The sequence below is a fragment of the Vicia villosa genome, linkage group LG7 (assembly GCF_029867415.1).
Source record: "Vicia villosa cultivar HV-30 ecotype Madison, WI linkage group LG7, Vvil1.0, whole genome shotgun sequence".
In the NCBI taxonomy this organism is placed as follows: Eukaryota; Viridiplantae; Streptophyta; class Magnoliopsida; order Fabales; family Fabaceae; genus Vicia; species Vicia villosa.
In genome coordinates this window covers 52736505-52808593 of record NC_081186.1, presented here as the reverse complement: position 1 = coordinate 52808593, position 72089 = coordinate 52736505, and the positions used below count along the sequence as shown (strand labels likewise).

Below are 72089 nucleotides of genomic sequence, written 5' to 3'. Positions count from 1 at the left end.
ACCTGGAGATGTATTTTCTCAATCAAGATATTCCAACTGGCATAAACCATGTTCATACATCATATATCATAGTAAATTCATACATAACATACATACGCCTCATGGCATATGCATACCACTCTCATTCATTTCAAAAATTACAATACATGCATCACAACATTGCATAAAACTAATGTTTCTTTTTGCAGTCTACTTCTACAATCAAATGAACATTATCTTCTAGATATAGTGCAGAGATAATCAAGTCAACGATTTAATTCTGACGCTCATTCTAGATGGAGATTTAGTTCTGATACTTAATTTTGGATATCTTCCAAAGATAGTTCAGAGATAATCAAGACCAAGATTTAATTCTGATACTTAGTTCCGGGTATTCTCCAGAGATAGTTCGGAAATGATCAAAACCAAGATTTAATTCTGATACTTAATTTTGGATATCTTCCAAAGATAGTTCAGAGATAATCAAGACAGAGATTTAGTTCTGATACTTAATTTTGGATATCTTCCAAAGATATTTCAGAGATAATCAAGACAAAGATTTAGTTCTGACACTTAATTTTGGATATCTTCCAAAGATGGTTCAGAGATAATCAAGACAGAGATTTAATTTTGACAATTATTTCTGGGTATTCTCCGAAGATAGTTCAGAGATAATCAAGACAATGATTTAGTTCTGATACTTAGTTTCGGGTATTCTCCATGAATAGTTCAAAGATAATCAAAAGACTTAGATCTAATTTAGTTACTACGAACGGTGTTGACACGATCAATCTCCAACAAATACTTCTCAATACAAAGGATCCAGTCTAACGTATGAATCATCCTAGGATACAACTTGACGTACGGTGTATTCTGACAACTATCAACACAGAGGACTTGTTCTAACGCACGACCCATCCTTCAGCCTAACGCACGGCTTTCCAGACATCTACCGATGCAAATTGGATTCAGTCTAACGCACGACTCGTCCTTCAGCCTAACGCACGGCTTTCCAGACATCTACCGGTGCAAATTGGATTCAGTCTAACGCACGAATCATCCTTCAGCCTAACGAACGACTTTCCAGACATCTACCAATGCAAATTGGATTCAGTCTAACACACGACTCATCCTTCAGCCTAACGCACGGCTTTCCAGACATCTACCAATGCAAATTGGATCCGGTATAACGCATGACCCATCCTCTAGTCTAACGTACAACTCATCCTAAGTATATCCTTCAGATACGGTCTAACGTACGACGTATTCTGACTCTCAAGTCTATCAAGCTGGATGGCATCATTAAGCCCATCTCAATCATACATCTTTTCCAAACACCTGGATGGCATCTTCAAGCCCATCTCCAACAAAAGTCCCTACTTCAGCTAGGGAAAATTCCTGGGTATTCTAGTGTTCAATCCTCTTCTACCTTCATATTCCGACAGGCACACATGCCAATCTACATCTTCAGATATAAGACGATTGAACAGGGGCAGCTGTCATACCCCAAAATTTGCCCACCATGTTTTATACTCAAGCTCATTTGAATATCAGAAGTTCAAGACTTGACTGACTGTACACTCTCCTAAACAACAACCCTCAAACTAGGGCTTTGATCTTTTCAAAGTAAAATCAAGTTCTAAGACCTCAAATGGAACCCTTGGTCTCTCATATGCCTCAAAGGATCCTCATGCAAATTTTCAAGCTCTGATTCAAAAGATTGCTCACCCAGTGGCCCAAACGATCAATAATCGACTAGTTGACCTAAAAGTCAAACTATGGTCAAACCACAGTCAAAACTTCTGATTTTTGGTCAACAACATTATTTTGAAGTATAATTCACCATATTATCAAGGATTGATCATGGTTCATCAAGAAAAGATCAGAATTCAACAAATTCAAAAGTTTCTAAATTAGGGTTTTTAAGGAGAAAGTCAACCCAACTTTGACCAGCCATAACTTTCACAAGGAACATCCGAATTTTTCCATCCAAAGCTCAATTTGAAGGAAATTGAATTCCCTACAACTTTGTCTCTCACAGCCAAGTCCAAAAATGCTTCATTTGAGAGATATGAGCCAAAACATTATAGGTCCTTTTGAAAGTCAACAAAAAGTCATTTTTTCTCAGAGAATGGTACATGAACATGGTAGACTCAATTGAGATGAAACCAAAAGGAGCTTGTAGAGGACTCTTTAAGCTTTCTAAAAAGTCCTAGAACACTTCCATACCATAAAAAATAGGAGAGATATGCTTGGTACAAGTTGGTCGATTTTCAAGGAAAGTGTGAAACCTTAATTGGCAAAATACATACTTTTGAGTAATGGGCCTTTGATATTACAATTCCCACGAAATATTAAGCATATGGGGGGCCCATAAACCAAAAATTATTTATTTTATGATATTATTTCATTTACTTTTGAGTTTATTTATTTAAATTCAAAATAAATCAAATAAAATCATATTTTGAATAAATGAAAGATGCTATAAAATATTTTCTCATATAATCAGATTAAATCTCATCTAATGACAAAAAATTATGTGAAATATGCAAGAAATAGGATTGAATTAAATATAGAAAGATTGAATACAAATTTTTATATCAAATCTTTTGCAATCAATCAAATGGTTTATCTCCAAGTTTTCTAACCTAATTCCAACCATTATATATATGTGAAGACATCTAGAATAGGGGAGGACGAAAAACCACAAGAGAGGCAGCCCCAAAACCCTAGCTAATCTTTCAAAAAACTCACGTAAACTAGGGCATAAGTGGTATCGTGGTTTCAGTGAATTTCGATCCATGCATATCGTCTATTCACGTTCTTAAGGTTCCCATGATTCAAATCAATCCCTTACTCGGTTCAAAAAGAGCCCCAGAACCAGTGTTGCGCCTATTTTTGTTTGGTAAGTAAGGTAAGTCTTGAATCCATGGTTCTACGTGTTATTAACCGTTACTAACGTTCCAGATCCATTCATGTGCATCATTGGAGCATGCTTAACGTTCTACATGGAAGTTTTAACTCAAGGATTTGCAATCACCATTATTGAAGTTCCAAGCTTCCAACTGTTCGTATCGTGTTTTATAGGGCTTTTCAGTAAAAACGGACGTCACCAATGAACTCAGGGGACGATTTTACGTGGATCTGGGTTATGTTCGTCTTCGTTCATGTTGTTTTTGCAGGTTTTATTTTTCAAAGGATTTTCCATAACAAAATCCGCAGCAAATTCTATGGATGAATTCGCAGGAAACAAGGAAGGAGATAATGAATAGTAACTTTGATTTCTTGACCATGCGTTGGCACGATTTCACAGGCTAGTCAACTATTCAGCGCCCTCTCTCCTCTCTTCATTGGTCACGCGCAACTGCAGGGGGTCCCACCTTGACCTTTCATTTGAATTCCCCCATAATTATTGTCTTTAAAATTTACTGTTTGTTTGTAGCTTCCATTACAAGTTTAAAGCGCAGCGCAATTAGCTAAATGGAGGGAGTTGTCACCCAAAGGACCTGGGTTCGAACCCAGAGTCCTGCTATTATTTTCGCTGTTTTGGTTGCTCATATTTCTACACCAATCGGACGTTGCAGCCCTCCGCATACTCACGGTACACCCTCCAATGCCAGCCTTCAGATCTCCCTATTATTATGATCCAACGCTCACAAATCCGCAAGCCCACCATGAACCCTCAAGACTCACCTACACCTGATCCCAACGTCCAGGTTTTCCTTTTTATTTTACTATGATTGTTTCTTTCTTATTTATTTTATTTTTAATTAAACCTTTTTTTATTTTAGAATTAGAATAATTAAAATAATTTAATTTAGTTTTTAGACTAATAATTTAATTTAGTTTTTAGACTAATAATTTAATTTAATTTTTTTAGAACAATAATTTAATTTAGTTTCTTAGAATAATAATTTAATTTTTAGCCTAATAATTTAATTTAGTTTTAAAGTTAGTAATTTAATTATTTAAAATTAATTAGTTAATTTTAGGTTTAACAATTTTAAGTTAATTTTAGGTTTCAATCAGGTTTAGCTTTCAATTTCAAAAACCATAGATGACCCTAGAAATCTTAGTAGGTGTTGTCCGTCAACTAGGATTTTACCCTTAGGTTTTTAGCCGTAAGGCTTTTTACCCCGATTTTTCTAAATTCATTTTTACGCGCAAATTCTCTTCTCATCTCATATTCTGTGACTGTCGAATGCTTCTGTTTAATATTTTTGCCTTTTAAAATTTTGCCTTTTAAATTTCGCCTTCTGCCTTTTATTATGTTTATCATCTATTTAATTATTTCTATTTTAATTGCCCCAAAGCCATGTACGCAAAAAGTTTTCTACCTTTCTTTCTTTTTCTGTTACCCTTCATGCGTTTTATTGTAATAGTAGTTAGGTTTATTTTTTCTGCCTTTAAGTTTCCCGCATCAACAGGTGTTTATTGTAATAGCGTAGGAATATTAAACTGTTTATTCTTTTCTGCCATGGTTAGTAATTTAGGGAGTGCAACCATGAATTGAACATAGATCACTAATTTACAAGATAAATGTCATCGAAGTTAACCACATGATTGTGCACCCACACACCTTTAGGGTAACCCTTCTTGTTGCCTGTTGCCTTATATTGTTGCCTTGTTGCCTCTAAGTATACTAAATAGTCATGTCCCTCGATTCCGAGGATACCTAAAGCAAGGTTGCCTAAAGAGATTGAAAATCATCTAGTCCCTCGAAGTTGCCTCGGTAAAAGATGATTGTCCCAATTGCAAAGGTATCCTCGCATGATGCCTAAAAAGATTAATGACTATTTTATCCTTCCCTTAGACTACCTGCCCTCTTTATGGCATGGGACAGTCTTGTGGCGAACGATTATTCTCGATGACCCTTAAACATCCAATTGAAAGATTTCCTGCCTTCTCATGGTACGAATAGACCCTTTCGCCCGAAAAGCTAAAAGAACGATCTTTCAAACTTAGGGTAGTTGCTACTTATTGCTTGCTCTAAATTTAAAAATATTTTTTCCCACTCTTTTCCCAAATCAAATTCAAAAAGACTATGCTTATTTACAAGCTAAAGTTCTTCTTCAAAGTTTTTACTATTCACACTCCGCTTTTCAAACAATTCAAACGTTTTTATAAGTGAGCTAAGCAATTAAGAGCCCATGGAAAAACATGGATGCAAAGGGTGCCTTACACCTTCCCTTTGTATAATTTACCCCCCGAACTCAAAATCTTTTTAAAAGGTCTTTTTCTGTTCTTTTAGCCTTTCTATTAAATTGGATAAAATAAGAGTCGGTGACCGATATGGGGATTGAAACAGTTTAGATCTTGGGGGTGAATAAACCATTTCCCAAAAACCATTTTCAAAAACATTTTATTTTACAAAATCAGAGGTTTACAAACAGATGTGCAAGTTACACGCTCTTAGGTCAATTGTTGATCTCTTGGGAGACGATAAATAACTGAAGTAAAAGATAGCGGCCATTTATTAAAGCATTTGATTTAATTGATATTACAATTAACTCAGATAATATGTAATCACAACAATTGAGAAAGATGAAGTTGCTTAAACAATCAATTCAGCGATTATCATAATTCAATTTTCACACACATCTCAAATTGAATTTGATTAATCGAATGATCAATCTTATATCAAGAGTTCATACAACAATAACCGTGAGAGAGAATATTTAAATGAATAGATCTATCACAGACCTAAACTGTAATCACGAAATCACTATAAGTAGATAAATCCTAACAGCATGATATTCTACGAAAGTGATACAAACCTAAGCATGCAAAGCTATGTAGAAAATTAAAGACGGTGGGAAGAAGAAGAGTACATCGAATATATAGTGGTGCAACTTTATCGTCCTCGCAGGAGCTTAATCCACTATTCAATGGTTTCTCGTTGAAATTTTGTTCTTCTACTATAAAATAATATGACAATTGTTTACAAAAATTATACAACCACTTGATACAGGATACTCTTGAAAATATCTACTCATCTTATATTGATCCTTTATTGTTACATACGGAATCTGCTTCACCAATCTTGCAAGATCCACCTGATCTCGACTTAAATCTTCCAGAATCAATAATTCTGTCAAGCCTTTGTTCTCCAACAACATTTCCTCGGTCCTACCGCTCCTTTGAATATTGATCTCTCTGAAGAACATAGAAACTCCGGCTTTGACTGTAGGATTCCACATATATCTACCGAAGTAACCTCTAGAAAAGACTCCTTATTTTTCTTGTTGGATTGTCAAACTCCAGCACCACCACATAATCTCAATTTTGACCTGCAACTCAAGAACTTCATAAACATCAACAAAGAATGAATCTCCTCTACACTAGATATCACATTTCTTAAAACTTGAGAAGCAAAAGATGCTAATCTTGTTAGATATTGAAGATGAATTCAAATGCAAAAGATAGATGTGAAAAGGTGTTTTTTAAAAGTGAGTTTCCAAGTTCTTATTAAGACTTTCAAAGATGCAATTATCATCACAATAATCACTCTTAATAATGATTCATTAATTGTGAGGGAGAAAGGAAAATTATTCATATAAGTGCTTGAGATTATGCATAAAAATGATTAAAAAAATGATGTGTGATTAAAATCATAAGCATATGTATTATTTGAGTCAAGTGGCAAAGTAATTTGGAACAAGATTTACACTTATGAGAAAATCATTTTAGCCATGATTTGAGTAATGAACAATTTGATTCGAGACAAGCCTGAAGTCATGATTCGAGTCATATACAGTGTGGTTATCATAAAGCAAGGAAGAGGCAAATCTTGGTATTTTCATTAGTTCATGATCCGAGTCAAGAAGAGTATGATTCAAATTACAGAACAATGTGAATTGAATCATAAACAATGCGATTCAAATCATGCCAGCATAAAATTTTTCCTGTAAACCTTTGTTTGGTTTGATTTGAATCATATGATGTGTGATTTGAATCACACACCTACAATCTTAATTTTTTGCAATCTCAAAGATTATTTGAGATTTTAATAATATCATGATTTGAGCGAATCTTAAATATGGTTGTTAATCCCAAAATTCAACTAATTTACCTAAAGCATATTGCTCAAACTCAAAGTTAACAATTTGAATTTGGCATGCAAAAACATGATTTTATGAAAAACACTTATTTGAAAAGCATTGAACTATATTCTAATGATTCTGTTAAACTCCTAAAAGATTGATCAGATGACGAAACTAAAAAAGGCATCATTTGATTTGAAGGTAAGAAATATACTTATCTACGCGTTAAGAGCTAAAGTACATTACTTCATGCCACATCAATAATAGTGAACAAAAAATATGGAACGCTCTACAAGTCCTTTATGAGGGAACTAAAAGTGTTAAGGATTTGAGGATCAATAAATTGACAGAGTATGAACTTTTTCATACGAAACTAGGTGAAACCGTGGAATCCATGCATACTCATTTTCTCTATTTAATCTATAAGTTAAATAACTTAGGAAATTCCTTTCCTAACAAAGATTGTGCTAACTAAATTGTAAGGTCTATGTGAAGGGATTGGCAACCAAAGGTTAGAACCATCAAAGAATCAAATGATCTTAACAACTTGGATATCACAAAATTGTTTGGAAAGTTGACTAAACATGAGAATCAACTGAAATGGCACGCTGCAAGCGAAGTAGGATCGAAAAAAGAAACAGAAGGTCAAAGAAGGTGAACAAGATATTTCCTTGAAAGTTTCATCTTCAAAGGCAAAGAAAGTAAAGGATGTTAGTGATATTTCTAATGAATAATCTTCCAAAGAAGAAGAGATAAGATTATTTGTCAAGCGCTACAGTTAATAAATAAAGAGCATAAGCTCAGACATTCACACAAAATTTTGATCAATTTTAAGAAGTCACGTCCGTACAAGAAAGAAAACAAATTGAAAGTTAGAAGATGTCACATAATTTGGATGCAGAAAGTCGAGTCCTTATCTTACAATTTGTTCGAGTCTCAACAAGCGCAATAAGAAGAAGTATAAATACAACTACAAGATAAAGGGCAATCGAGCCAAAGGTCGTAGGGCATATATTGATTGAGTAGAATAAGATGAGAGTTCCTCTTCATCTTCCAGTTATAGCTCAGATGATGAATGTACAAATATGTGCTTAATGGAGCACAAGAAAATTAAAGACTCAGAGGTATATGATTCTGATCCTTAATTTAAACCTTCATGCATATAATTGTTGAAAGCTTTTAGGGAAATGTATGCAGTCACATTAGGCGCTTTTAAGGAAATATCTCCTTAAATAAAGTTGATTTCAAGGGGTATTCTATTGTTTTAAATACCTTGAGTTTCTTAATTGAACATAAGGCAAGTAAAAGTGTTGTGGTTGAGGGTTCTAGGGTTGATAACATCAATTTGCTTGACTTGGATGATGAGTCAGTGTATGGTGCTAAATGTTTAGTCACTAAGAATGAAGATTCTCGGTTATGGAATAGATGTTTAAGACATATATATTTTGACTTAATAAATAAGATAGCATCCAAAAATCTAGTAATTGGTCTACCAAAATTAAGTTTTCTAAAGATAAACTTTGTGATGCTTGCCAAATGGGAAAGAAAATGAGAGTGTCTTTTAAATAAAAAAACATGGTTTAAACTTCAAAATCTCTCAAGCTTTTCCATCTAGAATTGTTTGGCCCTTCAAGGACAATAAACTTTTGCGGTAACTATTACGGGTTTGTAATTTTGGCAACTTTTCTAAATTTACTTGGACGCTCTTTTTGTCTCATAAGAAAGAAACCTTTAATGCTTTTGTTAAGTTTTCTAAGCTTGTCCAAAATCTTTACAATTTAAAAATTTACTCAAAGGCATGAAACCTAATATTTCTTATTTTTGGATTTTCGACTGCAAATTTTTATTTTAAATAACAGAAAGGACAATCTAGGTAAATTTGATGCAAAGTATGATGAAGGTATATTTTTAGGGTACTCATCTTTGAGTAAATAACATAGATTTTACTATGGATGTTCAAAACCAAACCGGCCCAATAGAAAACCGCAAAAGCGAACCAAACCAAACTTAAACCGCAAAAAAGCGCACTTGGTTTGGATGTGTTTGAACTATTTTTTAACAAACCGCGCGGTTTGGTTCGCTTTGCAGTTTGTATTTTACAAACCAAAGTAAACCGCATTGTGTTACAATTCCCAAACTTCAATAACATATATCCAACCCAAACTCAAACCTATTATGCCTTAGCCTTACGATTACGAATGATTTTCTCTTCCTCACACTTATGGTTTCAGTTTAAGTCTTCTCAAATCTCTCGGTATTGTGTCTTATTTTCATCTTCTTTTCCAAGTACATATCACATGTTCCTTTCTAGTATTTCATCTCTTAAATTCTTTCTTTTTCAACTTATTATTTTTATTCTACTATTCTCTCTTCCAATTACAGGTTTAATGATCCTCTTTTTATCTAATCTCTCATCTCTTCTGCTCTTTCTTTTTCATCTTCTATAATCTTTCATCTCCTCTTTTTTTCTATTTCATTATAATGTTTTTGACATTGTTTTATGACTATTTTATGTTTTTTATTTCACTTTTATCTAACATTATTTTTATATATTAAATGGAAAATTGTTATCCAAATATGATGAATTCCGTTGTTATTTGATAATGCATAAATGACTAAATACAACGTTATGTTGTCATCTATATATGTATGTATGTCTTAATAAATTTTTGTAAAAAAACTGAACAAATCCAAACCGCTTTGGTTTGATTTAGTTTGGTTTTATTTCTAAAAGTCAACCGAACCAAACTGAACCACACACTTTTTTCTCTTGCGGTTAGGATGATTTTTTACGTAAAAACCGCCCAAACCGCACCGCGAACACTCCTAGATTATACAATCATAGAACTTCATCTATTGAAGAGTATTTTCATGTAGCTTTTGATGAGTCCATGATAACACGAAAATGTATCGCATATTCGGTTTGATTTACATGAATTATGTCCTCATTTTATTTTAATTAAGATACTCTTTATTCGTATTATGCCGGTATTTTCTATGTTTTCAGGTTTTTACTATTTATAAGGCATGTATGAAGAAAGTCGCAAAAATGAAGAAGAATCGAGCTTAAAACAAAAAAAGGAAAAAAATGAAGAAAATTATATATATATAAATATATATAACTATATATATATATATATATATATATATATATATATATATATATATATATATATGAACATATTGTGACGAACGTCACATTTATATGTTCCTTGACGACCGGCACCACTTTGTCGTGACGGACGACACACCAAAATTGATGAACGACATGCATTTTTGGGCCTTGGATTGAGACGCCTGTATCACCACACGTTGAGGCCCACCACCAGACCTATTCCACCCCACTTCAAGAATCATGAAATTGAGACGCACGTCTCGATGACTTCTTCAATTCTCCTATTTTCATGCCACGCTCTAAGTCAAAGAGGGTTATATTTCAGGAAAATTAAGGCAACGATTCAAGGAAATGGAAGTTAGGAGGAAGCACTATATAAAGAACCGGATATTCACGTAAAAGGGGTTGGACTATCTTTTGTCCCAACCATAGTTTTTTCAGCATTTTTATTCCAGCATTTTATTTCCAGCAATTGTTTTCTATTCCTTTCATCTTTTCTCACAACAATTTCTACACCGGAAATTGTTGTGAACTTTTAACTGGATCTAACCTTACGTTAGATCATAGTATTTTAATTCTTTGTTTTTATTATTTGATCGAAGAATTCTAAGAACAGATCCAACCGGCTCGGGGTGGAATGTTCTCTATTTCAAGATTCAATAACTAATTCAAGTTTATACTTTCAGGTTATTATTTTTTATTGTTTATTTAATTTATAGTTTTATATTCCTTGCTTATAAATTATTGAATATGTCTAAATATATTAATTACGATTGTTTATGCATGTTTAATTTAATAAGTATGTCTGGCTAATTTAATCAGATGTCGATATGTAAAGTAATCTAACCGAAAAGATCCGAAATAAGTTGGCCTAAATATGTTTTATTAAAAATCACCTGTTTCTGGTTTTTGTGTCTAATTGTATTTATTAAAGTTATAAAATCAACGGAGCGGAAGTTTGAGATTTTAGAACTGATTAAGGTTAAAATCAACAGAGCGAGAGTTTGAGATATTTAACCGGATAGTAGACATATGACATTAGTTTTAAGGACAGCGAGAGCGTATTAAAACTAATTAGATATTATTTATTTTTAAAAAGTGTTTTTAAACTCAGCGGGACAGCGAGAACGTACGTAAGGGGATATTAGCATAATTTAAGTCAACAAAGCGAGAGTTTGAGACGAGGGTTTTTAATTAAAGGGTTAATAAACTTTTTCGTCCCTTTAAATATTTCAAATTTCGTTTTTAGTCCCTCCAAAATTTTCCTTCAAGAAATCGTCTCTTCAAAATTTTTCTTCCGAACTATTGGTCCCTAACGTCAAATTTCGTAGCTAATCGGTGGCTAAAGTCGTAGCTAATCTCTAGCAAATTTGACGTTAGGGACCAATAGTCTAGACGAAAAATTTTGAAGGGACGATTTCTTAAAGGAAAATTTTGGAGGGATTAAAAATGAAATCTGCAATATTTAGAGGGACCAAAAAGTTCATTAACCCTTAATTAAATAATATTTACATGAAAAAGGCATTTTATTAATTCTGATGTTTTCAAAAAGCGTTTCAAAATCTGGTGGGACAACGAGAGCGTACATTATAAGTTAGGATCGTAGTCTTAATCAATAGAGCAAGAGTTTGAGAGGGGGACTTTTAAATGACATATTTAATAAAGATTTTTGATTTGATAAGAAAGAACCTAGCCAATGAAACTTCGGATCACCTAAATTAGACGAGTTACATACCGATATCCGCGCATTTATATTTTATCTAGATTTAAGATTTTAGTTCCCCCTTATAAACAATTCAAATATCATTAGCCTTAGCTTTACATAGTAACTTTAGATAACGGTAGATCGATTTATAGTCCCTGTGAATTCGATATCTTTTAAAACTACACGACACGGCTGTGCACTTGCAGTCTCCCGACTAATAGACACGCAAAGTCGCGATCAGTCCACACCCCCAAAAAGACGGGGAAAATTAATTCCTCTGATATTTCAGGTGCAATAATGAAAAACTTGGTCAACGATGACATTCCTAAAGAGGACACTCCTCCATCAACAGAAGAGAAAATTATTCAAGACAAAGAGAGAAGCGGACAAGAGGAAGATAAACAAGATACCTCACCTCAACTATGTCAAAGATTCTTTCAATGCTTCTACAAGTGTTGTTTGGCACCACATAAGCATAACTAAATCTCCAAAGTTGATACTTCATCCGTGCCCTGTCTTGGATACCTTTTATTTGAAAAAAATAGAAATAACATGGGATAAGATACTAAGTGAGTTCCAACCACTCGGGTCAACGTACAACTTGTCTTAACTATCAAAATAACATGTTTATCTTTTGATATTCAACCAATATGGTAAACTAGGAAGGTGATATGGTAACCATATTACTCCTTATGACTCATAGGCCTTTTACAATTGAGCATATAATTGGGAGTTCTAGTATCCCAAATGACTCGTATGACTTAAATCCATACAACTAAGCGTAGAACTTGAACCATTTTTTTGGCATATCTCTCCTTCTTCAAATCACAATCAATCTGTTAGTATACATGATTTTTTTCTTCATTGGAATTAACTTATCTATGTTCTCCCTACTTAACCATTTAGTAAGGTGCCTCTTATGTATTGCTTTATCGCATAAGAGGCTCACATGAATCTTGTTATCTCATGACACTTGCTTATGAATCTTGTCATCTCATAAGACTTCCATTGATCAACCAATCTCTATGAATCTTGTTATCTCATCAGAGTTCCATTGATCTCCCATAAATCTAGTTATTACATAAGACTTTTTAGTATTCACAATTTGCCTACATTAAATATTAATTCATCTAAGATTTTACTACAATAGGGACAACTATGATAATTTAATTAATAATTGGAACTTTGATATATACCCTAGTAGCACCTAAGTTGGTTTCCTTCCCTGTATATCTTCCAAAGAACCTTGTGTAGTTGTGTACTTTGATCTAAAAACAATTGATTAAATTGGTTGGTTAACCGATTTAAAAAATGGTTCTTTTTAAATCATTTATGTTTGGTCTTCCCATAGAGATGAGAAAATGAGAATTTCTTAACACATCCTTATGCCTTTTTAGAGGTTTTTGGCAAAAACTTCAAAATACTCTTAGCATTCAAATATGTATATCTAAACCCACCACATCACATATATTTAGAGGGGTTTTCAGATATAAATCTCTAAAATAACCTTTTGTCGAGATAAGGAGGTTTCGCATGTACATCTCCGAATCAACCCCATATATATATATATATATATATATATATATATATATATATATATATATATATATATATATATATATATATATATATATATATATATATATATATATATATATATATATATATATATATATATGGCGCGGACTATTTCTTTTCACACAAACACCAAAATCCTTCATATTTCCACTTTGATCAAGTTGTCGAAGCAAGTGTTTTCGAGACTTTGAAGAAGTAAGTGTTATCGAAGCAAGTGTTTTTCCTCATTTTAACAAGTTTTCAAAAGTTTCGAATTTGAGTAAGTTTCTTCTAATGATTTGTTGTACATTGCATGTATGTAATAGGTAGTTTATTATTATTTAAAATCATTAGATAGATGTTTAATATAGAAAATATGGTTGTTTGGGTCATTTTATGTTCATCCATGGTTGTGCGCAGGGATGTTCAGATGTGCATATCTGAAAACCCCTATAAGTAATTTTCGAATATGCCAATCCAAAATGTTTCCTGAATGTTTTTTTCATATTTGTTCCATTACTTCCCTTTAAATAATGTTTTTTTCAGGAAAATGGATGAGAACCCTAGATTGAGACTTGGCAGGCCAAGCCAGACAGCATCCGCTCGGCGTGAGAGAGATGAGCAGTCTAGAAGGGCACAAGGAGCACCCACTTCTGCTCCGAGGAGTTGCTTGGCTCATGCTTCATCGTCTCGATATCATGGGGATAATGAGCAGGAATCCGAGGAGGAACATGTTCAAGAACAAGCTGCTCCTAATACGCAGGCTGCTTTTGATACGCAGGCTGCATAGCTACATGCAGCAATGAGGCAAGATGCTCCTACTATTTTTTTCTTACATAGCTCTTATTTGTATTTCAGGGATGAATCATTTTTCACTTCTACCGCATTCAGTGTTTCTCCATTGATTAGGAGTATCGTGAAAAGTTACCTCAAGCTGCCATGTATTTCTTGCAAAGAAGGAATAATGTTGTGTCGTCGTTCCGGGTGTATCTTGATTGGGCTGTTCATGATGACATCAACTGGATGCCTAACGAGGATCACACGGAGATGGTCCCCTTCAACCCCGTCTCATTATACTCGGGGTAGATGGCATGTGGGAGTAACATTATGGTCGGATATCTTCTTGAGTGATGCATGTGACAATTTGGCTATGTGCAGACCATCCCCAAATCGCCCTTTCTAGCTGCTCCTGACACAATTGTCCACCCGGATCTCGGTTGCATCTTTTAGGATAGGAGCATCATATGGTGCTAGAGGAGTATCGGATGGTGCCAGCATCGAGCAGTTGGCATTGTTTGGAGGGATATGTAACATGGTTCTACACAGTGTCACACCCTATCATGACACTATACGCTCCCGGACGTACACCTAGGCTAACTCATGAGGAGATCTTGGAGAATCAGTAGGCCCGGGATGACCATGTCACTGATGTCTTGTCGATTTATCAACGTATACAGTTGATTGGGCAAGACGTTTTGGACTTAGGGGTGATTGAGAGAGGCGGTCCTAAAGTGGTGGCCATTGTAGAAAGGATGGTTAGAGAGACATTGATTGCTGCGGAATACAGGAGGCAGAGGAAGGGTTGGGGTTAGAATTAGGCATGCGCAGTAGCCTATGCCCTTTTATTTGCCGATGTATTAATTTTACATTTCGTACTTTCTAAACAACATTTGTATTATTTTCCGCTATATCAGAACAATATTATCTACTTTCGTTGTGATTTTTTTATTGTTTTTCATTTGTGTTTATTAACGATTTAATCAAATTATGGATCAAACCGACATTGATTCTTTTATTAACGATTTAACCAAATTACTTTGATGTTTTCGGAGATGCATATCCGAATTATTATTTTTTTTAAAAATTTATTATGATGCGTTTGAAGATGCATTTCCGAAAAAAACAATTTAGAGTTTTTCAGAGGTGTAACTTACCTATAAAAATGTATTAAAACATTTCCTCAGAAAATATCATGAACCACAAAATAAACAGTTATAGGCACAATGAAAATAAAGAGCCAATAACAAAATCTTTAAAGACTTTTAATATACAAAATGTTGGTTCTTAAAATTATTTGATAAACATTGCATACAAAGTATTTGTTCTAAAATATTATAGATATTCATCATCAATTTTTAAGAAACTTATGAAATAAACTTGCACAATATTAAAAGGCGTCCTTAAGAGTATCTTTTTATAATCATTCCCTTATTGTTGAATAACTGCTTGTTAAAATAATATAGGATTAATACTATCTTTGTAATGGAAGGGATTTTCGCTTTAATCTGTATAATATCTTTTTAATTTTGTATTATTATTATTATTTTTGAATTTTCCCTAAACATATAAATTAAACACTGAATTTAAGAGATAAATTAAAATAAAATATTACAGAGAATAATTTGTGTATTTATAAGGCAACATTTTAAGAGAGTGATCCGAATTTTTTTGACAGAGAATAAAACAAATTTCACTTATATAATATTTGTATATTTAACCTAATAATATATGATAATTACAATGTAAAAGGTGAAGCCTTTTAGAAACCGCACCTCCTATCTTTTATGGAAAAGAATTTGATCTTTGAGCAGTGGGAATGGAGGCACGTCTAGAAGCTCAAGATCTATGGAATGCTGTAGAAAATATTTACAATGATTTATACAATACCACAAAATTTCACAAGAGTCCAAATAAAAATTCATAAAGAAAAAAAATTAATTAGAAGGCAAAGAAAATACATGTCTGTTTGTATGTGTATCACAAACTATTTTCACTTGAATATGCAAGAGATGAAAGGATTGTAAACATGCAAGTGTTAAATTTAAAGAATGAGTTCAATTTAAAATAATGGAGGAAGATGAGATAATTAAGTCAAACTCAGAAAATTATTGGAAATTCCTAAATGGTCATTTTTAGATTCTAGAAATTGTAGATAAAAATTCTTGTAGATGTCTAGTACCACACAAATGATTTATGAAAGGTCACTTTGACAAAAGTTTACCTGCATTGCAGGCGCATGAGAAAAGAAATACTTATGAGATAGAAAATAAATGTAGAGAATATATATGGAAAACTCTTAATCCACTCTTGCGTCTCTCACGCACCATGCGCGTTACTAAAAATGTCCCCCAATTTTTATAGATGTATCTTTGGAAATATTTTTTTGTTTCTAAGTTGTTTTATTCCGTAGATGCATTTATGGAAGACTTTCATATAGGTGTCTATGGAAGCATTTGATGTTATATTAGCACTAGACTCTTCTCCTCCCTCATTCTTCTCATTCCAACTTTTACTCTCTCAATCTCTCTAAACCTCTAAAATCAAAGTTCCACCAAACATCGTTGTTTTCTCACGAGTTCATCAGGGACCATCAACATCAACTATCAACAGACTCCGTCTCCTTCAAAACTCAATTTAATCGGTAAGTTTTTGAATTTTCAAGTTATTTTTTAGTTTTCTCGTAATAGAGTTAGAATTCAATTTTTAGGTGTAGAAATAATTGGATAGTTTTAGAAACCTAGCTTAGAGACAATGCAGGTAATTTTGGATGTGTAAAACAGACGATCAAGTCACCAAAATGGGGTTTTAAGCCCCTAGAACAGTGACAGACGTCATTGTTGCATTCTTGGAGTTTCAGAATGTTTCATAGGTGCATCTACGGAACAAATAAAACGTTAGGTAGTTCGATAGATGCACCTAAGGAATAATCCTAGGTTTTTGAAATGCTGGGTGCTTCCGTAGATATATCTACAGAAGTCTTCCTTATTTGCACATACGAAATTAAATTTAAATTTTTTTTTAATTTTCTTTTATAAGTTAATTGTATCTAATCCGACTTTATTTGTAATGCAATGCAAACATTATGGCCGACCAGTCAGATCACATTATATATGGGAGGGTCGCACAGCATACCTCCGTGTGACGTGCACGAATGCAGGAAGTATCACAGGTGACGGATGGAGCAACCGTTCCGGCTAGAGCTGTCAAAATGAGCTAGTCCATATGGTCGGCCCGCCTGGCCCGAAAAATCATAGGGCTTGGGCCTTAAAATTAGAGCTCATATTTTTCAGGTCTTTTTACCTCAACCATGAAAAGCCTGATACCCATTAGGGCTAGTCCATATGGGTCGTGGGTAGCCCATCAGACCCGCATAATTAGAAAATTTTAAAAATATATATTAATATTTATATTGTCTTACTCCAAATAGCACTTTCATTTTTCTTACCTCACTAAATTTTATCTCTATTCTACTCAATCTTTCTCTTTTAAATATTATACACTAATATAATCAATATTATTTCATCGTATTAATTAGTTTTTTCTTACGTTAAGTATTCAAGTATTCTTTTATACAATTTAGGCATATATTGTATTTAGAAACACATTATAGTATTTGTAAAACATAGTATAGTACTTAAAAATGTATACTGTTTAAAATAATATAATTTTTAATTCAGTTTATAATAAATATTATGGAGTTTTTATTTTAATTTTTTTAAAATAAAAAAGCTCATTTAGGGTCGGGTAGTCCGAAGCCCATCTAGGACCAGACTCAGGTAGTAATTCTCGAGCCCATATTACACATGGCCTTTTTGGCCCAGCTCTAAAAAGCCCAGAGCCCGTCAGGGCTGGCCCGTTTAGGATCGGGTATTCCATTCTGACAGCTCTAATTCCAGCAGATGCATCTGATCTCACAGGTTTAGGGTTTAGGCAGAGGAGAGGAGGAGGGTGTTGTCCAGCACAAGCAGTAGTGATGCCTGTGATTTTATTGATGTATGTATTTTGGTTACATTTATGTACTTTATTTTGATTATGTATTTGACATTTTTTTTATGATCTATACAATGTACTCTTATGTTGTACTATATCCCGTTGTCTTTAAATTGCTCTACTTTGATGTACTATAATTTGATGTTCCATTTTTGTTAAAAATATTAGAGTTTTGGAGTGAAATGAAGGTGGTTTAAAATATAGCAGAAGGTTCCGTATGTACATCTACGGAACACTTTATTTTTAACACGTTTCGTAGATGTACCTACGGAAAAAACCAAATTATGTTAAAAAAAAGATTCTTCCAAATGTGTATCTACGGAAGTATGAGGCAAAATTAAAATTTCGCCCGGTGGATAAGAGTATCAAGGGGTATAATGAGATATCCTCATATATATTAAGCCAAAAGAAAGAAAAAAAATGGTGAGAAAAAATAATTGAAAAATGTATTATCCTGTGATTTTGAAAAGGAAGATTAAAATAAAAACTTTGGATCTTTTTCACCATATTCTTATTGCAAGAAAACTAATCACCAAGAAAAAAAATGTTGGCATGTAGGAGCTCAATGCGAAATGTTACAACTTAGATAAATAGAAAAGATAAAGAAATTATGCAAGGATTGCCCACACCAAGAAGAAGATGTTAACATTGTTTTTGAGGATCGATGAGAAGAGGAGCTTAGTTGCAATTTTATATTTTACAATCAATAAAACTTTTAAAAAAATCAGTTTATTTACAATGGTTTCAAAGTTCTTATGACTTAAACCAATTGTTAGTTGGTCCAGTGTGATTGACCCTGCACTTGGTAGGGGGACTATGGTTAAATCCATCGCAACTGTGATTGAAAGGAGACTGAAACCACTTGATGTCAAAACTGGCCTTCGAACTAGATTAGATGGTCCCAATAGACTAATACTAGTGGTGAAAACTAAAAAAAATTATAAGACTTATGATCGAGTATTTTTAAAAAACTCAATATGATAACCAAAAGTCTAATACGGACATCAGCCGTTAAGGACATCAACTTTTGATAACGATAATCAATTTTTAAAGATGATAATCAAAAGTCTAATAATGACTAAATTCAAGCATAAGCGATAAAAATGCTTAAAGATGCAAACCAAAACTCTTATGGTTGATGATGGACTTGACTCTCCGATGATGGAAATCAAATGAAATCAAAATCAAGGCTCATCTCAAGTTAACTTAAGCAAGTGCCTATAAGAAAGGAAACATTTGACAAAGTCTTGAAGTATTTAAAAGCCTGCCTCGACGTTTCTGAGTGAACATTTATTAAAGCATAAGGGATTTCTTGTAAAATGGCATGGATAATCACACACATAAACATATTTAAAAAATTATGTTTCTTAAGAAAACATTTTGAAAATGCCTTGAAGTCTCGCATGAGTTGAGAGTTGTCACAATAGCTTTGGGAAAAGTTTGTCTTTGCCAATCGATTGACACATTAACATAATCGATTGGCTCATTTCAAAATTGAGCCCTATGAGAATATGGAAACATCTTAATGATGTGTAATGGATAAATATATTTTCTTTCCTTTTTTAGCTTAATAATCAACTAACATAGGGTACCAATCGATTGGGAATATGTACAAATTGATTAGCAAGTCATAAATAGCCTTCAAATTATTTCCGTTTTTGCCAACCTCTATCCTATAAATAGAGGTTCCTTTTCAATGTTGTTTATTTCCAAAAAGGTGATTTCATTTCTCACTTCTCACTCTCTCTCTAACAAAATTCTTTTTGTTTACTTTCTCTCACGAAAAGTTTTGTCAAAGTTCTTTTCGAGAAAGTCCTTTTGTGAGTGAGGAAATTGTAATTCCGGTAGGGTAGTTTTATAGCTTCACCAAGGAAGTTTTATTTTTTCCTTTGTTGAACGCATTATCCACTTAGTGATTGTTTGTTTGGGTTCGAATCTTAATCCGTAAAAAGCTTTGGTTTGGGAGTTGTGTGATCAAGTCTCTGTTTAGCTCTGAGATTATCCCGTAATAAAAGCTTGCTTAGGCTCGAGATTATCCCATGATAAAATCTCCCAGGTTCTTGGTTAGCTCGTGGTAAAACCAAGGTTAAGTTCATGAGCAGAGCTCGATATTAGAAGCTCTACAAGGTTCAAAGTTAGCCCGTGGTAAAATCGTTGCTTAGAAGCTTTAATACTAACAACTCCAAGATTCTCTGTTTCTGGAAAGAAGACTAACGGCTTAGATCCATTGTTTGGATGGTAGACTTATCACTTTTCTCCTCAGTGTATCGTTTGGTTGGACGTTAGCCATAAACATCAATTTTCCTTGTATAAACTAGGGGTTCATGAGTATTATATACTAAAAGCTCTCTAGTTTAATTGGATCCTCTCAAGATCATTTCCCGAGGACCGGACTAATTCATTTTTTATTGAACCTGTATAATTTATGGTGTTCTTTTTTTCCCTTAAACTCTTTATTTTCGCATTTTATATTCCTCAAATTTATTTTCTACTACTTATTATAAACCTTTTTTAAAAAATGTTTCTAACTCTGATTTTGATCCGAAAAGTTTTTTAAAACCAAGTTTTTCAGAAACACACAATTCACCCCCCCCCCCCCTTTATGTACAAAGTCACATGTCTAACAAGTGGCATCAGAACCTAAATCCTTTTTAAGGACTAATCGTCTCAGGAGGAAGATTACCAGCACACCTTTAAGGGGATCTTTTCTAAACACACCAACATTTTTTAATAGTAGTAGATTAGAGATATGGCAATCTAGGTCTAGATTTTTTCTTCAAAGTACAATTCATGAATTATGGAAAACTATAATCAATGGCCCGTTTATCCCTACTCACTAAGTAAATGGAAAAATAGTAGAAAAACCCAATTCTCCTTAGACTAAAAAAGAAAAGAGAAAAGTCTAAATAGATTTCAAAATTAAGAGTTTTATAACAATGTCTCTAGATGATAATAAATTTTCTATGTTCATCATTGCAAAACTGCCAAGGAAATGTGAAAGACTCTTGAAATTTTATATGAAGTTTCTCCAAGTATCAGGAAAGAGGAAATGAACACTCAAAGCGGAGAAGATGAAAAATTTACTCTTAAATGCTTTTAAAAACTTAGAAATATTGGAAGTTGTATTGGAACTTTTGTTACTAACCAATGTCTAAGAGTTAAGAATTCGAAATCTAATCCAATCCTTAAATCAAAAGATGGGAACCTTCATGAATTTCAGGAAAAGTCAAGAAAGAAGGAAATCATAAAGAAATTGAACGAGCTAGTTCAATTGCTTAAAGATGAAGATACAAAAACTGAAAAAGCATCAACTTCATCTTACTCCTATCAACCAAATCTGGTGGTATCCTTTGAAAGAACATACTCAATAGTTGAAAGATCTTGGGAAGATTCAACATCAAATGAAGGAGCCTCGTGTTTGAAAAATTATGAAGAAGAATTATCTTCATGTGAAATCTTTGAAATAAGAAAAGGATGAGAAACATCAATCTCGAGGAGAACTATGAAAGAATCATCTTCCAATGAAGATGATGAAGTTTTCTTAAAGGAAACCTACGATCTATATACTATTCAGGTAACTAAACCATCATATAAACAACTGTTTAAAATGAGTTGTCAATTAGTTGAAGAAAATGATAAACTAAGAAAACGCTACTTAGGTCTTAAGTAGTCATTAAGATATCTGAAAGAAATCAATGAATCATTCAAGATAAAAACAACTAAGATCCAAAATTCAAGAGAAGAATGTAAACATTGCGTTTCTTTGGAAAAAGGAAGTAACCGACTTACATGTAACCCTAGGTAAGTTCATCGAAGGGAAATAAAAGCATGACTTGATCCTATCAAGTCAAAGACCTTCCTTAAACAAAAATGAACTAAGATTTAAAGAGGATAGGAAACCTAGTAAAAGTATATATCACAAAAAAAAAGATGGTCCAATATACAAATGCACACACTATAAAAGAGTTGGTCATTTAGAACCTTTTCATTTCGATAAATTGAAAAGAAATAAAGGAAAAATCCTTAGATTTTCTGAAACAATTACACCTGGCCCCAAGAATAAGTGGGCAGCAAAGGTGAAACCTTAGTGTTTTATAGGTAAATTTGCAGCTCGAAGTCTTAAGAGGATTATTAATGAAGTTGTGCAAAGCAATAGTATACTTCCAAGTATACAGTTTTTATGAAGTCTCTAATCAAAGAATGTACGATGATGGAAAATATCAATAACAGTAATCAAAGCAAATATTTTAAGAATAAATCAAGGTTTATGATCCTTAGTGATCATTTGAGTGGATATGCTGTAATAGACTTATTTATCTTGTTGTTTATAACAACTCTCGCATCCAACGATGTGTAGAGAGGCATACACCATAATTCGATTAGTGTTTCCTGTTAAGGGAAGGTAAGAGGAAGTGATAGATTTTATCATATTTGGGGGGAGTCCTAAATAGAGAGACACGTGTAGAATTAAGAAGAGGGGCATTGAACAAGGGTTGTTCATCTAAGAAACTTTGTACTAACTCTATTGAGAGAGGATTTCATTTCTTGGGTTTGAAGCCCCTAGACGTAGGTGAGGTTGCACTGAACTAGGTTACTAATTCTCTTGTGTTCTTTATTGTTTTATGATTGATCATATTGTTTTCTATTATCTGTTAAACTCTGGTTTAAGATGTTAAACACATTGACTTAGACATATGGTCCAACATCTGACCCCATAAAACATACTTTCAATTAGCATCGAGCATGCACGTTGTTTTGTTTGGGTGCGCTCTAAGGAAGATATTTTCTATTCAAATGAACAACCCTAAGGATGGAGGATCAGTAAATAGACTACATGTCTTGGATAGCACCAACTATGGTTATTGGAAAGCCAATATGGTTGATTTTTTTAAATCCATGGACAACAAAACATGGAAGGCTATCATAAAAGGTTGGAAGGACCTTGTGATTAGTTCAAAAGATGGAATATCAATCTTAAAACCTGAAGGTGATTAGTCAAGTATTGAAGATGTTGAATCTCTTCAAAACTACAAAGCCTTGAATTCTATTTTTAATAGTGTGGACAATAACATGTTTAGGTTGATCAACACATGCACATAAACCAAAAAAGCAAGGGAGATTCTCAAAACTGCACATATAGGCACATCTAAAGTTCTTATGTCAAGGTTGCAGCTCCTCACAACAAAGTTTGAGAATCTTAGAATGAATGAAGATGAATCCATCTCTGACTTTAGCATCAGACTACGTGACATTGCTAACACTTCTTTTACCTTAGGATAGAAGATATCTAAAGAAAAGTTGGCCGGGAAAAGTTCACCACATCAACTTTACCACATTTCTAAAGAACACAAAACATAAACCATCACCACATCAAATTCCTTCCGACACTAACCAAATCTCCTCTTCCATAACTTGTCTTTTGAGTAAAAATAAACTCCCATCATGTAGGCTTTCATGAACCAAAACTCTACACAAAACCTTCTCCTAACATAACATCAAAATCTCTAAACAATTCCAGCATCTTCCAAACCGTAATCAAACAAAGCATAAACAATAACCATTATCGCCATCTCTTCCAACCACCATTGCCAAACCAAAATATCAAACCTCCAAACCATTAACTCTCACTAACATCAACCTCAACCAAACTCAACACTCATCACTACCAAAGATTCAAACCATCAAACCAAATATTCACCATCTTGTAACTACAACACCATATAACCTTCCATAATAATCATTTCAAATCCTCATCCACAACCCAACCTTCATGTTAACACTACCACCATCACCAATTCAAAATTTTCAATACAACACAAATAGTTCCAAATCTGTAACAATAATCATATCCAATGGAAACCAAAACTCAAGCCTAGTTTTAAACAACTACCACCACACTTCATATATGAATCGAACAAAAGCAGATAAAAATATAATTCTTAAAAAAAGGAAAATAAGAATGGATCTGCTCTGCTCCCTCCGGCTCTGTCGCTACAACTCCGATGATGGCACCACTCAATTTCAGTCGGAACCATGCCCGTCCACGCCACCAGCCGTCGGCGTGACAACTGCGCTGACCTTTTGTTATTTTTTTAATTAATTCAAATTTCAGGTGCCATATCACAACTGGTGTTTTTTTAGAATAAAAAAAGAAAATTACAAGTAGATACTCCTTCCGTCTCATAATAAGTTTCTTATTTGCACTTTTTTTATGTCTTAAAAAAAAATGTCTCTTTAGAATACCAATAAAACATTTATTATTTTTTTCCACTACTATACCCCTATTTATTAACTTTCACGCTTTTCAACTACTCCACTATCTATAATAAATAAGAGTATTTTAGCAAAAGATACTAATTTTATCATTAAAACTAGCACATCTAATTATTTTCTTAAGAACCGTGCAGAGCTCAATTAAGACACTTATTATGAGACAGAAGGAGTATTAAGCAGTGGGGCGGCCAAATCCCACCCTTTTCTCTACACTTTTTTTTTCTCTTTCTTCATTTTAATTATTATATTTAAAATTAGGGTTTCTAGTGTACCATGGACCTAGGCTTACTAACCAACTCCCTTTTCTACTTTGCACCCTCCTCAGTCCTTTCAATTTTATTTATTCAATTAGTTTTTATCTTGGTTATTTTTAATCTCAAAAATACATTAAAAAACCAAATACCAAAAACAATAAAAAAAATAATAATAACAATTAAAAATTAAAAATTAAAAAAATGAATTTTATTTAATTAGGCCACTTATTCAAAAATACAAAAGAAAAGCCATATAATAAAAACACAATCTTGCAATTAGTTCATACTTATAAATTTCCCGATCATCTCCGCGCCACTTGTAAATAGTTCATCACTCTTGTACATAATCTAATTTTTTTTCCTAATCAAACTAATTAAATAACATTTTTGCAAATAAATTGGATGGGTTGGATGTACATCCACACTTTCTTCAAATAACCGAAAGATTGGTGCACGCCATATCATTTGGTCATTCAATTCAAAACACCTTAAAATCAACTCAACCTATCAAATCATTTTTGTGACATCACACATTTCATTCAAATTATTTTTCATAAAAGGATAGCCCGGTCCATTTAACACGAATACAAACAATGCCTAAGCCTCTATTGTGCGAGCATACAGGCAGACGTTTAACCGCTAAAATGCAACCTAACACTACTCTTTAAAATCAACCGACCCACAAACATTTTCTAACCGAACTACGATACTATGATTTTCTCATTGCAACTGAGAATACATAGGGGTTTCAAAACCCTAGCGTGCACAATAATAAAAAATAACATTTTTCTCCTTTATCTCTTTTGTACATATCCTGTAAATAACATAAAAGCAATGCAAACATTCCTTAGCAAACAAACTTAACCATAGTCTATTAGGAGGTTCTCGTTGAGTACAACGGATGTGAGGGGTGCCTAACATCTTCCCCTTGCACAACCGACTCCCGAACCCTAATTTAGTTGCGATGACCATCTTATCCTCTTTTTAAGGGTTTTATTGATGTTTCCTTTCAAATAAAACTTTAATTGAGACTCTGTCATATTTTGAGCATTTAGATGCTCAGGTATTTTCCTGCCTCGATAATGGGTATCTAAAAAAAATTAGTCCTCAACATGTTTGATATCCAAGGAAGATGAAACCAAGCTTTGGCACCAAAAAAATGGTCATGTTAACCTCAAAAGTATGAAAAAGATCATATTTGAAGATGCTATTAAGGGATTTCCAAAGCTCAAGATTGAAGAAGGAAAAATATGTGGAGAGTGCCAAATAGGAAAGCAGACCAAGATGTCCCACAAGAAGCTCCAACATCTTACCACCTCAAAATTTAGAGAGTTACTTCACAGGGATCTAATGGGGCCTATGCAGGTAGAAAGCCTGGGTGGGAAAAGATATGTCTTTGTGTGTGTGGATGACTTCTCAAGGTATACTTGGGTCAAATTTATTAGAGAAAAATGTGATACCTTTGATGTCTTCAAAGAGCTATGTCAACAACTCCAAAGTGAAAAAGTAAATGGGATAGTGAGGATAAGAAGTAACCATGGAAAAGAGTTTGAAAATTTTAAAATCTCAGAGTTTTGTTCCTCTGAAGAGAATGATCATGAATTCTCAACACCTATTACACCTCAGCTGAATGGAGTGGTTGAGATGAAAAATAGGACCTTGGAAGAGTCATCCAGACTTATGTCACACACCTATAACCTACGTTACTATTTCAAGCTGAAGCAATGAGCATAACTTGCCACATTCACAATAGGGTGACCATAAGATCTAGAACTAAAGAAACTTAGTATGAGCTTTGGAAAGGACGAAAACCGAATATTAAATACTTTCATGTCTTTCGTAGTAAGTGATACATCTTGGAAAATCATGAGCAAAGAAGAAATATGGATCCAAAGAGTGATGAAAGAATATTCCCAGGTTATTCCATCAACATTAGAGTATTTAACAAACAAACCAAGACAATGATGGAGTCAATAAATTTTGTCATTGATGATACTATTGAAGATAAATAAGAAGATGGAGATGAAGATGATGTATCACATCAATAGAATGATGTCCCAACAGATGTCCCACACAAGGGGTCTGACATTGAGTATGAAAGCAGAAATGATAAAGATCCTTAAATCAACACGAGACCATCAATCAAAATTCAAAAGGATCATCCCATTGAAAATTTCATAGGAAAATCTAAATGAAGGAGTCGTCACTAGATCTATAGATATGATTTCTAATTCTTGCGTCATTTCCAAGATTGAACCTAGGAATATCAAGGAAGCACTGACTGATGAATTATGGATAGATGTTATACAAGAGGAACTCTGTCAATTCAAAAGAAATAATGTGTGGGAATTTGTTCCAAGACCTCTAGATGTGAATGTCATTGGTACCAAATGGATTTACAAGAATAAATCTGATGAAAATGGTAATGTGACAAGGAACAAGGAACATTTAGTTACTCAAGGGTACACTCAAAGAAAAGGAGTAGATTTTAATTAGAGATTTTCTCTACTTGCTAGACTTGAGTCCATTAGATTATTACTGGGAATTTTCTGCATGATGACATTCAGACTGTATCAAATGGATGTTAAAAGAGCCTTTCTGAATGAGTTTAATGAAGAAGTTTATGTTGAGAAACCAAAGGAATTTATTGATCCTAGTTTTCCAGATCATGTGTACAAGTTAAAGAAAGCACTTTATTGGTTATAACAAGTTTCAAGAGCTTGGTATGAAAGAGTAATTGAGTTCCTAATCAACAATGGATACAATAGAGGTGAAATAGATAAGACTCCATTTGTGAAGAATGATAGAGGAAAACTCATGATAGCTCAGATATATGTTAATGACGTTGCCTTTGTGGAATGTTAGACAAGATGGTGGAGCATTTTGTCTAGCAAATGAAGTCTGAATTTGAGATGAGTCTTGTAGGAGATCTCATTGACTTTCTTGATCTTCAAGTAAGGCAAATGGAAGACAACATTTTTGAAACTCAGAGCAAGTATGCTGAGAGTATTGTGATGAAGTTTGGGCTTGAAAATGCAAGCTACAGGAGAACTCCTACTGCAATACATGTGAAAGTAAGAAAAGATGAAAATGGAGTTGATGTAAATCAAAGTATCTACATAAGTATGATACGAAGTCTGCTATACCTCACATCAAGCAGACCTGGCATCACTTTTGTGGTAGGGGTATGTGCTAGATATCAAGCTAAATCCAAGGCTAGTCATCTCACTCAAGTAAAGAGAATCATGAAATACATAAATGGGACTTGTGACTATGACATTCTATATTCACATGATACAAATTCAATATCAGTAGGTTGTGATGTAAATAGGGCTGAAAGTGCTGATGATAAAAAAAAAAGTACATCTTATTACTAGGGCAAGTATGACATCTCTATCTATTTACAAAAATTTATGTATAGCATGACACTTCAATTTGCTGATAATTCCACAAAATTATAGAAAATATGTTGGTCAAAGTAAATAAATTTATTTATTTTTAGTAGATTTTTTGGTATTAGATATTAAAAAGTATATATATGTAACAACATCTCGTTGAATTTTAATTAGCCATAGGGGCATTAGAAAAGTCCAGAACATACTATTAGAACTTGTCAAACTTGTATTTTAATTTAATTCCATTATTCGTAAGAACTATTCTACTTTTTACAAAACATATACATTCTTTGTTTATCCATTTAAGCTAAACTATACATATCCTATTTTTATTTTTTTGGACTCAATATATGATATAGTTGAATTGAAGTTGTATTTGATTTGATGTAAACCTTTTAAAAGTGACATGTGGTTGATTTTTGATGGAAGAGATATGTGGTTGATTGAGTTGAAAACTGAAGTGTATGAACTAAGAGACATAAGATAAGGTGACATATAAATTTTTGCAGTTACTACAAGTTGATTTAACCGAATATAGCCATATCACTTGTTACAATCATGGACCCACTATAAATGCCAAGTGGCTTCTTATTAAATATCATACCTAACAATATTGTAATGGCGTGGCTTATTAGTATCAATTGCTCACATAGCAAGAAAAAAAATAATAAATATAAATGGTTGGTGAATTGCTTGGTGAAAAATCACAACTATAATTGATTGTAGGAGAAAAAATAATATATGTAATAATATATGTAATAGTGAGACTTAATTCTGACGTGTGGTATTTAGAATGCTTAGGTGACATCTCAATTGAAGATGTATCAGTGCCTACATGAATTCTTATTAAAAAAAATTATTAAAATTTTATTAAAATTGATATTAATTCATATTACAAAAGTCATTAAATTTGATGCAAAGAATTGATTAGATAGATTATCACTTAATAACTTATTTATATAATATAAATTTAGATATTATATGTATCTCACTTATCACATTATTAGAAATAAAACTATGGAGAATAAATTGCAAATTTAAATATAAGAGAAAAAATTATAAAGAAGATGACACATACGGATCAAAACTATAGATAAATCATATAATCATTGTACCTTTATTTAGTGTTAGATTAACTGATATTGTTCAATTATTCATCTAATGATTACTCTACGTTAATGTTGTCCATAACTCTTGTAATCAATTTATTATTCGAGGTTCAATGTTTAAATTCAGTCATGTGAATGCAACATCCTTGAAATTTGTTTTAATCAAACTTTTATGTACTCAATAATATTGGAATGATATGACATGAGTGTTATTCCAGTTTGATTAAAGTATGAACTCAATAATATTGGAATGAGATGACATGAGTGTTATTCTAGTTTGATTAAAGTATGTAATGTTTTTTCAGTATGATTAGAGTTTTCGGATTAGAGTTTTCGGGCTAGCGTGGTAAATCTTTTAGAAGAGAGCTTTGTTATCTTATAGAATTAGAGTTTGATTTCATTTCTATAAAATTGACTTGTAAGATGAGGGGATTGATTCTATATAAAAAAATTTGTGACTCTATCTTTAACCACCGTGAGACTTGGATTTTTTTTTACCAATGTGGGTGGCCCGAATTATTGACATATGGGATTTGGTTTTTTCAATACACTCCCTTGCACCCAACATTATTGGGCTTGGTGCGCATATAAACGGTGGGTGGCCCGGATCGATAGGCTCATGATCGAATGATTATTTATTTCAGTCAAAGGGAGATATAGAGATCATGGTGGTTAGCAGAGGGGCAATGACATCAATGAGGGCAAGGAAAACTGCAAACAACCTTTAAATGTTGTTGGGGGCACAGTTATGGGTGATGTAGCATCTACTGAATCTGATAATGATGCAACCAAACTATGGCACACGAGTTCGGGTTATTTCAGTGAACGTGGGATGATGAAGCTAAATAAGAGGAATTTGGTGAATGGTGTTCGCAGTTGCACGATTGGATTGTGCAAGTATTGTGTTCTTGGGAAACATTATAGAGTTCATTTCAGAACCGGACAACACAAGACCAAGGGAATCTTAGACTATGTACATTCTGGTTTCTAGAAACCTACAAAAGAGACCTCTATTGGAGGTTTCCGGTACTTTGTGTCATTAATTGATTATTTGTCACGTAAGGTCTATGTTTATTTTATGAAATAAAAATATGAGGTCTTTGCTAAGTTCAAACTATGGATGGTAGAGGTTGAGAACCAGATAGAAAGAAAAATAAAGTATTTGTGGTCTGATGATGGAATTGAATACACCGATAAAAACTTCATGCATTTATGTGAAGAGAATTGAATCCAAAGGCACAAGGAAGACACCATAATATAATGGTGTTATAGAGAGGATGAACAAAACTTTGACATAGAATGCAAGGTGCCTTCGGTTGAATGATAGTCTTTCAAAAGGTTTATGGGCAACAATATTCAATATGTCATGTTATCTAGTCAACAAATCACCATGGGTTTCGTTGTATGGCAAAGTTGCAAAGGAGGTGTGGAGATGTAATCCCATTAATTTGAGGAGTTTAGGGTGTCCAACATATGTGCATATTTCTAGAGAGGACCGGTCTAAACTTGCCCCTAAGCCAAAACAATGCATCTTTATTGGCTACAATAAAGGTGTGAAGGGGCACAAGTTGTGGGATACAGTTAAGAGAAAAGTGGTTGTCGGAAGATATGTTGTATTTGATGAGAACTCAATATTGAAATAGTCGAATGTGACAAATGTTCCAGATACTGAGGTAGAAAGTTCTAGTCAAGACAAGATTCAGGTGGACATTAAGGAGCCACCAGTGAGTCCAAGGAAGATTGTATCCCAATAGCAGGATGAACTAGGCTTAAATTCAAGTGGAGTGTACGATTCATATGGATTACAAGACTATACACTTGTGTGTGATAGGGAGCCCCATCGTATTACACCTCTAGTGAAATATGGATTTGAAGACTTAGAAGCATACACTCTTCTTACTTGTTAAGGAGATCCCTATAATTTTTGAAAGGTTATGGAAATCTAGATGTAAGATAAGTGAATGGATGCTATGGTGGAGGAGATGGAGTCATTGAAAAATAATTAGACATGAGATCTTGCTCAGCTGCCACAGGGAAATAGAGAAATTGGTTGCAAGTGGGTGTAAATGAAAAAGCCAGCAGTAATAGAAAAAGAATGGGAAAAGTTTAAGGCCCACCTAGTTGCAAAGAGGTATTCGCAGTAGAATAGTATTGATTAAAATGAGATTTTTCAATTGGGTAATTATACACACTTCTATCTAGATAATATTGAACTTGGTAGCCTACAGGGATATGAATTTAAAGTAGATAGGTGCGAAAAAACTTTCCTCCATAGTAATCTATAGGAGCAAGTCTACATGAAGCAGCCAGAGGGATTCAATGATACTGAACATGGCAGAGTTGTTTGAAAATTAAAGAGGTCTTTGTATGGCTTGAAGGAGACTCTAAGGCAGTAGTACGAGTGCTTTGATTCATACATGCTCCGAATTGGTTATAGAAGGTGTGATTATGATTGTTATGTTTATGTGAGGAGCCTTGATGATGGATCTTTTATTTTCCTGTTATTTTATGTTGATGATATGTTGATTGATGTCAATCATTTACATGATGTAAATGATTTTAAGACCAAGTTGGGTAAGGAGTTTGATGATATGAAGGATTTGGGCGTTGCAAATAAGATTTTTGAGATGGAAATTCATATAGAGACATAATGCACATCTCCACACATTTTTGTAATGAATCAATCTTTTTTAATAATTTGTATCATTTTTCAAAATTTGATTTTTGTCTGAGAATTCAATTTTAATAAATGTGAAGAACTCATATCTCAAGAGAAACAAGCAATATGAAGAAGGAATAATAATATAAAACAAAAATACCTTTCACTCAAAAGAAAATAAAGTTGCATTATGGAACTCGAAAATGAAAATTCTAATTTCACAACACAAAGGTATTTTTCAAATTATTTTGAATTTAATTATTGTGAACTTAACTCCACCATACAATTATTAGGACTTGTGTTCATCCAAAGTTTTGATGAATAAATAACATATTTACTTAAGACGTTTCCATACCCTTATCTAGTTAAAATTATTCTAAAGAAATTAAACTTTTCTTATTTTCAAGAAAAAATAATATTAAAAACATTTCAAGACATAATAGAAAAAGATTTTGAAGAACGTGAATCGAAATGTCTAGTCGGCAATTTAAATGAATTCACTTCTGCTTCACATCATTTAGAATTTTTTGAAGGATATTTTTATGAATATCATTCACAAGTATACTATAGAATGAGAAACCATAGAAAAATTCAACCAAGAATACGTATAAATTTTAGGAGTTCTAATCCAACAAATCTTGACAGTTCTATAAATTTTGATGAAGATGAATATGAAACAGACTAAAATTTCATGCACATAACTCTGATCAGATGGAGCTGACTAAAGAAAGAATAGAACTCAAAGAATATAGACGTTCTATATCTGAAATATAACAAGAATTAAGACATGTTAATATGCTTTTATGATCCAGTACAGAACTAACTTGTCCCAACTTATTTTTAAGAAAAATTAGAGGAGCTAATAAATTATGGTTGTCTCAGAAAGGTTATGTTGAATGTGTTTTGAGAAGGTTTGACATGAGTAAAGCAAAACATATGAATACTCCATTGGCGAATCATTTTAAGCTCTCTTTGAAATAATGTCCAAAGATAGACTCGTAGAATGAAGGTATGCCTAAGTTTCCTTGTGCCAGTGTAGTTGGTTGTTTGATGCATGTTATGGTTTGCACTAGATCAGGTTTATGCCAGTGTAGTCAAGTGTGCAAGTTAATGTCCAAGCCAGAGTAGTAGCATTAGGAAGCACTCAAGTGGATCCTAAGGTATTTCAAGGGTACAATAGATTGTGGTATCATGTTCAGCATGGAGTAGGGAGTGAAGGTATTTAAGAGGGAGTTTTCAAAATATTTGATCCTCTTAGTGAAACGATCCCGATGAACGGATCTTGATTAAACCATTAATCACAAATCAAACACGAAATAAGAATTATGAGTTACCTCTTGATGCGTGCTTTAACATTGATCACGAATGTGGAAAATACCATTGTCTCTAATATTAAAGGTGAGAAAAATATACAAGAAGGGGAGTTGAATTGTGTATCTGGTAAATTTTTGCTTCTAAGAACAGTACAAAGAGCTTCTCTATTTATAAAGAGCTACTAAAACCCTAATGCTCTTATTTTGGACTTTTTCAAAACCAACCCCAATCTTATTTATATTTAATTTAAATCTTTTAATAAAATAAAATAAAATAAAATAATCAAAGTAATTTATATTTAATTTAATTAACTATCAATTCTCATTTATTTAATTAAATCATGTTTAATCAAATAAATTATATATGTTAATATATTGAATAATTTAAATACTATTAACACATAATAAAATTAAATTTTATTTAGTGTAATCACATAATAGTATCTATGCATCACTATTGTCCTAAATGATAGTAAAGCTTGATTACAAATACTTTAAAAATAACATCCTTTTTGTTTAATATGGTCTCACGATTAAGTCACACTCAATGTATCATTAAAATTATAATAGAAAAATAATATCAAGTTCATGATACAAAAACATATACATTCGATATTAGACTTTGAGATTTTCACTATAGACTTTATACTTGTTTGGCTGAATGTTGGCCTAGTCCTGTTTCCAAGAGGTCTTCTTGAGATTTTCACTATAGACGTTGAGCTTTTAACAGGTTATCTCCACAAACCTTATTACTATTTGATCTTGAGATTTTAACAAGCTTATCCCCAACCAAAAGACAGATTTTACCCCGGGTTATGCTATCAAACCAATTCGAGATTTACAACTGATCTTTTTAACCAATAATAGAGATTTTACCACAGGTTGATCTCAAGAACCAAGAACTCGATCTCTTAAAGGTACCGCACCTTTAAGAATTTAAACAACCAGCACGACCATTTACAAATATTATCTTCCTGACAAATAAAGCTTAATTCAAAAGCACTTAGGAAACCACAAGTGAAATAAGAAAATTATTAAGGAGAGAAAGAAAGATAAATTCCAAAGAATTATGAAATCAATGGAAAGTGGTGTGTTTTGAAGTGAGGGGGATCTCATTTTATATAGAAGTTGGAATCACCAAAAAAGGAAACAATCCATGGGCCGAATGGATTATCTAATTGATTAGTCTAATCGATTAAAAGTTCAAATATAATCGATTATGAGACCCAATTAGGAAAGTTTGGATATAGAGTTGTTGAAGAACACTAATGTGTTATCCTTATTGATTTTGTAATCGTTTATCACTTTTATAATCGATCAGAAAAATGTTCTAATCACTTAGAAAACACATTTTTAAAATATTTGCATGCCAAAAAGGAAATATAAGATATATAGCCATTGTAGGTCGTTAAGACGTTGTCCCCATCGCTTGGCTAATCGATTAGCCATTTTCTAATGGATTAGCATAACGGTCCAATTCATTAGATAACAAAAAAAATCCAATAGATTGGCTTAAGTACCTAATCAATTGGTTAGTTCAAAAAGACTTTGCAAAAAGATTAGACAACTTTTTAATCACTTGTTTTGGCTAAGAAAATAATTTGCATGATAGAAACATTTTTGAAAAGAATTTTTAAGTGTATGTGTGTGTGTGTATGAGAGAGAGAGAGAGAGAGAGAGAGAGAGAGAGAGTTTCCTTAGTACTCTTGAGCTACTACCTTACTTTTATAATACTCGGTTCACTCAGATAGACCGACAAACATGACCTAGCGAGCTATAACATCTTCCCCAAAGAGGCTTCAAGATTATTTCTAGATAGTCTGATTGTATAAGCAGTTTGATCTTAAGTCCTCTTATGCTGGCACATAGATCCCTATGTGTTGTCGTCATCAAAACTTTAGATGCTGGTCTTCATTACCTAGAAGCACATAGATCCACATTCTCCCCATTTTTTATGATGACAACATATCTCTCAGGGGAGGTGGTAACAAGAACGAATACATGTATTTTTGGAGTGATCAAACTCCCCCTTAATTAGTTAGAGAGTATAGTCTACTCCCCCCTGAGAGTATACTTCTTCCCCTTTGTCATTATAAAAAAGGAGTAACAATATAAAATAACATATATCCCATTTAAAAGGAACTAGTTACCTTATAGAGATGGATAATCATTCCGTATCAAGAAAACTTTTGGACAACTTGATTTGAGCCTCCTTGGGCCTCAGATTAATATTGGACTCTGGGGTGTGATGTATTTGGCACCCTTTTTCTTGAAAAGAACTTGAAACTTAACCATAGGTTAGTAGAAACTAAATTTTAATTGACTGAGTGGTAAATAAATCACTTACTAGAGAATCCATCAGGGTTTTCTGGTTTTTCAATCTATATTAAGTGTACTACCTCAAAATCTCAAGCTAAATTCCCTTTTTGAAGAGATAACAAGCCACCGTCGATTTTCCTTCTCTATGAGAGTTAGCTCAACCTCTAGGACTGATAAATCCATTTATCATTTTTTAAACTTTTAATAGGTTCCATGATCACATCCGTTGAATGATACCATCAATGTCAACAATCTTGATCACATGCGTTTAGGTATATCATCAACATAAAGAGCCTCCACACAAATGCCATATCAAAAAGCTTTCCTATCTTTTGAGTTTGATATGTATCATATCAGAAACATCCTTAAAGGAGTGTTGAAATGTATTTCCCTCAAAAATATCTCCATTAATATTCTGAATAAGATGGTCATTAAAGGTCCTCCACCTTTTAGTTAGACATTGATTCTCTTAAGTTGACCTCTTTAACTTGAATTTATCCATTTATACTTTTGACACTCTTCTTTCCCTTGGTTGTCGTCTTCCAATGATGCTCTCTAACGCATACTTACAAAATCAACAACCTCTACTTCTACCTACTAGGGGTTAGTTCAACATAAGTAATATGCATGAGTACTTCCATAGTCATGGGAATTTTTGATGTGGTTCAAGTTATAATCGTGGATATGGCTATCAGTCACGCGAGAATTGTGACTTAACCTTTTGTGTATCAGACCACCATATTCTTAATTCTGCTCAATCCTAGGCCACATTGCTCCCTAATTTCCAAAGATTACAAAATCTAACAATCTTATAATAGATCATTATGCATCTTCATAACTTATCGCGTAAAAATGGGTATTTGACATTAGTGATAGTCATCAATTTTCCAACAACTCGAATAATATGCATATTCATTTAAACTATGATGGCCCTTAAGAAGTTGAGATCAATGAGGATGCAAGTTTAAAATTTTCTTATGTTAGCTCCACCTCACTTCCTAAATCAATATTTTTCTTGTAAAAAATATACTTTGTATTTCAAATGCCAAACACAATCTAATATCTATCTTTAAAAATTTAAATCTAACAATGTTTAAATTGAGTATCATTATTATTTTTATTATGTGAAGAATCATGTAACATGGGTAGTATTGATACATGGAAGAAATAACAGTGATATATACACATATATTTGGATATATTAAAAAAAATCCTCACAACAATTAATATTTAAATAAAATAAAGTTGACTTGATTCATAAGATGAAAGATTCAATTCACATGAATAGATTCAAAGTTCATGTGATCCTGAACAAGAATGATTCGATTCACATGATTCAATTCTTGAATCGATTCTAGTAAATAAAGAGTCATTGGCCTAGGCGACCCAAGTCAAAGGAAAGAATTATCATAATCATATGTATTGATTCCAGATTCATCCATATCCTTGGTCCAAGTCTTATGGATGCATGAATCTATTTATGTAAACAGGTGTTTGAACCAAGTCTTAAAATGACTAAGATTCAATTCATAAACTTAAAATAATTGTACTTGTTAAAAGTACAATGAGTGATAATCACTAATTGTGTAAGGTTGCTTTAGGATTTTGAACTTGTTATTAAAGAAAGCTCACGTGGGATGTTGAAGAACTCTGGATATGCGTAGTTTCTGTGTGAATTGTATCCCCTTCAACTTCCTTACTTGAGGTATTTATAAAGGTTTACTAGGCATGTATTCTAGGACCCAAGGAGCGGTTATTCTCCAATTTCTTAGGAGTGTAAGACCGGTAGGACCCTTATTTTTATGGGGAATATGGCTACTCTCTCTAATTGCACTTCTATACTTTTAGTCATCAAAGACATGTCTATTCACACGCCACTCCAACGAATGACAAGTGGTTCGACCCAATCCAAACATAGGGAGAGTGATGCGACTAAAGGGGACGCGTTGTGAATAATGGGCGACTACAACCTCAACTTTGGGCGGCGAGAGGTGATAGCTAAGTACTCTCCAAAAATAGAATTTCCTAGTCCTCCTTTGGTTTACCTTCTCTAGGGAAAAATAGAATTATTTGAGTACAAAAATCAATTCAAGTGACCATATTCTTTTGAATAAGAAGTTTTAAACATGAAAAATCTCTTACAAAACTTATGCATATAAGTTTATTCAAACATAGAGGGACACATACTTAAAAACTACTTCATATTCTATTGACAATACTCGAAATCTATCAGTGGTCCTAAATCTAGAGACAAGAGTAATTTTGCACTCAGACCTAAATACTCTTTCGCAATGTCATCTTTAAGGATGTGCAAGATGAACAACTACATAGGAACTCAAAAATTTTCAAATAAAATTTTCGGTAAATAAGGCCTAATAATAGATATGTCGTGATTAAACCATAAATTAAAATAGATTCCTATTATTTTGTCATGGTTGAACCATAGTTAATCAACATAAAACCTCTAAAATTTTAAAATAACCCTTTTTCGTCAACACCTCTCTTAAGTCTAACTTCATCATAAACAAAACAAGATTGAAATGACCATACTTCAACCTTACATGTTAGATCAATTGATATTGTTTCAATCATTCCTTTGACAATAACTCTAATTAATGTTGTCCATATCTCATATAATAATTGTAACAAATTTATTATAAATATTTGTTATTGTTAGAATAGTAACGCGAATACAAATCAGAGTAGAGAGAAACACACAAAAGCTTTGTTCACGTCATTCGATCAATGGTGCCTACCTCTGCTACTATAGAATAACTATATTTCCCTTTATTTATGTCTTATGAATTGATTTAATTAGAGTGTTACAAGCTATATATATATATAATACAAGGCTTTATTTTATCTAAAGGCCTAATTCCTAGTTTCCCTCAACAAACAATTATCGCTACCCATAATCATCTCAGCAATATGAGCTATACTCTTAACAACCTATAGTTATCTCAATAATCCATAATTCTCTCAACATTATGAGTTTTACGCTTAACAACCCATAATCATCTCAATAATCCGTAATTATCTCAACAATATGAGTCATACTTAACAATATCCACCTTGGCGAATATCAAACTCATATGAAGGCTTCCTGCATAACGATTCATCCTGGAAACTGGGGAGGTAAACCTCCTGCTTAACACTGAGAAGCATGTAACAAGTCAAAAAAATGTTTGAACTTGTCATTGATGTCTGGCTTGGTTAACATATCAAAAAAAAATTGAAGTGTGAACCTTTTTAAGTAATGTATGTTGGACGCCAATAACTCCCTAGTCCTGTGGAAACTCACATCAATATGCTTGGTCCTAGCATGATACAGTTGATTGTTACCCAAATAGATATCACAATACAACTGAACCCCACCTTTCCTAACACCATACTCTTTCAATAAACTTGTAAGCCACAATGCTTCCTTGACAACTTCAGCTACTGCCGTGTATTCTGCCTCAGTTGTAGACATATATAGTATGGATTGAGCATATGACTTCTAACATATAGGTACCCCCACAAGAGTAAAGACATACCTTGTTGTAGACATCCTGTCATCCAGATCACCTGCATAGTCATAATTCACATATCCCACAACAGAGGAACACCCTGCTCCATGTAGAACATGATACCAAGATCTATTGTATCCTTGAAGTACCTTAGGATCTACTTGATTGCTTCCTAATGATCTTTCCCTGTCTTGGACATGAATTTACACACTTGACTAACTACTTGTGCCAAATCCATTCTATTCAAAACATATCATACATCAAACAACCAACTGCATTGGCATAAGGAATCTAAGACATACATTCAATCTTTGAGTCTATCTTCGGACATTGTTCCAAAAAGAAATTAAAATTATTCACCAATTCAGTACTTATAGGCATTGTTTTGCTCATGTAAAATTTGCTGAAAACACATTTAACACTTTTATGAGAAAACCATAATTTATTAGCTCATCTGTCCCTGTGAATTTTCATCCCAAGAATTTTCTTTGCAGAACCCAGATCCTTCATATCAAACTTCTTACCCAACTTGGTTAACAAATTATTTCTAATATGCAAATGGTTGGCAACAATCGACATATCATCAACACAAAGTAACAGAAAAATAAAAGAGTCATCATCAAGGCTCCTCACATAAACATATAATCACACCCACTATAGCCAATTCGGAGCATGTATGAATCAAAGCGCTTATATCACTGCCTCAGAGACTGCTTTGAGCCATACGAAGAACTCTTTTATTTACAAACAAGTATGCCATGTCCAAGTTCATTCAATCTCCTTGGATGCTCCATGTAAATTTTCTCCTCTAAACTACCATGAAGGAAAGTTGTTTGTACATCCATATGCTCTAAATGCATATCCATGTTGCTACTAGATCCAACACTGCCCTGATAAAAGTGTTTCTAACCCCCAGACTAAAAAATCTCATCATAATCAATCCCTTTCTATTGTGAATACCCCTTTGCAATTATGTGAGCCTTGAAAATTTCCCCTTATTTTTCTATTATTGCTGGCTTTTTCTTGTATACCCACTTGCATCCAATAGCTCTTTTTCTATGTGGGAGTTGAATAAGATCCCATGTCTCATTATTTTTCAAGGGCTCCAACTCCTCCACCATAGCATCCATCCACTTATCTTTCCCCTAGATAGCCATTGCCTCTCGAAAAGTAGATGGGTCTTTTGAACTGGTAAGAAGAGTATATGCTACAAAGTTTTCAAACTCACAAGTATATAGTCTTGTACTCCACCTGAATATGAGTCTGGTTCACCTTGCTGTAGGGCTATGATCTGCCTTGGACTCACTGATGGCTCCTCAATGTCCACCTGAATCTTGTCCTGACTAGAACTTTTTCCTCAGTATCTAGCAAAATTGTCACATCTGACTATTACAACATCAAGTGCTCATCAAATATAACATATCTGCTAACACTCACCTTCCTATTAACCGGATACCATAACTTGTACCCCTTCACACCTTTATAGTAGCCAATAAAGATGCATTATTTTGACCTGGTGTCAAGTTTAGATCGATCCTCATTGGAAATATGCACATATGCTGGACACCTAAAAATCCTCAAACTAATCAAATTAATCGGGTTACATGTCCATACATTCTCTGCGAATTTTCCATCCAATGAAGCCCGTGGTGATCTGTTGACTATATATAATGTCATATTAAGTGTTGTCTAGAAACCTTTTGAAACACCGGCATTCAACCGAAGGCACCTTGTCTTCCCCGTTAGAGTCTTGTTCATCCTCTATACAACATCATTCGACTATGGTGTCTTCCTCACATAAAAGTGCCTTTGGAATCCATTATCCTCACACAAATTCATACATTTCTTGTCATTGTATTCGGTTTCATTATCAGACTGCAAATACTTTATTTTTTCCCTGTCTGGCTCTCAACCTATACCTTCCACAGTTTAAACTTAGAAAAGAACTCAAATTTATATTTCATAAAATAAACCCATACCTTACGAGAAAATCATCAGTAAATGTCACAAAGTACCATAAACCTCTAAGGAAGAGCTCTTTTGTAGGCCCTCAGATGTCAGAATGGACATAGTCTAAGATTCCAATAGTCTTGTGTTGCCCGATCCTGAAACGAACTCTACACTATTTCTCAAGAACACCATACTTGCACAATCCAATTGTGAAATTGCGAATACCCTTATGTAGTTCCATCATCCCAACTTCAATGAGATGACCCAAACAAGTGTGCCATAGTTTAGTTGCATCATTATCATTTTAAACAGATGCTACTTCCCCCATGATGGTGCCCTCTAACAACTTATAAATGTTGTATGTAGACCTCTTTACTATCATCACTATCATTGCAGACCCTCTTGATGTCTCTACTACATATGCCCAAAATGAATAATCATTCCTTTAAAGAGTACCCATAGAAATCAAATTCTTCTTCAATTCTAAAACATAACGCACCTCACTCAATGTGCACACGCCATCATCATCCAAGGAAATTTTAATTTTCCTCTTTTCTAGTGATGGTACAAGTTTTATCATTACCTAAATAAACAAAACCAAAATCACATAATTTAAAAGAGTTGAACAACTCCCGGTGCAGCTTCATATGGTAGGAGCATCCAAAATCAATTATTCATGCATCAAAGCACTTTGTAGATGAAATACAAAGAAAACTCTCTTAACTGTAGAAACCATCCTACTAAACTACATTTGATAAACTATTGTAACCTGACTTGTTCGTTCAGTCCCTTTTCTAATAGCCAATTCGATTGCAATCATAACATGCTGCTATTTTTCTGTTCTTAGACTTGAACCTCTTTTTATTTCTAGAATGCACTGCCTTACCCTTGACTCTGCCACGGTCTTGACTTCCCTTCATAAAACCTTCACCTGAACTTCCTTCACCTTCCTCTACACTTTGGCAATGTTGTGCGTGTTGCAAAGGGGTAGAAGAAATATAATTCGTCTTAATTGATTTCTTTCTGTATGTGAGAGTGGTCACCAAGTGATCATAAGAGTTTGGTAAAAAGCACATTAAAATATTGTCCTTATCCTCATTGTCAACCTTCAGACCAAGTCGTATCAAATCAGGAAGGATGTTATTGAAAGTGTTGACATGAGCCTGCAAATCGCCTCCTTCCCGCGTCTTCAGGCTATGGAGACGTTACTTCACAAACAATTTGTCCATGAGCATCTTGGACATGTACTGATTTTCCAGTTTATCCAAAACATCCTTCGGAGTTGTGAAGTCCAGGATATGATTCATCATATCATCATAAACGCAAAGTCTTATTAAACCCGCTACCTTCTCCTTCATCTCGTTTCAATTAATGGTTGTGATGTTTGTCGGTTTCTCATCACGAAGCACCTTCTAAAAATTTTTTTAGCCGACATATCCTTAATCCTCCTTTGTCATAAATCAAAATTTCTTGTTCTGTCAAACTAAGTCACTTTGAATTTTGCACCTCCAGGATTAAGCGTCATTTGATACTTGTTATAACAGTAATACAAATACATATCATAGTAGAGAGAAACACACAAAATTTTTATTCACGCAGTTCATCTAATGATGCCTACCCTGCGACTGTAGAGTGACTATAGTTTCCTTTATTTATGTCTTATGAATTGATTGAATTACAATGTTACAAGTCCGATATAATTATATAAAATAATTGTCTAAAGCCTTAATCCTAATTTCCCTCAAGAAATAATTATCTCTACCCACAATTATCTCAACAATATGAGCTATACACTTAACAACCTATAGTTATCTCAATAATGCATAATTATCTTAATAATATGAGTTATACTCTCAACAACTCATAATTATCTCAACAATATATAATTATCTCTACAATAGTGTTTTTCACTAGGGAGCATTGATACATAGTGTTGGACTATGCACCTTTGTGGAAGACACGCCACTTATTTACCCAAAACATTAAAGTGATAGGTGAGTGGGTTCTCTCACTTATATATTCTCAAGTCACCACATTCCTATCCAATGTGGATTATTTCCCGACTTACTCACACTTGCATTATTATTCTAACACCCTCCCTCAAGTGTGAGTTCATAATGCTCCCCCTCACTTACACTTGTATCGCCGTTACCTCTTATTGGGCAACGAGACACCTATTCCTGGACATTTCGATACAAGTAATTTGTTCCTTTTCTCGAACCAAAGGCTCATGATATCATTTGTTTGAGGAGTTTTTTCACTAGGGAGCATTGATACATAGTGTAGGACTAGACACCTTTGTGAGAGACACACCACTTATTCATCCAAAACCTTGGATGAATAAGTGGCGAGTCTCTCACAAAGGTGCCTAGTCCTACACTATGTATCAATGCTCCCTAGTGAAAAAACTCATCCAAAAAATGATATCATGAGCCTTTGATTTGAGAAAAAGACCGACTTACTTGTATCGAAATGCCTAAGAAGAGGTAACGATGGTACACGTGTAAGTAATGGGGAGTATTGTGGACTCACACTTGAGAGGAGTGTTAGAATAATAATACAAGTGTGAGTAAGTGGGAAACAATATCACATTGGATAGGAATGTGGTGACTTGAACCTTTATAAGTGGGAGAATCCACTCACCTATTGCCTTAAGATTTTAGGTAAACAAATGATATATCTCTCACAAAGGTGAATACTCCTTAACTTTGTATCTATGCTCATAATAAGTCCCCCAACATAAACTCTTTTTATATGCAATACAAAGTACCAAGGCAATTCTATTTTTATATTTTAGTTATGATTGTTTTCTTAAAGTAAAAGTAGTCTAACACCTTTACTATTATAGCTTAAGTATTGAAATATATCTTTACGCATAAGTTAGTCCCAAACTTGAATAGAAATATACCAACTGTTAGGATCGTGGGAGGAGAATATATGCAAAGTAGAATTAAAAAAAAATAGTTATGCTAAATTCCCAAAACAAAAAAGAGAAAGCGACAACAAAGCACCATAGCCATATTTTACCACTAAATAGCAAAAGTACAAGTGTCCCAACAAATAGATAGATTCCAAATTAATTTATGCAAATTATGTTTTTCAGTGAACATTGTCGTACCACATGGCACAAGTAAAAATAAACAAATTTCTCTAATATTTAACAACTCTTTTTTTGGTTTAATTTATGCTCACTGTTACTAGGCTAGCCTAAGTGATGCATTTAATCCAAAAAATATAAAATTTATTATATAACTTAACTTCTTATATGTCAGGTACAACTAACTTGACGGCCAAATCAGCTCCACACATAGCATTGCAACAATTAATGAAAAATCTTAATCTTTAAGTTTTTATTGCAGTTTATGAATGACTTAAACTGAATGCATGAGATTCACTACATTCTAGATTTTCCGCATTCACCTAGGCATCAACATTGATAACAATTAGATTGTGATCTGTCAAGGTAGAATCAAGAATAAGAAACTTAAAAAAGAAAGACATCTTCCAATGCGGTGTTGAGTCTTTTCAATATAGCATAGGGGAGGGAATTTGTAAAGTTAACACTTCAATATTCAAATTAATTTTTTTATAAAACTAAAATATATTAAAAGAAAATCGATACACAATAAAAAGTTGGTGGACTAATCCAAGACCCACTAAGAACCCAAAAGAATTTGAATTAAAAAAAACAAATTTAAAATATTTTTAAATTAGTCATTTCTAATACAGTAAAAAAACAAAATAAGTCAATGATGTAGATGTGCGGTCTATAATTGCAAACTAATTCACAACTATTTTCTTCTCCATATATGTCTAATAAAGAAAGACATGTTAGAAAGCATGTTAATGCAAACATGTCATTTGGTTTTAATTTGCTAAGGCGCAGAGTCAAGTTTGGTAGAAGGAAAAGTCTGGACCATCATAAGATAATTTGACTCCACCCAAAGCCTAGGTCAACTTTTGATTTTCGCTATCTCTACTGCTCTTGACACCCCCACAAAATTTAGCAAACAAAAAAATTTCCCGAGTAAGAAATTCAACAAAGGCTAAGATGATTAGACTATTGTTATCTCTAATAATACTTCCATAGCCTGCAACACTAGAATTGGGGAGTGAACTCCATAAACATTACACTAAATCCAATCTTTGGAAGGAGGACACCAAATAACCACTTTGATGGTTAGAGCTCTAGGAAGCTGAATTGGAATGTTGAAAACCTTGAGGAGAACAAAAATCATCCCAGTAGGCTCTTAAAGTTAGCTTGGTGTTAGTGCTTGTTAGCTTGACCTGCACCTTGATTTGAGAACAAATTGAATTGAAAAACATCTCCTTATCTTTGAGTTGGATTGAATTTCTTGCAACCCAAATGGCATTGATCAGAAAAATGATCAAAGCTTTGAGAGTTAAGGCACATTGAAGGGATTTATTGTTACTGCAAAATAATCATAAATCATCAGAAGAATTGAACTGCATATTAGAGTTAATGATTATTCTCAACCAAGACTAAATTTTGACAGCAAAAGCACAAGAGATGAAGAGGTGGTGAGAGGTCTCATAATTTTTATTGCAAAGAGAATAAACAGATGCCAAAACACACCCTTTATTTTGGAGATAATCATTACCTAGAAACTTATCATGCATTAATCTCCATATCATTAATGATTTTGAAAGAGTTATGTCTTCAAACCATATGTCCTTTGCCCAAGACAGAGATGGATACAATCAATTTTTAAAAATATAAGTTTCTTTCAAAGACAAATTCCTTGTGCCAGAAGTCTTCCAAATCATTTGATTATTATTGTCAACAGAAGAAGTTATGGAATTCACTCTGTCTTCATGGAAGTGAAAATATCATGCCAAGCAGTTGGGAAGGACCAATCGTTATGACTACAAAAGTCAAAAACTTTGGTGTTGAGATTGAACTTTGATGGAAGGGAATCCAAATGCAACTCATTAATAAGAGGTCCACCACACCAAGAATCTTTCTAGAAATTGATGCTCCTCCAATCCCCAAGAATCCAACTAGAGTGGCTTTAGATAGTGTTGTTCCCAAACTTCATACCCTGTCAAATTAAAGATGGAATGTGATGGTTTATAAAGGATGTTGGTCTATTAACTCTGCCCCTAAGTAAACATGTTTAATCTTCCTTAAAGGTGTGCAAGTCCTACCCCAACTTTAGGGTAGAGATCTAATTTAGACAAATGACAGACACGGGACCTAGGCCATGTGAAGTTTTGGGTTGGCATACCTTCTTCCTAGAAACTGTCGCCAATTTTCTCTTGCAAACATCACTACTCCGAATTAAGTTCCTGGAAGCTAATTCAATAAACCTTAAGAGAGAAATGAGCCAAGAATAAACAAAAATATAATGAGTTATCATATTTAGAAACACAGTTTGAACTAACAAAGCTCTGCCTACAGTAGATAGAAGAGAGACCTTCCAAGCCGACGATTTACTGATCATCTTGTCTACAATGTGCTGGAGGTGTCTAACCCTGACTCTGTATTTGAAAATAGGTACTCCAAGGTAATTGAAATGCAAAATGCCTTAGGAGAAACCATTAGATCCCACAATATTGTGGAGTCTAAATGTACTCATATTGACACAAAAATATTTGATTTAGCAGTGCTAGAAACCTATCCAGATACCTAAGTATACCTAGAGAAAATAAAAGTGAGAGTTTGAATGTTAGAAGTAGTACCTTTGAAAAAAAAGAATATTATTAGGAAATAGAATATGACTTGGAAATGCCTCTACTAAACACTTCCTCTTCCAAACAAAACAATAAAGGTGAAAGTGGGTCCCTTGTCAAATAAGTGAAATGTTTGAAAAACAATTTAGAGTAAGTGAAAAAACACCTAAAACTAGCGCATGTGAAACTTATATAGGGTGAAGTGTTGAAATCGGTCCCGATTAATATGACACATTGTGAAACTCATTGTTTGGTTAGATATGATGGTGGAAGATTAGTTAGAGGCTAGGATCAGATACTCCGTATTTGACTGAGGTTTCACTTGTTCCCAACTCGTTGCCATGTCTTTTGTGTTGGACCCCATGATTAGACATTTGCCAATGGGTCTCGCGAATGGGAAAAAACATGTAAATTTATTTTTTTTTAAATTATTAATGTCTAACTAAAACTTATTCAAGTATGATGTTAACATAACAATCTCTATTGTTTACATTAAGGTAGAAATTTTGCAACGTATGAGAATTCATAGACATAAAAAAACACAAAGAGAAATAATTGATCATGTTAATAAATTTCTCAACCAACACAAGTACACTAGCACACACCTCATTAACTAGTCAACAAACATTTCTAACCAAGAAAGATGAACTATACTATAGAAAAAAGAAAGCTACGAAAGAAAAAGAAAAAGTTGCAATAACCAAAAGAAAAGTTAAATTGTTCCCATCATAGATCCCGTTTCCCTTGTCTTTGTCTTGCTTTCCATCTAAGCCTCTTACCTCTTTCTCACGTTTTCTTTTCCTTCCAAACAAATTTGTTTCCATCTTGCAAGTTTTTCTGTGCCATCTCTTCTTTCTCCTTTCTCTACCACACATAATCTTCAACACCAATATATCCCTTTAATCATAGCTTCAACATGAAACTTTTTCTGTAATATTATATAACTCTTGTTTGTATTTAACTGCGATGCGATTCGGTTTGAACCCTTAAACCTGTTAACCTAGTGTCTCCATGGCCCGACCCGATTATCCGACAACATGGATTCCTTACCTAAACAGTAAGGACTGTTCACAAGGTTTTTGTAGCATGTACTGTCCACAATGGTGCTACATAGTTTATCCTCCTCCACCACCACCAACGTTTCAATACCCTGATGATGATTCAAAACCATATTTTTCTCCTCTTGTTATTGCTATCATGGGAATTTTAGCCACGGCTTTTCTGTTACTAACTTACTATACTTTAATATCCAAATACTGTGGTCGGAGAGATTCCTCAGGAAGAAATAGCACTGACCCGGTTGACGAATTCACGCAGAATCGCCGCGAAAACTGTCAAGTTTCGACTTTTGGATTAGATGATGTTCAGATTAAGTCCATTGCAGTGTTCAAATACAGAAAAGGCGACGGTTTTTTCGTTGGTACTGTCACTGATTGTTCCGTTTGTTTAAGTGAGTTTCAAGATGATGAAAGTGTTAGGCTTTTACCAATGTGTAACCATGTTTTTCATCTTCCTTGTATCGACACATGGCTCAAATCGAACTCGTCTTGTCCTCTATGTCGCGCTAACATATTCACTTTGAATCCTTCAGCACTACATGTTGCAGCTTCTGCTACGGTTGCAGCCACTGCTACGGTTATTGAATTTCCTTCAAGAAATGAAACTTTTTCGGAAGATGAGCAAATTGTTGTGGAAGAAACAAGGATGCATCATCATAGGAGTGTTGATTCGAAGGCGCTTTCGTTGCGCGCGTTTAGTGATTTGTGTAATTTGCAAGGTGGGAGAGAAAGAATAATTGAAATTAGAGATGAGGTGTGTAGGTCAGTTTCTATGGATCATTCACTTCAAAATGGTTTTTCAATTGGTGATGTGTTGAATATGAATGAAGATGAAGATTTTTGTGAAGAAGGATGTTCAATGGATTCATCAAAGAGATTAAGAGGAGAAAGTAGTAAGTCAAGGTACAAAAGAAAGGTGTTGCACTGTGTTAAGAGTCCAATTGCAATGAAGAGATCATTTTCTAGTGGAAGATTTTCACTTGGTAAAACAGATAGAGGAAGAAGAAACCATGAAATTTTCCCTGTTTGAAAATTTATGTTTTATGTTTACTTTTATCTTTTTGATGATATATTATTAATAATGAGATAAATCAATTTTTTGTGTGTAGCTGTCTTATAAATGTTACTAGTTTATTTTGGTATACTTGTAAGGTCAACAATGTCACCTATAGAATACCATATTATTCTTAGATAATCAATAATGTCACTAATAGAATACCATATTATTCTTAGATAATGCTTTATGTTTTCTTATTTGTTTTTGATAAGGTTTGTCTTATTTGTCGCAAGACGTGTTTGGATATATTTAGGGAATATACGATTCATTGTAAGGAACTTTAAGACTTCCAATATTTTCTCACATAGGGTATGATGGGTATGCGGCCTCTTTCCATGAATGCCTATTTTCTCACATAGGGTATCACCTTTGTGACACCCTTCTAAACCCAACAATTATTTTATTAATAATTACACATAAATCACCACATTGGTGTCACATCTTCATATAAACATCATAATAACCATTCCTGCTCTGTAACACGGGTTCTCAAATAACTAAATTCAAAATTCTTTAAATGATACCACCATAAAATTTTCATACTTCGAAGCGGAATTCATTGTCTCAACTTAATTTTATTTATTCAAATAAAACTTCATTGCAATGGATCGTGATCTCTAAAAAGAGTTGTCCAACTCATTGCAAGAATGATTTTTATCTTTAAGGATGCTTTTGAAAGTGCCTTAAAGCAAGTGAAATAGTTTTATCAGACTTTGCCAATTTCTCGAGATCGAGTTCGTCTTAAGCATGACATGGAGAATAGGAATGTGTTTTTTTCTAGGACTAGTTTGTCCCATTTTTATCAATATACTTCTATTTGGTGTATGTGTGTGTGGCTTTTACGTCATCGTCCTATAATGCATATACATCTTAGTTAGTTATTTACTCCCAATATACTTGATTTGTGATGATGTTTCTGGTCTCGGTTCTTTTCTCAGGGACTTGAATTTTCCTCCGAGATTTATGACTCAAGTTTATTAGAAGTCTCTTTGGACCGTAACCGGCCAAGGTTCGCTGCCCCTTCCCATATCCGGAAGTGAAAACCCGGTTCAAGGTGGATTTATTGGTGGACCCTTCGTGGCCTCGAGAGTGGCTACCTACCAAGAGAGGGAGGGTCTATTATTTTTTATTTTTAAGCTTGCTTTCTTTGTGTGAGTGTTTCTGTGTGTGTGTGTGTGTGTGTGTGTGTGTGTGTGTGTGTGTGTGTTTTGTTATTATGGGGATTCTGATGGCTTTAGTCATACGCATATGGCATTTTTTATAACATCAAAGTGTTTTTGTGGTGGGGCTTTGATTTTTCTAGACGTACCCCAGACTCAATGTTACCTTTCATAATCAAGTGGTTATAATACATTTTAATTATTTCATTTTTATAAATAGAGAAAAACGTAAATTTAACATAACCAAGTGGCAAGAGCACTACTTGTTGGCCTTGAGATTTGTGATCCTTACTTTTAATTTTGCCTATATCATATATTTTTGCTTGTTCGGTTGAGGTGACTTGCTCTTAAAATTATGGCACTTACAACAGATGTCAAGACAGATGTCCCAACAAGACACAATTTCAAGATAGATGCTATAACATCTTCTAACTTACAACACACTTATCAAAACTAGAAATAAATTGCAAAGTGATAAATAACACAGTGAATTGATACCCAGTTCTGTGCAACAACACTTAATCTGGAGGCTACCAAGTCAGGAAGGAAATTCACTATTAGTAGTACTAGTTCAAAACCTAAACAGTCCCAATTTACAACTTCTCGCCTAATCCCTACTCAGTGCAATTTCTACCTAGAAATCAACATCTAGAAATGAGAAATCGACATCTCACCTCCAATCACCGTAGTGATAAATAAAAGTCACCTCCAATCTTCTCCTTTCTGAAAACAGCTGCAAGATCTTTACACATATTAGGAACAAATCAAATCAAATCTTAGTTTTCTAAAAGAAATATCAAAGATTCTTTTTCTAAAAATAGAGACTAATATGCATTTGTCCTAAACAATCCTTGATTGCCTGCACCTGTAATGAGTATCTGAATATTCTATATTCTCATATTTTTCCATAAAATCTTTCAAGGATAAAAACCACTCTGAATTGTCAATATGTTCTGGTGTAGGATGTCACGACATCTGGGAGAACACCTGTCAAAACACAAAACAGCTGAACCTATTATGACAGTAGGACAAGATGTTTCAACATCTTGTTCAACATTAGTTAAGAACCATGTTTTAGAAAAATTATGCCAATTACAAAAACCGTAGAACTAACAATATCCCCTTGGGCAAATTTAGATAAAACAACCAAAGCATAGTTAAGTCATGGAGATAAATCATATTTACATGATAGCATGTAAATTTTAAAAAAAAAAATACAAAGATGTATCACAGATGCACACCAGTTACACAAACAAGGTCTTCTTCAAAGCTCTTTGGAGCTTGTACAAACAGACATGTCCATTAATCCCCCTGTCATACAAAATCAGTAGTCCCTCTCAAAGGAACACCAGAACATGAACTATTCAAGTTCATACATCAGAGGCATAGGCAGCAAAAAATAGTTTTTTAAAAGTCCTCATATTCAGTAGGATGTCAGAACATCTTGCACACATTCTTCAATCTCCAACAGGATGCCAGAACATCTTGCACACATTCTTCAATCTCTAGTCTTCATTTTTTTGGTACTAGCAGCACAATCAACCAGCATGATGGACTATCATGCTCCCCCTAAATAGTTGCAGCAGGAAACCACAATAGCTACTTTTCCCTTAGCAGCAAAAACACTAACACTTTACTCCCCTTTTTTAGCCAAAAATTGACAAAAAATAGAGTAAATGTAAACATAAGGAAGCACACAAATATTGCAATCAATAAACCCACACAAACACAGTTGGAAGCACACACAGCAGAACACCTTTATATGGTCTTCCATCTCCTGCCCCTGTCAAAAATCCTTCTACATTCCATGTGCTGTCTTGTAGAGACCTTATGTTCTATCCCTTGTCTATAGCAAATTGAGTAGGCTTTATCAGACTCAGAAAATAAAGGAAAGATGCAGTAACAACTGCATTCCTCCATGTTTGTAATTTCTATAGCTCTTCAATAATGCAGACTCCCAATTCACCTCTAAGCTTTTCAAACTGATTAGCATCCAAAGCTTTGGTGAAAATATCAGCCAATTGTAGTGGGTATATGCTATAGAGTGATTACTTTATCATCAACCATATCTCTGATAAAATGATGACGAATGTCAATAAGCTTGGTCCAGATGTGTTGAATAGGATTCTTTAAAATATTGATAGCACTAAGATTGTCACAATATAATGTCATGACATCTTGTTCAACATTATATTCCTTCAACCTTTGTTTCATCCACATCAGTTGTGAACAGCTACTTCCAGCTACAATATACTTAGCTTTAGCAATAGACAGAGAGACATTGTTTTGTTTCTTACTAAACCAGGAAATTAGATTGTTAACCAAAAAGAAACATCCACCAGGTGTTCTTTTTCTATCATCAGCACTACCAGCCCAATCTGTATAATAATACCCTATAAGCATAGAACATGAACCATGATAGTACAATATCCCGTAGTCACTTGTACTATTAATGTACTTAAAAATTATTTTTATTTGATTGATGTGATTGGTTTTTGGCTCAAGTTGATACCTTGCACATACACCTACCGCAAACGTGATATCTGGTCTTCTAGCTGTAAGATATAGCAAACTTCCAGTCATACTTCTTTATAAACTTTGATCAACAACAACCCCTTCTTTATCCTCTAATAACTTCAAATGAGTAGGAGTAAGTGTCCTCTAATGACTTGCATTCTCTATCCCAAACTTCTTCACTGTGTTCTTTGCATACTTACTTTGAGAGATGAAGATGGAGTCATCCATCTGTTTTACTTAAAGTCCAAGAAAATATGTCAACTCACCAACAAGACCCATCTCAAATTCTGATTGCATTTATTTGACAAAATGTTCCACCATTTGGTCCTACATTCCCCCAAACACAATATCATCAACATAGATTTGAGCAATCATAAGTTTGCCATCATTATCCTTGACAAACAAGGTCTTGTCTATTCCTCCTTTCCTATAACCATTGTTAATAAGAAATTTTGTTAACCTTTCATACCAAGCTTTGGGAGCTTGCTTCAAACCACAGAGAGCTTTGTTTAGCTTAAACACATGATCTGGATAAGTAGGATCCATGAATCCATTTGGCTTATCTACATAGACTTCTTCATGTAAGTACCAATTTAGAAAGGAACTTTTCACATCCATGTGAAACAGCTTAAATTTCAACAAGCAAACCACTCCTAACAGAATTTTGTTGATTCAAGTATAGAAACTGCAGCAAAGGTCTCATTAAAGTCTAATCCTTCAATTTGGGTGTAGCCTTGAGCCACAAGTCTGGCTTTATTTCTTATAACAACTTCACTCTCATCCGTTTTGTTCTTGAAAACCCACCTCGTACCAATGACATTTGTTCCAACAGGCCTAAGAACTAAGTCCCAAAATTCATTCCTTTTAAACTCACCAATTTCTTCTTGCATGGCATTAATATAGAATTCATCAGTTAAAGCTTCCTTTACATTCTTGGGTTCAATCTTAGAAACAAAACAAGAGTTAGAAACTACTCCCCTTGATCTTGTTGTGATGGCTAGAATTTCTTATAATTAGTTCTTTAGGATGATCTTTATGAATTCTTATTGAGGGCCTTCCTATAATTAGTTCTTTAGGATGATCTTTCTGAATTCTTATTGAGGGCCCTTTATCGACTAGAATATCTTCAGGTTCAGCATCAACTACTTCAGCATTGGTATTATCTTCTTCCATATTCTTTGTCTCATCATCCATTTGGGAAGGATGTTGTAACATTATTATTAACATTAAGATCAATATTTATGCTTGAATCATCAATCACAACATTTATTGATTCCATCATGACTTGGGTTCTAGTGTTAAAAACTCTGTAGGCTCTTTTGTTTGTAAAGTAGCCAAAAAATATTCCTTTGTCACTTTAGGGATCCATTTATCTTCTTTGTTCATGATCAACTAAGATATATCACATACTTTGAAAGACATGAAAGTATTTGACAGTAGGTTTACTTCCTTTCCATAATTCATATAGAGTATTTGATGTTGCAGTCCTCAAGGTAACTCTATTATGGATATAACAAGCAGTATTCATAGCTTCTACCCAAAAATAATACGGTAACTTCCTTGCATGAAGCATGACTCTTCCTGATTCTTCCAGAATTCTGTTTTTTTCTTTCCACAACTCCATTCTATTGGGGAGTAATAAAAGAGGAGAATTCATGAATAATACCTTCAGAGGCACAAAATTTATCAAACTTATTGTTTTCAAACTCCCTACCATGGTCACTTCTGATCTTGATAATGTTGCTTTCTTTCTCTCTTTGAAGTTTTTGGCACAACTCTTTGAAGATTTCAAAGACTTCTGATTTTTATTTAATTAAATTTACCCAAGTGAATCTAGAAAAATCATCAACAACAACATATGCATACCTTTTTCCACCTAGACTTTCAACTTGCATTTGTCCCATCAGATCCATATGAAGAAGTTCTAGGACTTTTGTAGTGGTCTGATGTTGAAGTTTATGATGTGGCATCTTGGTTTTTTTTCCTATCTAACATTCTCCATAGATTCTTCCTTATTCAATTTTGAGATTAGGGATGCCTCTGATAGCTTCTTTAGACACAATTTTCTTCATACTCTTCAAGTGTAAGTGGCCAAGTTTTTGATGTCATGGGTTGACTTCATCTTGTTTGATCATCATGCAGGTGGAGGCATCACTGATTCCATGAGGTGTCCATAGATAGCAATTATCCTTAGATATGTCTCTTTTCATTAGTATTTCATTGTCTTTATTGGTGACCAGACATTTAGAATTAGTAAAATTTACTTTCAGACCTTGATCACATAGCTGACTAATGCTTATTAGGTTAGCATCCAGACCTTCTACAAACAGAACTCTATCAAGCTTATGAGATCCTTCACGAAATATTCTTCCAACACCTTTGATTAATCCTTTTTCACCATCTCTAAAGGTAACGTAGCTAGTTGTATGAGGTTTGACATCTTCTAACAGGTTTATTACTCTTGTCATGTGCCTGGAGCATCCACTGTCAAAATATTAGTCTTCATTTGAATAGAATTTAAGAGAGGTGTGAGAAATAAGATTTATTTCTCTCCAAATCATCTTGGGCTTAATATGTAAAGAGCATGTACAGGATTGAGATGAATAATTCGGATATCCATGAAGCTTGTGACAGACTTGCTTTGAGTGACCATTTCTTCCACAAAACTAACATTTCAAGGACTAAAATTTGACTCTGGTCTGAGTTTTTTGAGATTTGTCACGATGTTGTGACATTGGACTAGACATCTTTTCTCCATCCTGTATTTTAGGAGGAACAAACTTTACCTTAGGGGTTTTCTCTTTGTTTTTCAAGAGTTGGTGACTAAACCCAATTACAGTATGTCTTCTTCCTTTTCTTACATCTTGAAGAATGTCATCCAAAACATTAGATCCATGATTCAACATCCTAACACCCTTGATAACATTATCAACTTGAGATGTTAATAAGGTTACTTTACTTTGGAGTTCATAGTTGTCAGCCATATATTCTTCATTCTTTGCCTTGAGCTTAGCTATGATCCTTATTTGCTATACTCATATATGGTAAACTTCCTAACTTTTGTTGCATAGCTCTCTGTACATAATAGCAAGATAATCCTGGGAATTTTCTTTACTACTACTGGAGTCTTACTTAGAATCACATTTTCCTGCTAAGGCAGTTACAGTCTTAGCAGCCTATTCTTTAGGAGATTCATCATGTGACCACGAAGTAGTCTGTCCCTTGAGTTTGAGATATGTAGAACATCTAGTTCCAAAGTGACCAAATAATACAATGGTGTCTGACAATCTTATCTCAGAATCCATAGTACCAGAAATTAGTTTCCTTAGATCTCACCTAATAGACAGAACAGGGTGTTTGCTCTAATGCCAATTGAAATTATGGCACTTACAACATATGTCAATACAGATGTCCCAACAACACACAATGGCAAGACAGATGTTATAACATCTAGTGACTTACAGCACACTTATTAAAACTGAAAATAAATTGCAGAATAATAAATAACCCAATGAATTATTAACCCAGTTCTGTGCAACAACACCTAATCTAGGGGCTACCAAGCCACGAAGGAAATTTACTATTAGTAGTACTAGTTCAAAGCCTAAACAGTCTCAGTTTTCAACTTCTCGCCTAATCCCTACCCAATGAAACTTCTACCTAGAAATCATTATCTAGAAATGAGAAATCGACATCTCACCTATAATCACAGCAGTGATAAATAACAGTCACACACCTTGTGACCGAGGAAACTCAAATAGAAAGATTACACTTTCCAATAAAAATACTTAGTTAAGCACCCTAACTAAAAATAATACTTGATCTTGCTTAAAAGCTTTGATCAAGAACAATACTCAACTCTCTTGCAAAAAAACCTCAAGAGTGAGAACACACGTCCACCTGAATGTATCAGAAGATACATGAGTGACACAAAAGAGCGAACACACGAAGAACTTTGAGAGACTCCCAAAATAACAACCCTTACTGTACCCACATTTTTCATAATGTGAATGCTTGAAAAACTAGGTTTCCCAAGTTCCTTTTTATAAACTCTTGCAGTATGGGATTGGACTTTAAAATAAATCCAATCTTCTCCTTTCTGAAAATAGATGCAAGATCTTTACACATATTAGATACAAACCAAATCAAATCTTATTTTTCTAAAAAAATCTCAAAGATTATTTTTCTAAGAACAGGGACTAATCTGCATTTGTCCTAAACAATCCTTGATTTCCTGGTCCTGTAATGAGTATCTGAATATTCCAAATTCTCATATTTTTCCCTAAAATCTTTCAAGGATAAAGACCAACCTGAAATGTCAGGATGTTATAGTTTAGGATGTTACAACATATGGCAGAACATCTGTCAAAACACATAACAGCTGAACCTATTATGACAGTAGGAAAATATGTTTCAACATCAGTTAAGAACCATGTTTTAGAAAAATATGCCAATTACAAAAAGCATGGAACTATCAGCTCTGCTCACGAAAGGCTGGATGGAAATGTCTTTCAACTGCTTGATTAAGGAAACTACAATGATCTCCATGTCTTTAGTTTCATATTCTTTCTGGTCCTGTTATAAGGCCTTATAGATCATCTTTGCTCCTGAAAGTTTAGTGCAGATTGTAGCCAGCTTGTCATGCACGTTGTGGTTTTTTACCTTGAGGTGGAAAAGGGAATCCATCGTGTCCAGTGTTGCATCAAAGGGTCTGCATAGTATGTAGTTGTAGAAACCGCAACAAGGAATGACCAAGAATTTGGAGTTAACGGTTCTGGTATTTCATTCCTCCCTCAAAGTAAACATCAGCTCTATGTACCCCCATGAGAGAGTTACAATATCTTTGAAAGCATGTAGATTAGATCTTTCATAGGGTCAGAGCTTTTCCTTCTTCAATCTTATTTTCTCAAAGAGATCCGAGTATATAATGTCGTAGGATCTATCGCTATAAATTAGTATCCTAGATACGTCAAACTTAAATATTGAGGCTGTTATGACCAAAGGAAATATCTCATTAGGGATTCCCCTAACCTTTTCGCTATCCCGAAATTTGAGGATTGGCTTTTCTGGAATCACGGCTAAAGTGATTTATTCCTTCTTGTTCAGGCCCATAAATTTTGTGATATTTCTCTTTATTGTGATCTTGGAAGGGTTTCTTAACCTTGGGGCACCTCTCATGACATAAACAATGTACTAGATCTTCCCTTTATGTCCTTCGTCCTCCCCTTTACTCACTTTTTTCCCTTTTCTCTCGTCCTTAACCATCTATGGATTTCTCCAGTGACTTCCTCTTCTTGGGGGAGTCGTCTCGGCTTCTTTTGCCATCCTTAGTATACCTGGATAATCAACCCTTATTTATTAGTCCTTCAATTGCATCATTTGGCTAGATGCAATCGTTAGTGTTGAAGTCATCAATCTTGTGGAAACAGTAATATTTAGACTTATCAATTCATGCATACTATTTACCAGATATATATATATATATATATATATATATATATATATATATATATATATATATATATATATATATATATATATATATAAATATATATTCCTTATCACAACCTCTTTAAACTTCATGTTAGCGCACTCCTTCTAGATCCTCTACCGTGAAGTGTTCAAGGGAGTGTATGAGTCAATCCTTGAGCTGGGTCTGTGCTCTTTCTTCTAGGACCACCCAGAAATCTTGTCAGGTGTTTGGCTAGATCCAGGATTCCCCAGTGCCTAACTACATCCATCACCCAATAGCGTTTCTTCATAGTTGATGTAGGGTTTCACCCTACTCAATAAATCCTTTATATTGGGAGCCTTCTTACGCCCTAACTTCTCCCAGAATTCATATTCTTGTATGACTCCCATCACAAATATCTGATACTTTAGGATTTCATTTGAGCCTCATATAGCTTCTACCACATTGTTGAAGCGGTCAATATACATGTTTAGAGTCTCCTTCTTACCTTGCGTGATAGCGCTAAGAATGACCATGGTGGTTGGTTGTCTCTTCTTGGCGGTGAAGTGGGTGGTGAAAGCCTTGTAGAGGCCAAGCCATGAATTTATGCTTCAATCCGAAAGGGACTTGTACCAAGATAGAGCTGATTCAATTATGTTTGATGCAAAGAGCTTCCATTTCACATCTATGCCAACACGATAGTAGTCTAGCAAGTCGTCTACATGCTTGGCATGCTCATCACGATCTTCAGTCTCGTTATAACTCTGAAGCTTATGAGGTTTCTCTAATGATCTCGAGATTTTCCTATCTAAGACTTGAGCAAACAAGGGGTTTTTCTTTCACAACTAAACGTTAAAGTACTTTTCTCATACTATTTACAATAAAGAATACTCTTATAACAAGCCAATTGTTAGTTTTAACATTTGATTTTAAAATCACATTCCGAAAACTCAAATACAAAATAATACATATATCATTTTCTTGTATATCAATAATATGTTCTAGATCCAACCTATTATAACAATTTATCCTTATTTTAAGAAATATTTTGAAAGAGACGAAATTAAGACTCATTTTGAACTAAAAATTCTAATAAAGCAACAATCTATTATTAATATATTAAATTAGAATCACATATTGAGTTTCTATTTAAAATCACAAGTTCAAATTCTAACAAATTCAAAATATATTAACTTAACACACGGAAACACACATTATTTTCATAAAATTTATAGAAGACTTTTTCTATTTTTCTTGCATTAATTTTTTAATTATATAACAATAATAGATAAGAAATATCAGTATATATTTCTTTAATATAATTTCTATTTAAAATATTAAAAGTTATTGTACTTCTTCATCATACAATTTACAACAAAGAATATTCATATGAGAAATTGACCATTGATTTTAACATTTGATTTTAGAGTAACATTTCAAAAACTTAAATATGATATAATAGGTAGTATATCATTTTCTTATATATTAATACCATGCTCGGGATTCAACCTATTTATCCTTATTCTAAGAAATAGTTTAAAAGATATGAATTCAAGATTCATTTTGAGATAAATATTCTAACGACACAACAATCACTCCAACTAAGTATTTTTCTTTCAATTTCAAAATTAAAAGAGAAGCGTGAATCCAAACATTATTTCTTTAAAATAGGAGATGTCATTAATAAAAACTAATTCACAACCGCGCATCTTGCGACTCTTTATCTAGTTTAAAGAAAGTGATTGTGGGATGGTATATTAAAAAGGTCATTACTGATTTCCCATTTTTAAGCAAAGTGTTGGGAAATAAATTGTAGGTGCAACCATGCTTTTGTGGATTTTAACCATCCGATTTTTAATTAGAGCATTCACGTTTAGATTATTATATTTGGATTGTTTTTATAAATTTGAATTACATTAAATTTGATAAGGTAAGATCATGTGATTGTAAGATGTGTAGGAAACTTAGTTAAAGATGATGAGCTTAAGTGTATATTTGTTCAATGTAGCCACTTTGAGATTTAGAACTTGTTTCAAATTAGGGTTTAGTCCGTAGTGGACCGAGTCTTCTAAGTTATAAGCATTTAAGAGAAAGGAAATGTTCTTTCCACCCTTATAGTTGCTCCCACACCACTGTGAAAAGTTCATAATATCCATAGCATTCGGAGATGCATCTAGGGGGCACATGTTTTCACCGTTTCTCATACAAAATTGAAGAGACACCCCTTTCACGTTAAAATTTAATCTGGAGATGCATCTCCGTATGTGAAAAAAGTGTGTGTGAAGATGCATCTCCATAAACACCATTTATTCAAAAATGTGTTGGTGATCCGGAGATGCATCTTCAGAGGCTTTCTTTCATTAACTCGCGCTAGTACCCTTCCTTATTCCTCATTCTTCATTTTCTCAAAAGTGCCACCGACATTGCGCATTGAGGTGTTACCTCTTGTTTTTTATTGACATGTCCATGTTTGTGGACAAAAGTGAAACATATGTTGATGTAGTATACCTTAAGTACTTCACAGACCTGACTGCGATTCACAACTACAATTGGAGGGTCGCCTGTTTGGTTTACCTATACTCTAAGTCGAGCGAGAGTTATCTTTGGAAGACAAAGCGAATGACTGGGTGCTACACGCTTCTTACGATAATTGCTTGTTACTAATATTTTCATAATTCATTTCTTATACATGTTATTAATATTTTATCTGAAACATTTTCAAGGATGGATAATCTCCCACTTCCCTCGCATCGCTGGATGGGAAGTTGAGCCACAGTACAGTGAGGATTGGCCTCGAAAAGCCGCTTTTGTTCCGTATAAAGGGAATGATGCAGTCGATCCATTTAGAGTCTCTCTTGACCGTAAGGTACCATAAGATGTTTTCTTCTGCCCATACAAGGGTCACCGATAGATATGGCCATTTGACATCATCTCTTTATACTCTAGATGGCTGGCATGTGTGTCACCTCTTATGTATCCTTATCTTCCAGAGCGAGTGGTGCACTACCTTGTCCATTTGCAGATCATTATGAGACCTCCCTATGAAGTTTCTCCTTCCGGTGTCCGCCGTAGAGACCTACAGGCGATACTGGATGATTTTTTCAGAGTCACCTGGTACGAGAGGAGTATCGTTGGGATCTAGATGATTGACACAAGTCTTGTGCTGAGGGCTACTTGATATGGTTTTATAGGGTGTCACACCCTATCATGACGTCAGACACTCCTAGAGAACCATCTAGGCCAGCTAACATGAAGGTACTTGAGGTTTGGGATGAACAGGCAGAGAGCGTGACATAGGTATATCAGCATGTTGCGGAGATGGTTAGAGAAGCCATAGAGTCAGGACACTTTGAGTATGGTAGTCCCCAGATGTTCCTAGAGGAGCACATGGTTTTCGATTTACGGAATATTGTGCAGTACAGGCGACAGAGGAGACAAGTGGTTAGACATACCCAATAGTTTATTGGGATGTATTTTCTTTTTGGTATTTTTGGATGTATTTTCTGACATATGTTATGTATGAATTATCTTTACTTTTTTATTTATGTATGAATTTTTATTCTGCTTTAACTTTAATATAAATGAATTTTACTTTGATTTTATGTTAACATAAGTTAACATAAGTAAGTCTCACAAAAATAAAATGTTTGGACAATGGTGCTATTCTGATGTGAACAGAGAGGGTTCCGGAGATGCATCTCCAAAATAGTAACCTTTTGTATTTACCATGCTTTGAGAAACATTAGAAGACATTTCTGAGATGCATCTCCAAATACACCTTAATACCATACAAATACGCATCTCCGGACCATAATTTGTTCAAAATGAGGTGCACCTCAGCATAACACATTTTAATTTTGATATGGGTGTGTCCGGGGATGCATCTCCAGACGCACGAAGGATAATTTCAGATTTTTCAAGAGTATGATATAGTTATATAAATGTATAATGAGCAATCCCCTTAGGAGAACTAGAGGTTAGACATATTCTAAAGGTCAAACTATTTGTGTAGACGGTAAAATGACAAGATTTAAAAGATCTCTGGACACTTTTCAAAGAGATATTTGTTCTAGAGAAGGATCTAGAGGTTCAAAATTCTAAACCTATTTTCTATAAATAAATTTTAAAAAAAAAAACAAATGTATAGTTTAGGCTTAAGTATACACAATTCTAAGCCATAAACTTCACACTTACTATCTTCTTTAACTTGGATATTAGAGTCTTGAAGTTTCGAAAATGAAAGGTCGGGAAAGATAATATCCCTTGAGAAGAAACTACCCTTACTGGTAAAGTGAGAAAAATGTTATCGGTTGTGTACTTCTCCCTGCATTGTCGCCTCACGGCCTTTCGATCATGATACCAAAAGTCAATGCCTATGAAGTAGTTTAGGAATGTGCAAAAATATAATTAATTGAATCATATCTACAAACTAAATTTCACTAAATTGAAAAAAAACAAATTATTTAAATAGTTAATTGACTGAACCATATATTATAGACAATTCAGTTAATCAAATTATAAAAACCTGGTATGTATTTCTTTCATTTCATCGGATCATTGGTTATATACAAAAGCAACATTAATTTGTTTCCTACAGTAACTCCTATCTATTGACTTCCAGCATCAATTTACAACTAGTAATGATATCCCTATTAACTATATTAGTTAAAACATGCATAATAAAAGTCGAATACCCCCTCCTCAAGTTGGATCACAAAGGTTATGAATGCCCAACTCGTCAAGAACGGACTCAAACTGTGACTTTCCCAATGCCTTTGTGAATATGTCGGTGAGCTGTGTATTAGTAGGAACATAGGTTTTTTTTTAACATTGCTCTTAAGAATATCATCACTAACAAAGTGGAAATCCCATTCACTATGCTTTGTGAACCCTATTCCATTATCACTTCGAACAACTTGAAATTTTCTATTATATTGTCTTTCTACCGTGGCAAATAAGTTTATTAGTGTACATGTTACTTCTTTCTTATCAATAAATAAAGATATCCACATGGCTCGTGAGCAATCATCAAAAATTGTTTAAAAATATGAAGCACCAAAAGAAGATAGAGTTCTATATGCTCCCCATAAATCACAATGAATAAGTTAAAAAAAAAAAGTTCATTAAAATACATGTCATATGGTTTAATGCTCCAATGTCAATGATTCACGTATCAACCTTACTATTACCTGCCGTTATTTCAATTGCATTTGGTTTTGAGTTTTTCAGCAACTCCATCAATGTATGTCACTGCTCATCGCTTAAATCTATTAGTCCAGAGTTTTCTGCTGTAAAATCAGTACACAATAGTACACTTGCAACCTCCGCAAGTGCAGATCAGCGCATGTTCATAGTTGGCCAATTCATCCCATACAACTTTTAACTTTCCATAGTAAGCTACCATGGTCATTCCACCTTGATTGCATTCAGCCAGGTCTGATTTCAGTTGTTGGATTCTAGGTCCAAACAGAAAACATGTCCTTAATGTCTTCCCACAAGTCATTTTCATTTTCAAATTACAATATCGTCGAGTGTAGGCTAGGCTTAATTGTATTCAAAATCCATGATACCAACATAGATTGAACAATCCATCAATTTTCTATTTCCAGTGATCCGTCCTCTGGTTGTGTAATTGCCCTTTATGGCCATCGACATAGCTCGAGTCCAGTGCGAGTTTTGGTTTTTCCCCCTATTACTTAGAAACAAATATTTTTAAAAACTACATTTCATTCATTTTATAAACTAACAAAATTTTATAAACTTTAATACATAAATATTATTTATAAGTAAACATCAGGCATGACAATATAAGTATTATAAATATTAAATATAAGTATCATTTACATTTTAACGTAAATATTAGTATCATTTACATATAAAATAAAATAAAAAAATGTTAAAATATAATATATTATTTAATTCGTATACTTAAATCATATTAAATGAAAAGGTTTAGTGGTTGGTTATTCCAGTCAGCGCAGATTCTACACGTCCAGTCAGCCAAACAGAGATAGGGGGAGCGGAAATGGAATCTGTGTTTTTAACATTCCATCTAGGGGTGGCAAAACGGGCCGCCCGCCCCGCCTTAAGCCCACTAAAAAACAAGCGGGGTGGGCATGCCCGCCAAGTGAAATGGGCATATTAATCATGCCCGCCCCGCCAAGATAGAGGGTTGGCGGGCGGCGGGCTTGCCCGCCTATTTTTATTTATATATTTTTTCCATTATTTTAATAGATTAATAGTTTTTTTACCTTTTAATTAAATTTTTCACTTAATTTTTAAAATAATTTTTATAAAACCAACTTTTTAACAAATTTTACTTAAAAAAATATTACATATATTTACAAATAAATATCTAAAATAAACCATCAAGAGTTGGAATTATTAGAATTAATTAAAAAAGAGGGAATTTTGGAGGAGGGGCGGGTTTTGGCGGGCGGCGGGCATTGGCGGAGCGAGCTATGGCGGGGCGGACTTTGGCGAGCGGCGAGCCTAAAATCCCAACCCAACCCGCCATTTTTTGGCGGGTGCGCGGGCCGGCCCGGCGGCCCCCGGCCCGTTTTGCCACCCCTAATTCCATCAGATCATTGGTTATATACAAGAGTAACATTAATTTGTTTCCTACAATTACTCCTATCTATTGACTGGCATAGCATCAATTTACAATTAGTATTAATATATCCCTATTTACTATATTAATCAAAACTTGATTAATATAGTCTAGCACAAATTTAATTTTAAAAATAGTTTAAATTATTTAACTAATTATTTTTTCATTAATTAAAAATGAAATTTTTTATTTACAAAAAATTCTTCAGAAAACATATATATATATATATATATATATATATATATATATATATATATATATATATATATATATATATATATATATAATTATTAAAAATATATATGTTTTCTTAAAAATAAATTGGTTCTAAAAGAGTCCAACATTTAAAACATGTATAAATGAAAACTGATTATTAATTTATTTATGAATACAAATTGGTTTTTAATCAGTTTTTTTTTTTACAGAAATAAACTCAACGACTTTCATTCATTAAACAAATGTCAATACAACGAGGTACCATATTAAAGAAACAACGCCTAGACCAAGAATTAGCCGCTCTAGCTAAAGTATGAGCAACCATATTCTCTTGGCGTTTGATGAACTTTACCTCAAAGTTCGGAAAAAGAGACAACAAATTCTGAATAGTTTTAATGATAAGGCTAAATTCAGAGTTACCAACATGAGTAGAATGGATAGCCTTAGTTACAATTTGACAATCACTTTAAAAAAAAACATGAGATAAATGAAGAGAGATGCCATTTTGGATGGCTTCCTTCAAGGCGGTAGCTTTGATTTCTAGACGGTAAGAAAACCAACATCCCAAGACACACCTCCTGTGATAAAATGCCCCAAGTGATCCCTAAAACATCAACCTTTATTAGTAGTACCACAACCTTTATTAAAAGTTGCATCAACATTGCACTTCACTTGAGTAACCGTAGGCGGAACTCAAACCTCAAGATTATTAGTAGCAACGGGAGGTTCAAACTTATCTCTAGCTAAAAACCAATCGTGCCAATTGTGGTAGGCTTGTAAACCAATCCTCATAGCATCTTCTCGAGTATCTTGCCACACCACATTATTACGACTTCTCCAAAGAGTTTCAAGCAAAACCACAAATCCCCCTGCATTCCTACGGTCCTCTCGGCTACAAACATCAAAAATTAGGGACTTTACATCATGGAAAGTATTCAATCGAGGCTCAATTAATAAAGACAAACCTGCTGCCCTCTAATTTTGGCTAGTAGAAAAGCAACTAAAAAATACATGTCAATCATCTTCATCTTCTAAATCACACCAAAGACATAAGGACGGGCATTTTACATGGTGTCGCTGAAGTCTAGAACGGGTCGGTAGGAAATCTCTACAAATCCGCCATAACAAATGTTTAGCTCTAGGAGGCGCTAGAATATTCTAAAGATGATTCCAATTACCTTCAATGCCATGGAAAAGTGTATTACTTCGCTTCCTTCGCCATAATCTATAACCCGATTTCACACTATAATCACCATTATGCTCCTCTTGCCAAGTCAACCTATCCTCCACCACGTCCTCCACCAAAGGAACTCGAGGTATAGCTTCGGCAACCCCATGATCAAAATCTTACCTTTTCCACATCCCATTGTTTTACGTTAGGTTGCATAAGATCTTTAACAAAAAGATCATAAACATCTTGCTTATGCGGACCATTTACCCACCAACTTCCTTTCTCTCGAAGCCACGGATCATGCATAACCTTAATACTACTACCATCACCAATATTTCATCTACTTTCCAACTTTAACACATCTTTAGCCTTCCACAAACTATGCCACGCATGACTAGGATTATTGCCAATATTTGAATCAAGAAAGGAGGTTCGGGGGAAATACCTTGCTTTGAAGATTCTAGCCACAAGAGAATTCGGGTTTGACAAAAGCTTCCAACCTTGTTTAGCAATCATGGGCATATTAAACGCTTTGAAGTCCCTAAAACCCATACCTCCATCACATTTCAAACTCGTCATCCTCTCCCATGACATCCACCTAATCCCTTTATTATTACGACCACCCCCACCAAAAAGAATTCAGCATCTTTTCAATATCTTTCACCACACCATCCGGGATCAAATAAAGACTCATAATGTAGGCCGGGATCGACTGAAGCACGGATTTAATCATGACTTCCTTCCCTGCTTTAGATAAGGATCTCCCGCTCCAAGAGTTGATTCTTTTCCAAATCCTATCTTTGAGAAACAAGAACGTCGCCTTCTTACTTCTACCAATCATGGATGGTAAACCCATATAGGTTCCTATGCCCAATACATGTTTCACCCCCATAACTATGATCAAATCCTCCTATAATGGTCCACTAATATTACGGCTAAAGTAAACTTCACACTTTGAAAGGTTGTTCTCCTAACCAGACGCCTTAGCATAAATATTAAGGATCTCCATTAAATTAGTCACCTCCACAAGCTTTGCCCTGCAAAATAGAAAACAATCGTCAGCAAAAAGCGAGTGGGACACACTAGGTTCCCCCTGCAAATATGAGCTCCATGCAGATCACCCCGAGAGACGGAGCCTCTAATGAGAGAGGATAGCCCTTCAGAGACAAGGATGAAAAGGTATGGAGACAAAGGGTCCCCTTGTCTCAGTCCTCTTCCTGGAATAATAGGCCCAATTCTATGTGAGTTGACAAGAACAGAGTAATGTACCGAAGTCACACACATCAAAAGCCAATGAATCCATTTTTCATGGAATCCCATACAGAAAAGGATGCCTCTGAGAAACCCCCAATCAGCTATATCGTATGCTTTACTAATATCAATCTTAAGCGCCAAGTGGGTTGTGTTACGGCTAGTCTTTCTTTTTAGCGCATGGATAATTTTCGTAGCCACCATAGCATTATCCAGAATAGACCGCCCTTCAACAAAATCCGATTGCTCCTCCGAAACACACTTGTCCAAAACAAGCTTTAGCCAATTGGCCAAAACCTTATCGACAATCTTGTAGACGAAACTTAATTGAAACCACTTTAACAATTAAGTTTTTTTTGAAATTGTTATTAAAAATTGAATAAAATCGTTAATATGGTTTGTGTAGATTTATGTGCTTGCAGGTACAGTTATCTGCAGATGATCTTAGTAAGTAGATGATCCTTGGTAATTTTGATGATGATAGCATCAAATGTTAAGCGATGTTCAATGAAGTCTTGGAGGATCTCGGATAAAGCATCGTCAAGTGATGGTATCTATTAAAGAAGTTATATCAAATATCATTAGATAGAAGAAATCAAGTCTCACATGAAGTGTTGAATTAATGATGAATCTAGCAAGGGATTTGGAAGCTTAAGGTTGTGAACGAGAGGAAGTGTGAAGGCTTGTTTGGTCTTATGTCTCAGTAATTAGTGTATTGTAAAAGTATAAGAGTATCTCTAAAGATACTAAAGCATCTCTCACACATATACACACAAATTGTTTTGAAGCCTCTCTAACTCTATAAAATCACCTGAAAATATTTTGCGCACATACCTAGTTAATTATCAGCTTGATTGAATTTTTAGGAGTGTACTTTACACTAGATAATTGATAAACACACTAGAGTTAATCGATTATCATTTTTGTAACGTCTCCTAACTATTTAAAAGAGATTATAATAAATTAGTGAGGAGAAATTTGAAAACCTTCCATTTTGGCCTACATAATCGATTAAACCTGGTACAAAATCGATTATGAGCATTAAAATCTCATGGATAATTTTTATTTTTGACGATAATTTATCCTATAAATAGAGATCTTCTCCTCATTTCAAATCACTCCAGATTTGGATTTCTAGTATCCTTTTCTAATTTTACACTTTTCCCTTCTCCTTTCTATATTTTTTCACTAAAGATGTTTTAGAGTCTTATGCGTAAAAAATACTTATGAGAGTTTGGTTGTACTTGTGTTTATGCTTAAGTATTCTTCATCAAGAATGTGATTCTCTTATTTTATATCTTTGGTTCTCGAGATTATCCTGGTAAAATATCTATCGAGTTCTTGAGATCAGCCGGTAAAATTTCTATTTAGTTTGTGAGCTTATCCGTCAAATCTGTTTGGTTTGAGGGATCAGCCTGTATAAAATCTCTAATTTGTTGTAATAAGGTTCGTGGGAATATCCATAAAAGCTCAAGATATTATTTTAGTAGAAATCTCAGGAAGAAATTCTAGGGGAGAGTAGTAGGTAAAGTTGTAGGTTGAACATCTATAAATTTAGGTTCAATCTCTATATCCATATATATTTAATTCCTCTTGTTTAATTTTATTTCCTCTCCAAATTTTTCTTTGTATTTTTTTCTTCTTTATCTCTGCACTAAAATAAATAAATAAATCAAACTAAAAGATTTTTTTAATTAATCTCGATTTTTGCACTTCACAATTCACCTCGTCCTTCTCTTGTGTTTAAAGTCACTTATCCAGCAAGTGGAATCAACGCATAACTCTTGTTTGAGACTAAACATCCCATTGTCGTGGCGGAAAATTTGAGATTAAGCTATTGATTAACTTAACTCACAAAAGCAAGAGCCACCACTGAACTTTATTATTTCCAAAGGAATGGGAAAAGATCGAATTAAACTCACAAAAGTTTTAAAACAAAACTAATAAAATAAAGAGATAAGGGTATGGAGGTTGGTTGTGCAAGGAGAATGTATTAGCACCTCTCACATCCATGGTACTCCATGGGAACCTTTTGTAAATATGTGTTTTGAAATTAAAAGAGATGTATGCAAAACGATTCATGGGATGAGAAAAGAACATTTTTATTTTGCTCGGCAAGACGTCGCATCTTGGGCCCCCTTCTATGTAATAGCGAAATCAAAACATTTGTAGTTCTGCTTAAAAAGAAATAACAAAATTTTGTTGATTGATTTTAACTGAGAGATTTGTTTTCTTATTTGAGTAGAAAACACAACATACTCTCTACAATTATGGGAAAATGAGCATTTGCATCATCTTGAGTATGGAGAATTTACAACTTGGACTAGGCCAACATAGCATATCTACACATGTCAATGGAAAATGTCTGCATTTTACCATGTTTGTATAAGTAGGATGGTTTTCAAGCACTTCTAAAACAAGACTAATATCTAATCCTTTGAGAAAATATTTTAAAAGTGAAAAGCCAAATGGCAAAAGATTTGAATGAGCTTTTGTGTTTTTTATGATTTTTGAAAGAATTTTGATATGTTTAAGTGTTTTTAAGCATTTATTAAGAAAAGATTTATGATCACTTGGCAAAGTCAAGGTTTATTTCAAAAAAGGTTTTAAGTTTTGAAAGAATTAAGGTTTTGAAAAATGGAGAAGACTTTGAAAATTGAAGAAGATGGGAGGAGATGAAGGCACTATCCTAGAGTATAAAATAAAAGCTCAGGAATAGAAAGATCTAACAAAACAAGAAGCAAGCATCTGACAATAAGTCAAAATGAGCATTCATTTTCCTTTGGATTAAGCATTAAAGAAAACTAAACCATAAGAAGATGAAAGCATAAACTCCAGATGAAAGCATAAACTCCATATGAAAACCATGGCATCAGATGAATCTCATAACACAGATTAAATTCCAAGCATCCAACAAATTCAAAGTATCAAGCTAAGTCACATCTATCAAATGAATTCCCAGGTGTCTCTGATGAAGTATTGTATCAAATGAAGTTTAAGAACACAAATGGGGTTCTCATGTATCAGATGAAAGCTCAAAGTGAAATTTAACAATCCATGTATCAGATAAAAACACAAAAATAGACAGATAGAACCCATTGTATCAGATGAATCTCCTAAGGTCTCAGTTAAAAGTCTCAGTCTAAGATGGATGGTCCAGATGAATCTTAGGTCTCAGATGAAGGTCCAAAGCAAAGGATCTATCCTAAGTCCAAAAGTCAAAATCTCCATAGCAAAGGATAGTAACCATAGTCTAATTAAATTTTTTTTAGGGTTTATGCCTTTATTAATGTCTTGATGAAAAGAAAAAGAAAATGCTCAAGGAGAAAAAGAAAAAAGACAATAAAAATAAATGACAAAAAGATAAATGGCATAAATTAAAATGACATGAATGATAAAATGCTAAAAGTAAATTGCATAAAATTATATTGCAAGAATTTAAATGGCAAGAAATTAAATGACATTAAAGTAAAGTTAGTACAATATTAATGTTAGTATTAGTATTAATAATCAATTTGGGATAAATTTAGCACTATGTTAAGCAATCGTAGATGTACTTATATAGAAGTAGCATCTATAAGACCGATCAATAACAATTTATGTACCATACTTGTTAGAGAAATAATATAGATCATTCTCCTAAAATAAGTAGCACAAGTAAAACCAAAGAGGGATCAAGCACAAAGGCAAGGAGATAGGTCCATTATTTCAATCATTCTTCATGATAACTTAGGACAAACTTATTTCCAATCCGAAGTACCTCAAATGATCCATAATCAATTGAAAGGTAGATTTGAAATGATGAAAGTTCATCAATCATCAATCCAAACTTCATGAACAAGATGGACTTTTAATCATCCAATTGATCAAAAAAGAAAAAAGAAGAAGAAGAAGAAGAAGAAGAAGAAGAAGAAGAAGAAGAAGAAGAAGAAGAAGAAAAAGAAGAAGAAGAAGAAGAAGAAGAAGAAGAAGAAGAAGAAGAAGAAGAAGAAGAAGAGATAAATAAGAAGAGAGAAAACCAAATTGGATCAAGACATTGATCAAGTCATCATTATGATCAATCACCTTTCATGGTGGATTAAGGTCATAAACCAAATCAACACCCAAAGTCCATTGATATTAATGAGATCTATGATCAAAGAGATCATAATCCAAGGCAACCAGCCGTCAATCAAATTAAAATGCATTAACAAGTAATTAAAATGCACAAAAAGGATTTTTAAATGATTTTTAAATTGAAAATAAAAAGGAAAATATCAAGTAACATCAAAACATCAAATAAATGGAAAATAAAAGTATAGAAAAATCATAAATGACTTTAAATATTTTTAAGAATTTTTTGGATATTTTTAGAGTCAAAGTCAAATATGAGAAAAATCAAAGAAAATAGCAAAAATAAAAATAAAAATCACAAAAATTACACAAGGTGTAAAATGAGATAAAATATTTTGTGAATTTTTTTCAGAACTTTTGGAGTTAAAATGAATTTAAAATCAATTTTCTAAAATAAATCAGAAAAATCAGATGGACTGCATTAAGGCCTCATTAATTGACGTGGAATTTAATTCAAAAAATACATTGGATCCAAATTAAATCAGCCAATGAAATTAAAATAAATGGCCTCAACTCATTGGCCAACACATTTAAAACAAACTTAGGTCATCCGTTGCACCTCCGATCAACTTCTCCGCTCACCTCTCACCGGAGTTTTGAAAATGGTAAAGTTAGGTTACAAAACATATACCATTATGATCGTTTCATCAGTGCGAACCTAACCATAGCCTCCAAATAAATTTATTCAAACTGAGTTTAGAGAATTTTGGAAAACACGAAGGATTTTCAGATAAACAAATTTTAAAATTCAATGATGGAATCAACTAATCAATGCAAGGTAAGTTAGGGGAAAGAATTAGGGAACCAAGAGCTATATAATGGTATCAAGTTTGATTCAAA

The 72089-nt window shown here is 33.7% G+C and overlaps 3 protein-coding genes across 3 annotated transcripts; 2 read left to right on the top strand and 1 right to left on the bottom strand.

Moving 5' to 3' along the window:
• Nucleotides 1-27590: 27590 nt before the first annotated feature.
• On the top strand, nt 27591-28073 carry LOC131619060 (uncharacterized mitochondrial protein AtMg00810-like). Its single transcript, XM_058890202.1, has one exon. It carries the CDS (start codon nt 27591-27593, stop codon nt 28071-28073), a length of 483 nt encoding a protein of 160 aa, XP_058746185.1.
• A 19198-nt stretch (nt 28074-47271) lies between these two features.
• On the top strand, nt 47272-48829 carry LOC131617223 (RING-H2 finger protein ATL52-like). The gene has a single exon (XM_058888562.1). It carries the CDS (start codon nt 47656-47658, stop codon nt 48730-48732), a length of 1077 nt encoding a protein of 358 aa, XP_058744545.1. The 5' UTR covers nt 47272-47655; the 3' UTR covers nt 48733-48829.
• Nucleotides 48830-51956: 3127 nt separating this feature from the next.
• On the bottom strand, nt 51957-52502 carry LOC131619058 (secreted RxLR effector protein 161-like). Its single transcript, XM_058890201.1, has one exon. The coding sequence runs from the start codon at nt 52500-52502 to the stop codon at nt 51957-51959; it is 546 nt and encodes a 181-aa protein (XP_058746184.1).
• Between the last annotated feature and the right edge of the window lie 19587 nt (nt 52503-72089).

Excerpts from the sequence above, each read along its gene's own strand:
- LOC131617223 (XM_058888562.1), top strand. The coding sequence starts at position 47,656 with ATGGCCCGACCCGATTATCCGACAACATGGATTCCTTACCTAAACAGT.
- LOC131619060 (XM_058890202.1), top strand. The coding sequence starts at position 27,591 with ATGAAGTCTGAATTTGAGATGAGTCTTGTAGGAGATCTCATTGACTTT.
- LOC131619058 (XM_058890201.1), bottom strand. The coding sequence starts at position 52,502 with ATGACTGGAAGTTTGCTATATCTTACAGCTAGAAGACCAGATATCACG.